The 72,089-nt window shown below is 35.2% G+C and overlaps 3 protein-coding genes across 4 annotated transcripts; 2 read left to right on the top strand and 1 right to left on the bottom strand.

The window, feature by feature from the left end:
- Positions 1-17,066: 17,066 nt before the first annotated feature.
- LOC129001842 (putative defense protein Hdd11) lies at positions 17,067-22,259 on the top strand. Its single transcript, XM_054429295.1, has 5 exons — positions 17,067-17,299; positions 18,801-18,969; positions 19,618-19,776; positions 20,374-20,468; positions 22,135-22,259. Exons 1-5 carry the CDS (start codon positions 17,292-17,294, stop codon positions 22,238-22,240), a joined length of 537 nt encoding a protein of 178 aa, XP_054285270.1. The 5' UTR covers positions 17,067-17,291; the 3' UTR covers positions 22,241-22,259.
- Positions 22,260-24,047: 1,788 nt separating this feature from the next.
- LOC128999528 (eukaryotic initiation factor 4A-I-like) lies at positions 24,048-46,472 on the bottom strand. Of its 2 annotated transcripts, XM_054426096.1 has the most exons (11): positions 46,339-46,472; positions 37,874-37,985; positions 36,459-36,606; positions 33,435-33,544; positions 32,803-32,968; positions 31,543-31,652; positions 31,101-31,209; positions 30,439-30,611; positions 26,765-26,934; positions 24,993-25,158; positions 24,048-24,310 (listed from the first exon to the last, which is right to left on the bottom strand). In XM_054426096.1, exons 1-10 carry the CDS (start codon positions 46,362-46,364, stop codon positions 25,014-25,016), a joined length of 1,269 nt encoding a protein of 422 aa, XP_054282071.1. In that variant the 5' UTR covers positions 46,365-46,472; the 3' UTR covers positions 24,048-24,310; positions 24,993-25,013. The 2 variants fall into 2 exon arrangements, with proteins under 2 accessions (XP_054282071.1, XP_054282070.1); XM_054426095.1 differs by having other exon boundaries at positions 24,236-25,158.
- A 5,681-nt stretch (positions 46,473-52,153) lies between these two features.
- LOC129000751 (BUD13 homolog) lies at positions 52,154-67,864 on the top strand. Its single transcript, XM_054427735.1, has 6 exons — positions 52,154-52,356; positions 56,369-57,700; positions 58,141-58,255; positions 59,873-60,027; positions 62,221-62,405; positions 67,344-67,864. Exons 1-6 carry the CDS (start codon positions 52,253-52,255, stop codon positions 67,514-67,516), a joined length of 2,064 nt encoding a protein of 687 aa, XP_054283710.1. The 5' UTR covers positions 52,154-52,252; the 3' UTR covers positions 67,517-67,864.
- The last annotated feature ends 4,225 nt before the right edge of the window (positions 67,865-72,089 follow it).

Below are 72,089 nucleotides of genomic sequence, written 5' to 3'. Positions count from 1 at the left end.
ATGTATTACCATGTAAGTCCGTCAGCGATGAAAATGCTTCGGCATGCACGCCAATTAAGTTAATAATAGGTTCAGTGTTTGGAAAGTTGTTGGCCCAAAATCTAAGGGTTCTAAGGTTAGGACTGCTTCGGAGGAAATTCAGCAGATAATCTGCAAAAATAGCTTTGCTCCTCTTTCAAGACACCTTTCCAACACTGCCCTTCCTACTACTACTATCCAACCAAGAGTATCCCCTCTAAATAGTAGTAACCCAAATAAATCCAAAAACAAATCCAAATCATTAGCTAAGCCTGCTGTGCAGGTAAGTAAGAGAAATTAAAATAAAAATGATAAATGTAGCACTAATATTGGCGAAACTGTTAAAATACAAAATGAACTTTTGTCAAAACCTCCTAAGCACAACATTAGAGTGTTTGCAGATAGTCATGGTCGTGGTATAAAAGACTGCATGTTAAAAAATGACTCTATTAGGGATGCCTTCAATGTTAGCTGTAGTGTGAAACCTGGTGCTAATATTAAGAGAGTTGTCGAGGGTGTACCAACCGTCTTACCTAGCATGTCTAAAGACGAGTTTCTAGTTATAGTAGGTGGTACAAACGACTTTGTTAACGGACATTGTGGTAGCCTAGTCGTTGAGCTGGAGACTGTGATGAGGGCCGCGCAGCACACCAACATCGTTGTCGTGGGATTGCCTTTGCGCCACGACCAACCTCCACTAAACCCAATCATCTCGACAACCAACCAACAAATCAAATCCCTTGTCGAAACCTTCCACAATGGGCTGTTTTTATCACTGTCAAATCTCGACAGACTGTGCTACACTAGGCATGGTTTGCATTTGAATGCCAGGGAAAAGCATCGTTTTGCGATTGCTTTGGGGAATCTAATAACCCATCCAAAGAAATCCCTATCTCAGAGCATAGGTTCCCCTCCTCAGGAACATCCTAAGAATCCTACCCAAGCACTTTCCTCCTCTTACAGAGGCCATTCGAACACTTGCTCTGATCGAACAGATTTTAGGGAGGGCGGTGGTCGGGTTTTTGTCAATTCAGATTTTTTGGGGCTAGCCCGGAGGCAGTACCGCGTACCTTGGATGAGCCCGGCGCAGGTGTGGGCGAGGTGCATCCGGACTGTCTGAAACTGCTTCACCAAAATATAAGAGGTCTCTCAGACAAAATAGAACTGTTTGATGTGTTCCTGCAAGATGAATTGCCTGACGTGATATGTCTGTCTGAAAACAATCTGAGAGACACGGAGTTTGAGACGATTATGCTCAATGGTTATACAAATGTGGCTGCTTTCTGCCGATCATCAATGCAGAGAGGTGGTGTCGGTATTTTTGTAAGTAATTTTTTAAGGAGCACAAAAGTAGATGTGTCTGAGTTTTGTGTGGAAGGTGAGTGCGAATTAGCTGCTTCAAAACTGTATTTAGAAAATGAAATCATACTCGTCATTGCTGTATATAGACCCCCGACTAATAAACACGATTTATTTTTTGAGAACATGACTGGATGCCTTGATAAGCTTGTAAATTTCAACCAAAAAATCTTTGTTGTTGGTGATTTAAATATTGATCTGTCTAAAACTTCCTTCGTAACAGATAAGCTGACAACCATTATGAGATCTTTTGGACTCAGAAACACGATAAGTTCATATACAAGGGAGTTCAAATGTTCTAGATCCTTGATAGATCATATATTTACTGACATAGATAATAAAAGAATTAAAAGTGAAGTTCTTGTGACAGCCCTCTCAGACCACCACGCCCAGTTAGCTTCCATAAACTGTTCACTAAATGACAGAGATAATCTAATAAAATATAAATTTTCCAGAGAATTTAATAATAATGCAAAGCTATACTTTAAGCTATTACTTAAGCAACAGAACTGGATATCAGTGTACAACGCAACAACAGTGAATGACAAATTTTCCAATTTTGAAAGCCAGTTACGCCACATATTTGAAATAGCATTTCCATTGAAAAGAAAGAAAGTAAAAGAAAGGAAAAACACAGGTCGTGTAGTTTTAGACAAAGAAATGTGCCAAAAAAGGACAGAAATGATTGACCTATACAACAGAACAAAAGATCTTCCCTCCGAACATTACATGAGACAATATTATTTAAGAATAAAATCCAATTTTAGAAAACTTGTGAGGCAAAAGAAATCTGAACTGTATTTATGTAAAATAAACCAGGCAGAAAACAAAAGCAAGGCTATATGGGATACAATTAATGAAAATAAAAATGGAACAAACAAACAATTTAAGGAACCCCACCTCCTCGATGAGAAAGGTTATTTTATCACAGATCCACAATTAGTAGCTGATCGATTTAATAATTTCTTTGTTGAGATTGGCAGCCAGTCAAATAAAAAGGGTACTAACAGCTGTACAAGGCATGTGTCAAATTCCCTCTTCCTTTGCCCAACAACTGAAAAAGAAGTTGCAACTGAGATAAGGTTGATGAAAAATAAGAGTTCAGCCGGCACAGATGAAATATCCCCAAGGCTATTAAAAGAAATAGGTGATGTAATCTTGACACCTCTAACTCATTTAATTAATTCGTCCTTTATTTCTGGTCAGTTTCCTGATACTCTAAAGCTCTCTGTTGTTAAGCCTATATATAAATAACCCCGCCGCAGCAAACCTGCCGACTAAGCGAATTTCCATTTGTCTGAATTGATTTTCAGTTAAATATATTTTAATAACATTAGGTTTAACGAGTACCTAGGTTTGCTGCTACAAGGAAACTAATAAAGTGTGTTTTTGAGTAAAATATTGATAGCTTAGTACAAAATAAATAAATTTGCCAAGTTTGATCAAAATATATCCATAAACAAGTAAACTACAACATTTGACAATATTCTCCATAAGAATAACATGGGAATTTTAAATTTACAATTTTTTAAATTTTCTCCGTTACTAACAATCAAACAAAATTACTTTTATATACTAAATTATTTTTTTTTTAAGCTCTTTTAAAAGGTCTAAAGAGAAATCGGGAAATTTTGTGTTTTGGGGGTCAAAAGTGAGAAAAACCAATTTTTACCCTTAAAACCCCCCGTAAAGCCCCGTTCCCATGGTCCGATCTTGCTGGTTCGCGAACTCATTCAAGTTTATCCCGCTTTACACCTTTAAACCAAATTTCATCAAAATCGGACAAAAATTACTCAAGTTATCGCGTTCACGGACGTATATATATATATATATATATATATATATATATATATATATAAGTCTATATATATATACATATATATACATATATAAAAATTTGAACGAATGGTGTTTTTGGCCTCTGGGGACATCAAAATGAAAAAGTAAATCGGTCCCAGGTCTAGGTCTTACCGTGCCACCTACGGTAATAGCTACTTCCCTATAGGGAAATTCGCTAAAAGGGGGATTATCGTCTGTGCGATAACTACAGGCCAATATCAATTGTGTCAACGTTTCCCAAACTTTTTGAAAGATTATTCCTAAAAAGATTGCTGGAATTTCTACATAAAAATAACATACTCACCAGTAAACAGTTTGGGTTCGTAAAAAACAGGTCGACAACAGATGCAGTTTATCACCTTGTATCGACTGTGGTCAGCGCACTGGATAGAGGTGAGAAAGCTTTGGGATTCTTCTTCGACCTGACCAAAGCATTCGACACAGTGGATCATGACCTTCTCAAGCAGAAGTTACACTCTTATGGAATTAGAGGGCTGTCACTACAATGGATCTCGTCTTACCTTGCCAACCGAAGTCAATATGTGGAGGTGAATGCAGTGGATAGCACTGGGTGTCTACGCCCTCACAGATCCTCTACTGGCACGATCGTCAGTGGAGTGCCTCAGGGGTCGGTTCTTGGTCCGGTACTGTTCCTCCTCTTTATTAACGACCTCCCATCAGTTGTTCAAAAGGGTGAAATATGTCTTTTTGCTGACGACACCTCTCTCGCTGTCTCCAGCCCAAACCGACTCGAACTAGACATGTGTGCCTTTATACAAGCCAGTTGCTTGTTGCAGTGGTTCGACGAAAATCTCCTCAAAATCAATCCAACAAAAACTCAGCTCGTTGAATTCTCAATTAGGAAAACCAAAAACAAACAAAATTTTATTTTGGACGACACTGAAACTGAAACCACTGCTCAAGTAAAATTCCTGGGTTTGTTGTTGGACGAGAACTTGTGTTTCAAACCCCACATTGATTCTGTCTGTAGAAAGATCAGTTCAGGAATTTTTCTTCTGCGCCAACTAGCAAAATTTTCAAACAAAGATGTACTTCTTACTGCTTACTACGGTGTACTTTATCCACACATGATATATGCAGTTGCACTATGGGGAGGTGAAAGCACAAGAACCCATTTCCTTTTTCGCCTTCAAAGGAGAGCTATCAGAATAATTCACGGCCTTCCCTACAAACAAACTTGTAGAGCTGTATTTAAATCATCCGCAATTCTAACTTTTCCCTGTATTTACATTCTAGAAGTCCTCACTTTTCTGAAGTCAAATTATTCTCATTTCCACACCACAACCACCCACTCATATCTGCTTCGCAATACTTTCAATCTGAGAATTCCAGCCCATTCAACCACATTCTTTGAAAGACATCTAAATTATAATGCCATCAAACTGTTCAATGCTCTCCCACATTAAATCAAGTCCACATCAGATCCGGGATGCTTCAAAAGGCACTTGAGGTCATTTCTCGTGGGTAAAGGCTACTACAGTGTCCGCGCCTTTCTCGCTGACGGACAGTCCTAATGAATTTTAATTATTTTAAAAGTTAGTTAATAGTTATTTTTAGTAAATTTGACTTGGCTAATGCATTTGTAATGTTGATCTGGCTAAATAAATGAGTTATTGAGTTATTGAGTTATTGAGGTATCTGCAATCCTAAAATGCTATTGGAAGGGAAGGAAACAGGTCCGTGACGTACTGTTTATGACGATTAGATTAAGGTATCTGCATTCCTTAAATTCTATGGGAAGGGAGGAAAACGGGTCCGCGACGTAGGAAGTGGTGAAGGAAGTAGTCAAGGTGAGCTTTCCGGAGTGTGGAAACTTTTTATGACGATTAGATTTAGGTATCTGCATTCCTAAAACTCTATGGGAACCGAGGAAAACGGGTCCGCGACGTAGGAAGTGGTGAAGGAAGTAGTCAAGGCGAGCTGTAAGTAGTGTGGGAACTGTTTATGACAATTAGATTAAGGTATCTGCAATCCTAAAATGCTCTTGGAAGGGAAGGAAACGGGTCCGCGACGTAGGAAGTGGTGAAGGAAGTAGTAAAGGCGAGATGTTTGGGGTATGGGATCTGTTTATGACCATTAGATTAAGAGTCTTCCGTAGAGGAAGCCATGTTGGATTTCTTCCCCATAAGAACAATGTTAGAACATACATCATTTGTGGACACGTAACGGCGTTGTTTGTTAAGATATAGCTTTGAAATTTATAATTTGTATTTTTAACATAATAGACTCGTGACTGAGGTTTTTGAATTTCGAAAATCCATTTTCATTTCCTTTCAATAATTAGCTTAACTTTAAGCTAATTAATAATCAATTATTCATTATAAAAATTAAAAATTGTGAAATAAAAAACGTCAATCACTAGAGGACCGCAATTTATTTAAATTTAACTCCTTATCCATAATTATATGACAATTTGCTGATGAGATATTTGGACCCAAAGTTAACATTGTTCTTATGGGGAAGAAATCCAACATGGCTTCCACTACGGAAGACTCTTAAGGTATTTGCAATCCTAAAATCCTATGGAAAGGGAGGAAAACAGGTCCGCGATGTACGAAGTGGTGAAGGACGTAGTAAACGCGATATGTTCGGGGTAGGTATGGGATCTGTTTATGACCATTAAATTTAGGTATTTGCAATCCTAAAATGCTATGGGAAGGGAGGTAAACAGGTCTGTGACGTAGGAAGTGATGAAGGAAGCAGTAAAGGCGAGTTTTTCGGAGTGTGGGAACTGATCTGCAATCCTAAAATGCTATGGAAAGGGAGGGAAACAGGTCCGCCCTGCTAACCTTTACTACTTCTTTCACCATTTTATATTTTGTGGGCATGCTTCCATCTCTTCTCATAGCAATTCAGCATTGCAGATACATTAATCTAACTGCTACAAACGGTTTCCAGTTCCCAAACTCCACACTGCTCACCTTACTACTTCCTTCACCTCTTCTTACGTCGCAGACCTGTTTCCCTCTCTTCCCATAGAATTTTAAGATTGTAGATACCAAGATACCTTAATCTAATCGTCATAAACAGTTCCCACACTCCGAAAAACTCGCCTTTACTTTCCTTCATCTCTTCCTACGTCAGGGACCTGTTTACCTGTGAAGGAAGTAGTAAAGGTGGGCAGTGTTGAGTGTGGGGATGGATTAATGTATCTGCAATGCTAAAATGCTATGGGAAGAGACTGGTTAAAATGATTATGAAGCACGAATCGTTACATATTTCGATACGTATTCAATCGTTTACAATAGAAATTTACAAGTGAGTTGACAACAGCTGAGTTTTACTCCATAGAGGCTAAAAACGAATTTTATTTCCTAAGAGTAAAAATGCTACTTTAGACCCGGAACGCATGCATCAATGACGACTGTTTTTACTGCAGTATGACAAAAACAATATAATATGATGAACCCTTGATGACTCCGCTCAATTTTGTGGATGCATCTGCGAACGCCACCTAGTTAATTCGTTATTAAGGTCGCAATAGGCTACATTTGCATAATCAAATAATGGTAAAATTAAAGATGTCACCATCAGTTTCTTTATATGTGTAGGTGGATTAAAACACAATATTTTAAACTTATATAAACATTGAAATAACTTTCTATAAACAGAATCAACTTGCATACGCCACGATAAATCATTACACATTCTTAAACCTAGATTAACAATGTTTGTTTCTAAATTTAATTGAACATTATTTATTAGCAAAGGCGTCAAGTTATTTGCTTGTACTAGAGGTAACATACGTGATGGCCCAAACAATATAGGCTTACACTTAGATATATTAAGTTGCAGTCCATGACTTGTGCACCATTGATGTAATGATGTCAGATCTGCATTCACTGAACGTACTGCATCATCGACGGAATTAATATTACAATCTATATAAAGCTGCATATCATCTGCGTACATCATATAATTACAAAAAATAAGAGAACTACCAATTTTATTAATATAAAGTGAAAAGAGTAGAGCTGACAATGTGGATCCTTGAGGAACTCCTACACTATTAGAACGACCTCTGAAATGTTTCCTGCTTGAGTTTTAACCCTTTGCTGTCTATCACTTAAATAATCCGTAAACCACTTAAGAACAGACTTTTCAAAATTATATGATTCTAAAATAGAAAGTAACAACTTATGATTAACAGAATCAAAAGCACGGCTGAAATCGAGTAACATTAACAAACTTTTTTATTATCTAAAGTACGTCTAATATCATCTGTGATCTTGATTAGTGCAGTTTAAGTGCTAAAATGAGAGCGATAACCCGATTGATATTTATCTAAAATATTATTCATATTTACATATTTGGTTGTAGACAATTTTATCCAATACTTTACCCAAAACACTTAATAAATTTATTGGTCTATAGTCCTTAGACTCTGGTGGGGTTTTTGATTTTGGTAAAGGCAATACAAGAGATTTTTTCCATTGACTTGGATAGACGAGAGGGAGGGAGAGAGAGAGGGAGAGAGAGAGAGAGAGAGAGAGAGAGAGAGAGTGAGTGGGGGGGAGTGAGAGGGGGGAGAGAGAGAGGGCTCGCCGCTGGCCCACAGGGACAGAGCAGTGACGGCCCTTTGGGGCTACCAGTCGCCTGTACAGGCCCTGTAGTGAGTCGGTGCATACTTGTTTTGTGTGTATGAGTGGGGTTTGGTGTGTGTAGTGTTTGTGTGTGTCTGTGTGTGTGTGTCCGTTAGCACGATAACTCGAGCAAAACTGATCCGATTTTGACAAAATTAGGTATAAACGTGTAAACCTACATTTATTCGAACGAATTCACGTACCAGCTTGATCGGAATATGGGAACGGTGGTTTAATGGTGGTTTTATGAGCTAAAATTGTTTTTCCCCATTTTTTAACCAAAAAAACATAAAAAATTGCAATTTCGTCCAAACCATTTTGTATAGCTTAAAAACAAATCATTTTGTATATTGAAGCGTTATCATGCGCCTAATGGTTACGGAGAAAATTCCGAAAAAAATTTAAATTTCAAATTCCCATGTTATTCTTATACAGAATAAGTCAACTATTGTAGATTGCTTGTTTATGAACATATTTTGATTAAATTTGGAGTTCTCATTGTAACGTCCCAACTTTCTTTGTAACGGTTTGAATATGAATTGTAATCCACCAGCTGATCCTTCAGTTGGATGTTAACCGCAGTAAATCCGTAAACAAGACCGACGAAACGAAACAAACGGTTTACGAAAATTGATTTTTCAAAGAGGCAACTGTTTATAATTATTGAAACATGATTTAGGTAGATAAATATCCCTTTAGTCTTTATGGTGTAGATCTACATATTTGAAAAGTAACAGGGAGCTGCATTTTAAATTTTAGTTCTTGAAAACATGTTTTGAACCCAATTAAAATGCACCCTGGCAGCTCTAAAAATGTTAATTTCGACGAATTATAGGTAAAAATTGCTTAACATACCAAACAGGTGTGAACCATTAAAAAATACCTCGCACAGTTAGGTACTTCAACTTGTGTAATACTAACCGTGTGCTCTGTTGGATAGTCCGCTGAAATACTGAGTTTATGTATATCTTCATTCAACCTAAGACGACGTAGAGGTGAACATGTTAGTTTTTCCAGTGTTAACATTGTTTGTTTTTCTACAGGTAGTGACCACTGACACTTCACTAGATAAAACTTTTGAACAATTGAAAAGTAGCTTACTTGCGGTAAAGTACAAGACGAGTACCATTCAAGGTACATTCAAATACTCAAAAACGCTCTCCGAGCCCGGAATCATTGAACCCACAGAAGGTTGCGGGTGCGTTAAAGGATGGTCTTTATCAATCTATGACCCTATGTGGGACAAAGAAGATGATAAGTTTATCTTGAATGGACTTAGATTCAATACTCTCACTTTGCACGTAAACTCATTCTACATGTCGAGTAAAAAGGTCACACAAAATACATGGTATAAACCTTCAATGCTGGACTTTGATTGCTGTTCAGTGTTTCGTGCAAGCTCGTATAAATTGGCAGAATTTGACTTACAAATTTATATGAGACGGCTCAAGTTCGAGATGCTAGAAGATTCGGGGAATGTAATATGTAATCTCCTCTGGAATGAGAGAGAAGTAAGCGAATTTACCAAGACAGATTTTACGTTGACAGTCTTAAGTAAAAACCCTGATCCAGGCCAACTTGAAAGTCGTAAGAAGTATCTCAGAGGAGCAATCTACACGGTTGTTGATTCCGAAAAATTCCATAAACATATCAAGCAACTGTTTGAGGAGGCAACCAAGGGTCAATGCCAATTAGTTGACAAGCGTTTTGAAGCTGACACACAAAACACACAACAAACATCACAGCCCTAACAGGTATGGAAGTACTTTTGACATGTATTAAACTGCAATATTGAGATTCATGTTTATTTGATTGATTTCCCTAACACAGTATCTTTTAAAAAATCACTACAAATGTATATTCTGAGAACACTCTGTACTTTAAAAATGGTAAAAGTATTTTTACGTTGTTCCTTGGGTATGAATTAGTGGTGAAAAGTGTTGTTTCATCTCTGTATGTCAAGCCATTCGTCTGTAATCTGTTTACAGCTTAGAAGACTCACCCTTGACTCAAAAACCAATGTTTACAAATATAGTCATTAGGCCTAATTAAATTCCAAACTAAATCTTGTTATATTTTAATATGTATTCATGTTCATTGTTAATATTAGTAAAACCCTATTGTCTCAACATATATATAATTTATAATCAAAATTTATTAATTGACTTACTCAAAATTATTATTCAAAACAATTCCTCCATTTAAAATTCAGTACATCTTAGTTAATATAATAAAATATCTATTTAAAATAGAATAAAATTCAACCATGTTTTTATTTATGTGAACCCCATTAAAGAAATTATTTACAACAATGAACACTGGGAGTGCAGTTAAGGTATCCAAGAAGAACATACAGAAACTATTAGTTGTGAATTAAATTGCGAAATTATAAAATAAAGTATTGTCAAAATATCCAAATTAACTGAAGAAAGAATAATTTAGGCCTACATTATTCAGAAGAAAATTATTATTATAGAAGATTGGTGAGAATATTCCATTTATTAGACCCATTTTTAGATCCATTTTGGGACTAAAACTACCTACCATTAATACTAACAAAGAAAATTTAATCATCTTACTAAAATATTGTTTCCAAATTATTATTCAATCTACATCATTGCCTTCCATAAATTCAAAGAAATCTTTTGATTCAGTCAGCACGAATCCCCACCCCTCGAGAATTTTTGTAACCATTTATTTACCATTAAACATTGTATTCAATAACATCCTGTACCTCATCATATCTATTATTAGTTAAGACAAAAATAAAATAACAACAACATGTTTAGAGGTTTATTTCACTCTGTATATACCTACATATACAGGGTGTCCATAAAAAACGTTTCAGGACTTTGGGAAATGAATCCCCATACTAAAAGGAAGAAAAAAGTTTATGGGAAGTTATGTCCGAAAATGCATATTTACCCAGATATCCGCCATTTTGTTTTTTTATACAAAAATATTTTTAACTGTGAAGTTTTTTATTCGATGATTATGAAATTTGGTAAATATGTTAACATACACAAGACCTATAATAGAAAAAATAATAAAGTTGTTCCGATTGTAAATTTCAAAATGGCGGCCGTTTGAATTTTTATAACTTAAATAACTCAAAAACGGCTAATTCTAAATCAACACAAAAATCATGAAAATCCGTCGAGTGGTTGATTCAGAATCGTGAAATAAAAAAAACATTGTTTCGTTTTAATATTATAGATAGATAGATATAGATACTCATAAGGTTAACATGGGAAACTCCAGAGCCACTGGGGCGGGGCCCGAAAGGATTTTAGAGATAAGAATATGTCTATATGTTAATCGGGAATGTAAGCTATCACCATACCAATTTTCAGCCCAATCCGACCAGTATTTAATGCGTGATTGAACTTCGAACAAACAAACAAACAAACAAATAAACAAACAAACACACAAACTTTCACATTTATAAAATTAGCAAGATAAGATGTTTGTAGCATGTAGTTTATTTCCCCTTCGTGTATTTTACAATAAAAAAATTCACTCGAAATACTTTTTTAATATGATGAAATCAAACAAGCAGAAGTTTCTAAGTTTCAAAGTCAAATAACACCAATTGGCTTAGATTGCTCAAGACATCTCGTTTCCGATAAGTCAAAGTTTGGATTTTAAATACTCTAGTTTCCAGATACAACTTTTATAAAATCAAGAACAGAAACTTAACTAACTATTCTTGACCAAGAACATGGGTGATTTAGTCGACTAGATGACAAAATAATTATTGTGTATCTGTCATGACAAAATTGACATAGTTTTATGAATAATCAGCTATATTAGATTTTCTGTTTGAGTGTTCAGAAACTGTGCCATACTGAACAATTTTATAAATTAAATAAATAAAAAGTATTAAAAAACTGATTTAATAGATTTTTGTGTAAGGTAAAGAACGTGTCCCATCACGTGGCTTAATCAAATAAATCCTCTTCCTCTAACTCAAAAAAATATTTATCTGTAACAAACCTCTTTTGTATAAAGTTAATTAGAACACTGTAAGGAGATCTCTTTGAGTTTCTCTTCGAATTCCTCAATTGCTTGTTACAATCTTACTGTCTTATAAAGTTATTACCTACTTAGGAATAGAGATAAATTATCATTAATATACGAATCCTACAAATCTTGCAGTAAAACGTTATACATCAATATTAAAACATTATAAGGTAGTTTACATTTTTTGGTTATATTTATAACATAAAAATATGTTCATTTTGACCAGTTTTGTATACTACCTTCTTTTGGACAAGCGATGACATTGTTAAGGTAGATTTAATTCTTAACAAATATCTCTGATTATTTCATAAACGTTTAAAATATCTTTAAAAGAAGTGTTTCATATTGCCTGACTCGTAGTATCAGCTACAGCAGAAATTGCCAGACTGTAACATCTTCCTAAAATTAGAAAAATATGTTGCTGAAATGGTAATTACTAAATTTAAAATATGATGCTGATATTGACAACCTTTGGAATAAACGTACCCACAACCTTGAATTGTGTGAATATTAGTAAGCGATTATAAAAAAAAAGTATTATATCCTAAAGAGCCAGTTATCTGTTATCTGTGTTCTAGTGTTATCATCCATGTAAATAAAATGAATTCTGTTTGTTCATTAAGAAAAACAAATAAGTAAAATCTGCATGATTGGACCATGGGAACGGGGTTTTACGCGGAGGGTTTTATGGGGTAAAAATTGGTTTTCTCATTTTTTACCATCAAAACACAAAAATTTTCCAATTTATCTCTAAAACACTTTAAAGAGCTTAAAAAACAAATAATTTAGTATATTGAAGTGTTTTTTTATAATTATTGGTTACGGAGAAAATTTAAAAATTGTAAATTTAAAATTCCTATGTTATTTTTATGGAGAATATTGTAAAATGTTGTAGTTTGCTTGTTTATGGATTTTGATCAAACTTGGCAAATTTATTTATTTTATACTAAGCTATAAATATTTGTCTAAAACCACACTTGGTCTAAACACCCTGTGGCAGCAAACCTAATGCTATTTAAATAGATTTAATTAATTATATATCAATTCGGACAAATGGAAATTCGCTTAGTCTGCAGGTTTGCTGTGGTGGGGGTATTATATACTAAAAATCATAAACGAGTGTTATCACAATTTTATCAGTATGTGTGTCAGTTGGAAGCAACTATCAAGCCCTGAAATCGAAATGTAACTTAACTGACGAGTAGTGAAGGTAGTACTTTTTTTATCTTGACGCACATAATCCCAGAAAACTTCTTAGTTGAAGTGTTTTAATTAATAAAACAAACAAAAAATACTCAATCATCTCATAAAATTGAAAATCCCAATCATAATCCAGTTCCCAACTGGAACTGGAATATTGTCTTCCCAGTTTTCATAATATGGTTTTACAAATTATAAGCCAGTTATTTTCTGTAATAAAAGAATACATACATTAGACTACACACCTGCTGAGCTGAACAAAAAGGTCATATGTTGGGAAGGAATAAGGTTTTTTTGGGGCAGAAAAAGTTATGTTCAATCATTGACTGGACTGAAGTAGACATCCCATCTATCCGGGCCAGCTGTCGCCAATTTTTCATTAAAATAAATAAAGTTGAGTGGGCCAGCCACAGAATGCGCTAGTTTTTAAACTTTTATTTTCTACCCTGTTTGTCATTGCTGACCAGACCATGTTGATCAGCTCACAAATAAGCCATTCTATTAGTTTGACTAGCTAAAAAGTATGTATGTTCGAAATAAATGAGTAATTTAGACCAGCACAATTGATGTCGGTGGCTCACATCAACTAACTATGACTATTTTAATTCTAAAACAGGTGAACGAATAACACAAGGAAGAAGTTTAAGACAGAAAAAATCATAGGCTATATTTTGATAGAATGGAAAACTAGGATTTTTCGATAAGCTTAGTTGTACGTATAAGCAGTTTTCGTATAATGAAATATTTCGAGTGATGAAAATCACTCTAAATGGCATACAAAACATGCAACAACAAGATCGACAATTGTTTTCGTAAATCCCAAACATATTTTTAACAATTGACAGAAATTAGACACATAAGGGTATATTTCTGAAACTTAGTTGTTAATGACCATTATTGATGTTTGAACGTACCAGTGCGACATGTGTTGTGGACATGTGCAACGTTCCGAGTTACGTAAACAACTCTTTATTGTGTTTTAACACAACATCCCCAACTGAAACAACCAACACGATCAGACATGTTACTGGAATCGTCGTAATGATCACGAACAAGTTTACTACAGTAAAACTCTACTACCCAACTGTATAACACGGTTCAACATAGTTCTACACTCTACAACATAGATCTGTGTTAAGGTTTGAAATGAACTGTGCCAGAACTAAAACGTCTGTTTCTGGAAAATGTTAAAATTAATTAGTTTATTAATACATTTTTTTTTACTTAATTTAAATCTCTTTTCAGTTAGAGGAGTAAGAAAAAGAAATGGCTGAACAAAAAAGCACTCTTATGCCGGAACCAGAGCTTATTTTATTCACATAAACTACCCTTAAATTGTCTTTAGTATATCCGTTCAGATGACAAAATGTAAGGAGTGGGCCTATAATTGTTTTTGTTAGCATCTAAGATGTTAACATTTTTTGTATTTTTATTGAGCATAAATGCCTTAAGAGCTATGAAAACAACCTAAGTCAATAATGTCACTCTTTAGGTAATTGTTATTAAAGAAATAAATTAAATAAATTCATCATAGATTTGATGATGAAAGATATAGTTCTATTTCCGTATCAAACTGCAAAGCTACACAATATGAGAAGACTTAAAACAGCTGCAGAGAAGTGGCATCAAAGGAACTCTCATATTTACTTTGTGGCTTTGGCTTTTTGTTTCATGGCCTTCTCAATGGGAATCGGATGTTTGTACAGTGTGAAAAAGCTTTGCTGAGTTCTGGATTTTGTTACAACATTGTAGGTGAAATTGTCTCGACAGCTCTGTAAAAAAAATACCATTTATTAAATTTTATATTTTCAAAACACTAACATCTAAATAAAATTAGAGTTTTGTCTGTAAATTGCTTAGAATTATATGTTTTTTGGTTATTTTTACGTTTTATACACTAAAGAAGCCGAAACAGGTCTTATCTCAATTTCTGTCTGTCTGTCTGTCACGGCCCAGAAGGCATTTTACGCGGCCTTCTCCTGAAAAACGAGAACCTATGAAGATTCACATCATTTTATTCACTTTATTGGCGAGAGTGTATTTAGCCTTTAAAATATGGCCTCCTTATGTTTATAATTATACTAGCTGTAACCCGCGGGCTTTGCCCCGTTCAACTTCTTAATTTTCAAGATGATCTCGTTCGCATGGCTCAATCACGTCCTGGTTGAAGATTGTTCGCGCTACGCTCACTCACCTTTAGGTTGGAGCTGGTTCGCTGCGCTCACTTGCCTTCAGGTTAGCTCGTTCGCTACGCTAACTCACCTCCAGGTTGAAGTTCGTTCGCTACGCTCACTCACCTTTTGGTTGCAAATTAGCTGTTGTCATAAATGTAAAAGAAATAATAGTGCTGCACCCTGTTGGTAATCCTTGTAACTTTAATGCGATTGAACATCATAGAACAGAACCAACTTGTTTAGTTGAAACAGCTGTTAAGATTCAATAATTCCATTTCTCATAAGGTTAACATGGGAAACTCCAGAGCCACTGGGGCGGAGCCCGAAAGGATTTTTGAAATAAGAATATGCCTATATGTTAATCGGGAATGTGAGCTATCATCATGCTAAATTTCAGCCCAATCCAAACAGTATTTTTCGCGTTCACTTGTCACAAACATACATCCATACATCCATACATCCAAACTTTCTCATTTATAATATTTGTTGGATTAATTTAATAAATATAATTTTCCGTTTGTCAATACATTTCCTTTTGTCGTTAATTGTGTTCTTATTAATTTTCACAGCAGTCAATTATCTCAGGAATTAGCATGCAATTTCATTGGAGGTTTAGAGTTTAGATTTTATTGATTAAAAGCCATAAATACCCACTTTAGCCTTTAACACTTAGTGTAAATATTAATCCCCTTGGGTTTCTAACAGAGAATAATCTATACTTCTTGTAGTATTTCTTAAAACAAACTTGTTGAGGTATTTATTTCAAAAATTATATTTTCCTACAGTTACCCAACAATGTATATGTTCTCTCACTGATTTGAGAAAGCAAAGTGGCCAATTCGCTCATCAGTGAGACAATGTTAACATTGTCTCACTCTAATTACTTTGTCTCACTCCAGATTTGCAACGTGAAGGCACGAAATAGTGAGCGCGTAACATGCAGGCAACGTCGTATGCGCGCGAAATACGTTGGCACTGTTGGCAGCACTGGCTGTAAATCAGCTGGTCAGCCGTTGTACTGTTGTATTTGTCACTTCACATTAAATGCTATATTAAAAGTTCACTTCTGTGTAAAATAGGTTATGTTTCTTTCACAAATTTATTTGTTTTATGGTAACTGTAGGAAAAGTATAATGTGCAACTCGAGTGCAAAGTACAATTGCCTCACTCGAGAAACCATTCCTCACTCGCCTAGGCTCGTGAGTAAGGTTTTCTCTCGAGTGAGTCAATTGCTCACTTTTCTCACTAGTTGCACAAATAACTAATTCTGACCCAATTAACTGCCATAATTATATGATGGTTGTAAATTGCAATATATTGGTAGGTTGTTCTTTTCGTGGTTTATTCAGTAGTATAAAATGAATTAATATCCAAAGTTAAGGTTTGTTACAAATTATTGAAAACTGATTTGTGCAAAGTATTTTGATTGAAAAGTTTAATAAATTTTAAACAGAAAAACATAAGATATGATTTTAAAATTTGTTTTCAATAAGAGAGGCATAATTTTCAAAAGGTTTGCTAAGAAAATAACCTTGACCTAACAACTTTTAAATATAGGCTAAATTAATGGTCCCTCAAAAATTTATATTTTGTGTAGAGAACATGTCTTACAATTAGAAAGTTGAAATACGAGAATACAATTAAATTAAATTATTCTGTTAGGAAAAAGGACAATCTTTTAAAAAGAATAACGTTCTCAAAACACAATGTCTTTTTTTTATGTAAACAGACAACCTAGGTATGCTCAGTTTAAGGCATAACAAATATTGTCAACAAATTAAAGTATAATAAAGCCAAAGATGTTAATCTTTAGTTGTATTGACTTAATAATTAGGGACAATTACATCAGTCAAGATGGTGTTTGGAGATATGTAAAATGAATGAAGTTGAACAGTCTATTTAGTCAGTATTCTTTGGTAGTTTATATAGTCAAAGTATTACTGCAATATTAATTTTTCTTGAGCTTTGATCGAATAGGTTTCACTTACAAAGAATGTCATTGTGTATACAACTGTTATGTACATTGTAGTATCATAAATTCAGTGATAACAACAACAAACTAAGAAATTTGAGTATGTCTGTGTAAGTATGATTTTGTTTACACTAGTTAGATCATAAAAATAAGTAACTATTAAAATACCTCAATTTATCTCTAACTATTTATTACAACATTTGGAATATCTCACCCAGAAAAGTTATCAATTTGTATTTATTGACTTTTCTCCCTTCATACTAGGGTAAATTAAATTTATCTGAAAAGATTGATATATTTGATTTTACCTAAAACAACCCTGAAATTGAGGTTAAATTAAGATTTGTTTACATTTTTTTGAGCAAACACAGAATACAGTAATAGTTCATCAAAATATTAAATTAATTTAATAAAAGAATCATACAGTTATCTAATTATTGATCCTTTTTTATTGCCAGTGATTCATTCAGACTAGTGTTTTTTTGTTTCCACTATAAAAATAGAGCCTTTAAATTTAATAAGCTGCGCCAAGTAAAGTCATTTTATCTTCTAAATTTGTTCAACAAGTTAATGTTCTTTTATAAAACCGACAGGACTCTCTAATATGAAGCTAAGCTGACAGAGCCTCTTAAACGAAAAGTATCTGTCACAACATCCAAAACGCAACGATTTGTGTCAAGATCAAAACAAGTAATCTGCATAATAACAGTTTTGTTAATAGCAAAAAGTGATAATGCTTATAGCCGCTTAATAGACGCAGTACCATTTTTACGAATTTTCCATATATAGGGAAAACTATTATTGCGTAGGTCTCGTAGTATGACCCACATCCGGGATCGTTTTACTTTTTTGTTTCCATGTCCCAGAGCCCAAAAACATCATCCGAAACAAAACAGTACAATAACTCTAATAAAAACATCCGATTTGATGAAATTTGGTTCAAACATATAAATCTAAATTTATTTAAACAGTTTTGTGAACTAGGGAGTGTTATGGGGATTTTATAGGGTAAATATTGATTATTCCCATTTTTGACCCTAAAATTATAATTTTTTTTATACTTGAAAGACGAATAATTTAGTATATTGACCCACTGCTGTATGCTAAATATGGTTTTAGAATAAATAAAAGCTAGTTCCGTTTCCAACCATTAGTAAGATAACGTACGGTACCAAAAGAAACATAGAAAAGCCATCACTTGTCTCAAGATCCAGCAGTGACTTTCTGATTGTTAGGCTGAGTACTCATGGTCATCCATCTAACTTTTCCATAAGGAGGCCAGAAGGTCTGGGGGTACGGAATAACTCCCAGTAAAGAGGGGGGTCTGGAGGGACCTGCTCCAGAAAATATTTAAAAGTTAAGTACAAAAATTTTGATTTTACACATTTCTTACTTCTCCTCAGTCATGTTTGAATTATAAGTTATGTTTTTAATGCAAAATAAAAAAAATAGTCAACACATCTTATTGATGGACGCCCATTACCACTCATATCTACCATGATGTATAGTAAGGAAACCTTTTGTGGTAACTTTGTTGCTTACATTAAGAGTAAACATGCATAAAGGGGAAGGGGTTGAGAATATGGAAATAACTCCAGAATTTATTTGCAGGCCAGTGATTCTGCCAGCAGTGTTGTCCTTATGCTGCCTGTTGAGGTCTGTCACTGCCAGGGCTGACTGGGAACCTTGGCCAGATGCCTGTGAGAGTCTCAGTCCAGGCAATGACATTCCACCACAGACCAGCCCCTTGCCTTGGAACATCAAGATAGACGATGACAAGGTAACCTCATTGACTTTTTGGACATTATTCTATAAAAACCAGGTTTAACCAAAAGGGGTTATGCGTTTTGAACTTTGTTGAGCGAAGCTCTTATGCATTTCCATTTCGTCACACACAAACAGAAACTCCTGGATGGCACAGGCAATTGTTTTTAAATTTTGATGATGATAGAGGGATCAGTGAGTGCCAACATCTGTGGTGTAAACAATTCTCCCAGGAATCGGCCCCACGGGGTTTTAACGTTTCTATATACTGTAACCCTCTTGGAAGGAGTAACACATTAACAAAGGTAAAGGATCATCCGTCGATTTAAATTGTACACTACAGATTAAAAGGAGTAGACCCTTTTTTATCTTTGAGTACACAAGGAAAAAGCTGATGAAAAATCATTGAAACTATTAATCATCTTATGTGCGCATTATTAATTCTTCGTTTCAGTATGTATTGGATACACACAGATAAAAATTGCTATGTGGAAAAACAAAATAGTAGATATCTGGTAAATGAAGCGTTTTAGGGAAAATCTTCATTCCTAAATTATCTCTTCAATTTGACCCACAAAGAACCAATTTTCCAGTTTGGCTGTTTACTTACACGACACTCTGTGTTACATCTCTAATTGGCATAATTGAAGTTGTTTGCATATAGGTCCAGGCAGATGGATGTGTGTACATCACCCTAGAGGGCAATGAGACCAATGAGTTTGCCGGCTTCATGGTTCAGACTAGGAATGAATCCAACATCCCTGTGGGCAAATTTAGGCCTGCGAATGATGTTAAGCTGATATCATGCTTCGGTGTGGAGAAGGTGAGTGTAATCTACATCTTCGAGTTGGTTGGCTATAGTTAAAATAGAGCATTACAATTTATTTTGACTACCCAACAGAAGATTCGTAAGAGTGAATCTCAATTTATAGTGAATGGTCACAAAGTGCTGACCGGTACCTATGTTAAAGCAAACAATTATTGTTGTATTGAAGGGTTAACAGAAGTCCAGAGTTAATTACTGTAGGTTTTTAAACACCCTACCCCATTTACATTTGTCATGTCATGATTTTGCACCTCTTTCATAGAATTGTGGGTAGAATTGTGGGGTAGATGGCCATAGGTGGTTGAAAGGGGCTTTTTTACATAAATTTTTCTGTAAACACAATTTTGAAAACAATGTAGTGTTAATCTCAAGATTGATTGTACTAAACCTTTTTTACAATCAATTTCAATTACCGTATATTTAATGAAAATGTTTAACTAACTATCAACAGTTTAAGCCACCTTGTAACTCTTCATAGAGAACATATCTGCAGGTGGTGTTCAAAGTAACAGACATTGGTCATATATTTTATTACTTAATTTTCAGTATTGATTTCTCTAAAGATTTGTTAAGTGTGCAATTACTATTTTTCAGAACACTGCAATAAACATAAACTACCTCCCTAAAGAAGAGGTGATTATCAGATGGTTTCCAGAAGAAAAGGACCAAGGTCATACAGTGAGAGTTGTGTAAGTTCAAATACCATTGACTTAAGTAGCTTAAAATAGATGGATCATGAAAATATTGTTACAACCAGCGTGAAGAGAAAATCCACAATTTGACTAAAATTGTCTAATTTTTTTTCATGTTTGTTTTTGTAATGTTGAATTATTAGAAATTAAACCATAGATAGCTAATTATCTAACAGTAGAGTTGATAAAAATATATTTAAAAAGTGCTGTAGTACATCATGGTGGAAGGAAAATACACGAATTTTCCTTCCACCATGGTAGTACTGTACATTTAATTTTTAAAACTAGGGTTAAGTGGGGCAAGTGGAACCAGGTTTTAGCATAGATCAACTTTTACTTTACATTGTTCAAGTAATATTATATTGGTAATTGTGCATTTTTTCAACCATAACTACAACAATGCTACAACTGGCTCTTTACAGACAATAACTTACAAAAATAAAATTTCTTAAAACTAAAAAAAAAATTGTTTTGTTGTTAAAGTTGCTCCAATATGGGGACAAGTAGAACCACCCACATATGAATTATAATATATTGCATTGAGAAGAATGAGAGGCAAGTCGGTCAATAGAAAGATTTTTTTGTACCTAGTTATGGGACTTTTTGAATTATGAAAATATCTCTATCCGTTTTTAAGTTACAAACTTTTCTGTAGACCTTTGTGGAAAACTTTGTAAAATGTAATGAAACGTAAAATTGCAAAATCTTATAAAAATGGGGTATTTTAACAAAAAAGTAGTAGTACTGTAGGTACTTAGTGTGTGGTTGTAGTACAGTATATCTACAGTATCTCTAGGCACATGATTCAATTTAAGAAAATGTTTTTTTAATAGATGGTGTTTTTAAATCTAGCACATATTGTTATGGTCAGTTTGTGAAAAGATTTCTTCTCAGCTTCTAGAACTGTTACTAATATTCCACTTGCCCCACCGCAAAATTTTGGGGGCAAGTGTAACCATGGTTGGAAAATCTAAGTTGTAAGAAATGTAATTACTTTGAAGGGATATTCTGAATCTACAAGCAAAAACAATAGTTAATACACAAAATATTATTACATTTATTTGAAAAATGTAAATATAAAAAAATGTCAGTTTTACCTTTGAATTTACATCAAAAGGTTACATTGTAAACCATACATTGTAAACCTATTTAACGTATGTAAGCTTTTATCAAAATTCAAAAAGTACATTTTTTTTATGTTATTTAGCTTTTTAAGGTAAAGAACCTTAAAACAATGTCCGGAGAACACAATTTGATAGCAATTAAGCTGAAACTTTTCTAATCAGTTGATTATCTGAGGTTACATATGCCCTCTGGTTCCACTTACCCCACTTGACCCTATATTTTGGTGTGAACTTTTTTTTCACAAGAGATTATCTTTTTTTGGGATTTAAACATACCATAGCATGCCTATTGCCATTGTAATAACAGGAATAACATAGTTATTGCACATACACTCCATTATAAATTAGCGCAGCTGACTTTCATCCTTTCACCACAGCCCTGTATTAGAGGAGGATATGCCCATAGCCCTACTATAGTACTACAAGAAGAACTGTTTACAACAAAACTGAGCAAGTTCAGCATGAAAATCATATGAGCTATTTGACTGTTTACTAAGCTGTAAGCTTACTCCAATTTAATACAATTTTTCTTTTTTCAGAGCCACAATTGCAAGAGATTATCTTGAAAAAGAGTATTGGCTCAAACATGAATCTGTTCCAATAAAAATCCTGCCACCAAAGTATCCATTATTTGTAGATAGATAATAAAATGTTGCTCAAAACAGCTGGTTCATTATTATATTCCATAGATTATAGGAACCCCTTGAGTAATGGCAAAGACCAAAGACCTATATTACATAAGTTTTGTAAGGTTTTTAAACGAGTAAATAGTTGAAACTAATGTAAATTTGGAAACCAATTTAAATACAAGCTTCCAATCATGGTTGTAACATGTCACACAAGCAAGCTGGCTTTAGCTTACCCTTATTCTACCTCTTTAAAAATCGTGATATTCAGCTACTAGTTACTTGATTCTGGTCAGAGGGTTAATGAATTAATGATCAAAAGGTCATCATCATTATTATATGATGGGAAGCCACCTGTATGTGCAAATTTAAACCCAAATATGAGTTAAGAATGAAGTGGATGCCTTGTGTAGCTTTGTTTCTAAGATCAGCTGTTTCATTAATCAGCTGACATTAAACCCCCAATAATCAAGGACAGCTGGGTCAAGTTTTGAACCACCAAAAGGCTTAACACTTTAACGGGGATCGAACCAGCGACCTTTTGATTACTAGGCAAGCAGCATAACCACTGAGCTACCCAGCTAAATATTTTTGCTATATGTGAGTGGTATGGTAAGCCAAGCCTACCGAGTGCTTGCACAGGGAAGTAAGATAGAGGAAAAAAGCTTATGGGACAACCGTGTGCTTTTTAGCTCTGGTATGTTGGGGAGGAAATGTACTAGTGTCGAGCAAGAATGAGCCCAAACAGCCGGGGACTTTTGGTGACTTAATTAAAAATCTATATCTCTGAATATGAACGAAAATACTTTACTCAAACAGATTTATCATCCAGTAATATTTTAATTTTATATATTAATATTTTAGAAATAGGCATGGGAATTGGTGTTTGAGAGTGCTTAAATCTGTTATCCAGCCATGACCCGAGACCCGACCCAGTGGCGGTTCCAAGGGAGGCTACAGGGACTAAAGAAAGTACCGAACTGTGTTTAGGAGGATATAGCCGTAGCCTACAGTATGGTTAGAAATTAATGAATGCAATCGGCATAGTTTAAATTTGTAAATGTCTCCATTTATTACTCATCTGTGGCTTATAGGATTACTGTATTTGCTCTGGTATGTTGTGTTGGAAATATTTTAATGAGCAAGAGCCCGACTGGTGAGCCTGTCCGGAAATTGCACAGGGTGCTGGTGTGTGGGCGAGGGGCCGGGGTTGTGTTGGACTTTGTGCTAGACACCACTTATAGGTGTACCATTTGGCCGTTCCTCTGTATCTTACTTCTATGTGGTACTTGTCATTGCTCTGCATTCAATTACTCAAATTGTCCATTGTCCAGATATCATATTGGGTATGAAGACAATTACTTGGAAACTGCAATGATTACTGCTGAGTGCTGACTACCTGTTAGAAACACTGGTTTATATAGGCCTACATACTTGTGTGGACCTAAGATAACATTAATAGTGACCACAATTTGACAGTTTTTATTTTAAACTTCATTGGACGTGAGAAACTGGGTTGGCAATCTTATGATGAGCAGATTTCTAAATACAAAGGTAGAATCAGAGATCAAGTGGATTTGAAAATCAAATATATAAAATTATTTTGTTGTGGTGAGCACAAACTCAAGAAATGCCATAATCATTCAGCTTTTTCTATATTTAACTACTAATAACAGGAGAAAATTAGTTTGATAACAGTTTTGTATTTACAGTTACATTATATTCTTACTATGACTAAATTGTATAATTTTATTAAGAAAAAAATGTCATCAAACAATATTACTACAATATTTTTAAGGCAAAGGGTTATGACAAAAACAATATCCTACCTTTATACAGTTTTTTAATAAATATAAAAATTTAATAAATACAAGAATAGAAAGGTATGTCCTTTACTGTCAAATAATCTTACGTAAAATTAGGTTGCCCAATCAATAAAATTGTTAACTTGAATAACCGCCAAGGGAATTTTGGGATATCACAAAGGAGTCTAAAAACAGAAATAAACCACTGATTGATGAGCTTCAATTTGGAAAGATTTGATCTTTATTTCCGAAATGTCTTCTCCACTGATGAACGGGAGAAATCCCTGTAAATACAACACAATTGTAATATAAAAATATACACTAGTATACAAACCATTTCCTTACAACAAAGCAAGAGGTCAAGGCAATATAGAACAAGCGTTTGTTTATTATGTTTATTTATATTAAATAATATACAAAAAACCGTAGCCACTAAAACCACTTCTAAAGGTTTTCGTCTACAACGTTTTTGATTGAAAAACCCCTTCCAAAGACCAACTAAACTTTTTCTTAAACAACAAAATGTAAGCGTAGGTATTAATCTAAATGAAGAAAAGTACTCAAAATATAAATTATTAGGGAGAGACAATGGTGATTTTGAAGTAATTGAAAGATCTGTAACATCAAAAAAATATAGCTTTAAGATCGCCAGTTTGGAATAATAAAACATAACGTAATGTATAATAAACATAGGATACCACTCATGTACCATCATGTAAAGCATAATACACATTAACAATAAACAATACACCTATTAACACCGAATAATGCCTCCAAGGAGACTTAGTTGAGGATTGACGAATCAAATCACTCAGTATTGAGGTTAGGGCACCCCTAACCTTTCAAGTCACTTTTCAGAAATTATGGATAAGAGCAACCACTTTCTCAGTAGAATCAAGAGCGCATCTTAAGCAGGCCGATCAAAAATACACGTCACAATATAACACGGCGCGATCCGATACTCACACCATAATCTTGGCTAGGTCACTAGATTAGATCGGCAACATTCATCGGCATTTCAACTATCGTAGTGTTATAAAATTGTTCAATATCGTTTAGTACACGTTTGTCTTGCTCCGTGACGAAGTTAATGGCAACACCTTTCCTGCCGAAACGTCCACCTCGGCCAATCCTGAAACAACATAATTACGTTGTTAGCAAATTAATTAATAATATTTGATTAGGCAAAATACATTCTGGTTGGACAGTAGCTTAACTAGTTCAATGAGGCAGCTTGTTCCATATGCATAAATCACATATCAATAGTAAGGTACTGTTCACAACTAAAATAGAAAACTAGCAGAGAACACACTAATTCTGTGTACAGACTTGAAACTAAATTTTGTTCGGAGATTTTCGGCACACCAATTGAAATATCATTTTGATGTTTCCTGTCTCCAGATTTATTGTACCCTGAACATTGGCACTTCCTTGCTCATAGTAGAACAAGAAGTATGGCGGTGCAGGGAAGTAAATTTACATTACTTAAGAAATAACAAAGTTAACATGCTGTAATAAAACATATTATGCTAATATGGTTTAAAAAATACCTACTAAAGGCTTTGACTATACTTATAAAAGTAGTATACAATGTTAGGCCTATACCAAGCTACACCCTTTAAGGATATGGCTCGACAGAATTTTTAAAAACCTTAAGTCCTCCAAAGATTAAAGCACTGAGTATTTTAACTAATTTTCAATTCTATGATTAATTGTTTGAGGATTTTCGGCACACCAATTTAACGATAATTTGATGTTTCCTGTCCACAAATTTACTATTCCCTGAACATTGGCACTTATATGTGCATTGTGGCACACAAAGTATGGCGGTGCAGGGAAAACTAAAATACAAAGGCTTACTTTGCTATAAAGATACAAGTACAAGAGACTAGAATTTTTTTAACGAGAATCTTGCACTAACAATGGTGCAGTAGTCGAGTTAAGATAGTAAAGTTTTCGTTTTGAGATTTATTGGGGTTTGTATCTGGTATTCAAATGAAACTCCAAAGTATGACAGTTGACATAGGTTTTACCAATGGGAAAACTATTTACTTTTTGGTTGATTACTACAATTTAAAATTGAGGACGACCTCAAATTCCATGTGCCAGCCTTCATTAACAGTAATTTTCAAATGTTTGCAGATTTTCGGCACACCAATTTAAAAATATTTTGATGTTTCCTGTCTACATGTTTACTATTCCCTGAACATTGGCACTTATATGTGCATTGTGGCACAAAAAGTATGGCGGTGCAGGGAAGACTCTTATACATTAGCTATGGGTTTTAAATAGTCACACAAGTATATTAGAGGCTTGCTGATTCTGTCAAACTGGCTAGGTTGGCTATAGTTAATTCTGAATTAAGCAAGATTTAAAATTTATCAACTTATTGAGGGGTAAATCAGTTCGTATACAATTCGTAATACAGTAAAAGCAATATTTACATGCCAAGAATTAATTCAATAAAAACGCCTTCAAAAAAGGAAACGCAACAACAAGGCGCTCCTGTATTGCGGGTATTGAATTGATTTTCTGCAGGTGTTAATTTTGATGCATCGCACACCTCCAATAGTTCACAGTTTTTCCAATCTGGATGTAATGGAGGGTAACGATGATGTCCCAGTCTGTGATTGCGGGAGGTAATAACGATGCGTTATCAGGGATTTTAGTTAAGATGACATGGAGATAGAACAGAGGAGTTGGTTTCTTATTATTGACGTTTGCTACAATTACTATACCTGTGAATGTAGTTCTCTCGGTTTGAAGGCAAGTCGTAGTTGATGACCAACGACACTTGTTGGACATCGATACCTCTAGCCAAGAGGTCAGTAGTAATCAGAACTCTGCTAGAGCCAGTACGGAACTGACGCATGATCAAGTCTCGCTCTCGCTGCTCCATGTCTCCGTGCTGTAGAAACAATGGCTAGTTAGAAGCAGTTTGCTTTACAATTATGTTTATGTAATACTTCCGTAAAAAAATGTTGCTGCGATTGCGGGACACTGTGATTAACTCCACACAGCCAAGGCAAATAGTCACGATATTACCCGGAATAACATTACCACCGTTAGGCAATTAAAGATTTAAGATTAAACGAGGAGTCTGACTATCTGAGGTCGGATTTTAGTGGGATTCTACTGTAGTTTATGTTACAAATAAATATGTTAAATGTAATTTAGGAAATTTTGACACTATTCAATGTATACCAATCACTTACAGATTATAAATAAGGATATTTTGATTGGATTTTATTTGAATGTCTGCAAATTTTCGGCACACCAAATGAAACGTCACTTGATGTTTCCTGTTTACATGGTCACTATACCCTGAACATTGGCACTTCTCTGTCCATCGAGGTACATGAAGTATGGCGGTGCAGGGAAAATTGTATAGACAAGTACATTCCGTTGTAAAAGATAATATTTATTTGTTTACAATCATGAATAGGCCTAGGTCAATTGGTTTGGATGGATACTTGCCAATGAGTTATTAACTTATGACAGTTACATATCTATCGGTTTTAAGGGTATGGGGATCTAAAATGATAAGTTTTTAATATGTCTACATAATACTTACCTATAGCTTTAGTTTAAACTCAATGATAGTATTTGTAGATTTTCGGCACACCAATAAAAAAATAAATTGGTGTTTCCTGTCTACATATTTAATGTACCCTGAACATTGGCACTTCTTTGTTCATATGTAACACGAAGTATGGCGGTGCAGGGAGAATTGTTAACAACTTAGGCCTAAATGAAGTGATACTATTAAATTATTATTATTATTAGTCCTAAATTGTCCTCCAATAAATAGGAGTTTTCATTTATCTAAAAGACTTTATTTACAATTTCTAACTCGTAACTGTTTTCTAAGATTCCTACCATAGATACTATGACGGTCAGCATTGAGAGCCAGAAGACTTGCTACCAGGGCCAGAGAACCTGTAGACAGACGTCGTAAGTCGGATGCTTACAGAGTGGCTAGGAGGTCTCTTCGTCGAGCCATCAACCGGAGTAAACGTAGTTGCTGGGAGACATTAAGGGACGATATCGATTCCAATCCGTGGGGCTTGGGTTACAAACTGGTAACCAAGAAACTTGGCACCCGCTCTCCACCTTCCGTCATGGATGGGGCCACTATGGAGAGGATAGTCGAGTCCCTTTTCCCGGCTCACACGTTGCGCCCACTGCGGGATTTCGGAAGGGTGGATGACGTACCACTTTTCAGTCTTGGAGAGGTGGAGGCGGCCGTCCTATCCCTGAAGAACAATAAGGCTCCTGGACCCGATGGGGTACCCGGCGAAGTTCTCAAAAAGGTTTTGACTATTAACCCCTTGATCCTTTTACGCATGTACAATGCCTGCCTAGTCGAAGGAGTTTTCCCTTCGTGCTGGAAAACAGCTAGGCTTGTGCTTGTTGGGAAGGGGAAGGGAGATCCAGACCTGCCATCCTCTTACAGACCTCTGTGTATGTTGGATACGGCTGGAAAAGTCCTCGAGAAGTTGATACGTTCCCGACTGAATTCAGCCGTAGTCGCTGCGGGGGACCTGTCCCCTCGGCAGTATGGATTTAGGATGGGGCGATCTACGGTTGACGCTGTTGAAGAGGTGAAGCAAGCCGTGATGAGAGCTGAGGATTTTAACCACTACTCTCGAAGGGTTGTGCTGCTCGTCACTCTCGATGTGCGAAACGCATTTAATTCGGCGAGGTGGTGCGATATGCTGGATGCTCTGGAGAACACCTTTCACGTCCCGGCATACCTCATGCGTATCATAGAGGATTATCTCCGGTTCCGCCTCCTCTTGTATGACACTACAGAGGGCCCACGGACGATGAGTGTCACTTCCGGTGCTGCCCAAGGTTCCATACTCGGCCCGGACCTCTGGAATGTCGCGTATGACAGCCTCCTGAGGTCTGAAATGCCTGAGGAAACTGTTTTGGTTGGGTACGCGGACGACGTTGCAGTTTTGATAGCTGCACGTAGCGTTGAGCTGGCTCAGCTAAAGCTGAACCGAGTTATGCGTACTATAAACGCATGGATGACAGACCACGGTCTCTCGCTTGCTTTGAGCAAAACTGAGATCGTGATATTAACAAAAAAACGGATTGACACCATCGTGCCGTTGAGGGTAGGGGCCGTTGAAGTCCAGACCGTTCGTTCTGCCAAGTACCTTGGGATTATGGTGGACAGCAAGCTTAGCTGGCGGGATCAGATTTTCCGTACGGCGGACAAGGCCGCTAGGGTGGTCTCCTCTCTTAGCCGGTTGATGGCCAATGTCGGAGGGCCTCGGTCCAGCCGTAGAAGGCTGTTAATGTCTTCTGTCCAGTCCGTACTCTTGTACGGTGCTGAGGTGTGGGCAGACGCTCTAAATAAGGAGGTATATAGGATGCGGCTTGCCCGAGTGCAGCGTCAGGCAGCACTAAGAGTTGCATCCGCCTACCGAACAGTGTCCGAACCCGCCGTCCTGGTGGTTGCTGGAGTCATCCCCGTCAAACTTTTGGCGGCGGAGAGAAAAGCAATTTATCAGCGCCGTGGGGAGGACCAGGCACGAACAGAGGAACGCACCCGCACCTACCAGCTGTGGCAAGAGAGCTGGGAACAGGAGACTCGGGGACGCTGGACCAGGCGACTGATAAAGCAAGTCCAACCTTGGGTTAATCGGCGGTGCGGAGAGGTGGACTTCTACCTCACCCAATTTCTGACGGGTCACGGCTTTTTCCGGTCGTACCTGTTCAGGATGGGCAAAGCCGTGTCACCCGATTGCATATACTGCCCAGGCATTCCCGATGACGTGGAACATACATTTTTCCACTGCCAGCGTTGGGAAAGGCCCCGCCTGGAGGCTCAACAGTTAGTAGGACTGCTGTCGGTGGACACGGTCATACCGATGATGACGGAGGGTGAGGACAATTGGACCTGTGTGTCACATTACATCCAGGGTATTCTCCGCGCCAAGAAGCTCGACCTTGACCGGGATGCGGTGTAGGTCTTAAAGTATCCAAATGCCATAAACGGTGAGAGCCCTGAGGGCTTAGGTAACATGTTGGCCTGACTTGAAGTAATGTGACAAACAATTCCAGGTCTGTGTCCAACAGAGTAGAGGGGGTTTTTTAGTGAGTAGTCTGCGATAGATTCAGGAGTCTCACACTACAGGCTGGCTACCTGTGTGCGTAAAAGCATTTTTACCTCCTCTCCCTTAAAAAAAAAAAAAAAAAAAAAAAAAAAAAAAAAAAAAAAAACCATAGATACTATGACGGCTTTCACCGTATTAGCAAGGACAAAACCCCCAAAACAGTTTGAATTAGTGGTAAGGATAAGGAATCACTAAAGACAGAACCTACAAATCATCCAGTCTCCATTTCCCAAAAATAAATTTTAGAAATGTGACAGTTTATTAGCCTAGACACTACTCACCATGGCGGAGACAGTGAAGTCTCGGGTGTGCATGTTTTCTGTCAGCCAATCTACCTTGCGCCTGGTGTTGCAGAATATTACAGCTTGCGTAATGCTAAGAGTGTCATACAAGTCACAGAGGGTGTCAAGTTTCCAGTCCTCTTTATCAACAAAGACGAAGAACTGTTTAATACCTGAAATAATGTTAAGAATTCAAGATTAGCGATTGACATGTGGACTAGTGATCAACACTTACTTCACTTGGGAGCAATACACAAGAAAATTTAACTAAAAACGAAAGCAAGAATTAATTGACAAATGGTTCTTCATATAAACTAAAATATTTAATAGACTTAAATCAGTACAGTAAGTACCCCCGTCGCGTTTAGTGTTCTCATAATACGAATTTCGGGTTTAATTTTCTTAAAGAGTAGGGTGCTATGATAACTGAGATAATGCAATGTTACAAATATGCTGAGGAATTGTGGCTGTCAAAGACATCAGTTAGCTATAATTTACCGTGCTGTCTACTGTGGCATTAGAGTGATGATCAGTTTAAATAATTGACAAGATTTGCTTCACATTCTTCCTGAAATACTTATCCATCACATTCATGGCTTTTTTATGGTATGCAAAAAGTACTTTATTTAGTTTAAAAAATGACAACTGATCAAAGTATTTACCTTCTAGGGTCAACTCCTCTTTCTTGACAAGGATCCTAATAGGTTCTCTCATGAAGCACTTGCTCACGTCCAACACCTCAATCGGCATGGTGGCAGATAACAAGATGACCTGTAAATATGGTTAAGGTTAACTATAAAATGTATTGTTTTTAAACTAGGCTTAGATTCTTGCAAACCACTAACTGTGTGCTCAATCAAGTAGGTATTTCACTAAAAATATAAAAGAGAAAAAAATATGAATATTCAATTCAGCACAAATAATATCTAGGCTAAATACTTTAAAAAGGAAATTAATTAACTAAACTTTTAACAATTAGTTTTATTAGAAGGCGTCTAGGGTAAAATAAGGGGCAAACTTTTTTTTCCAATGATTAAAAATGTTATTACCTACTACAATAACTGTCTTTAAAAACTTAAATAACTGAATGAGTCAAGTACCCACCTGTACTTCTGAACCCAGAGTCCTGAAGACATCGTGAATTTGGTCTTTAAACCCTCTTGAAAGCATTTCGTCGGCTTCATCCAAGACAAAAATTTTGATACTACTGGTCCCTGTTAACAAGATTGAACAATTACAAAACAGAAGTTCATATGAACTAGCCAAACTTAAGAGGTTTAGTAGTGACATGTTGACATGTTTGATGATCATGTGTACAAACTTACATTTAAGATAAGACAAATAGATCCAAATAGGCCAAATGATTATATCATTGCCAAAATACTTCATTACATGATAATAATCATATTTAGTACTTGTGCGCAACAAGCCATGCCCTACTTCAATGTTCAGATTTTTTCCTACCCCATTAACAATTGTAGCCGATTTCATAATTAAAAGCACTCCAGTTGCATTTAAACACCTTTAAAATTTAAATTTCCCTTTGTGGATATGGAAAGAACATATAATAACCTTTGTAATATTATTACAAAGGTTAGGCCTACCTACTAAACCAATTACAGTAGCCAATTTTATTAATTTTTATATTTAGATATATTTTTTAATTTTTTTTTATTTTCTTTTTTTTATTTATATCTATTTATTTTATAAACCGATTTTACTTGACAGTTTATATTTTGATCCCATAAATCTCATTAGTACTAGCACATTGCGCTGCGGCTTCGTCACCAATGTGACAAAATGTGTGACAAATGTTGACATTACCTAAGATGTGTGTAGATGTCAAGTCCGAACAAGTCATACTGGCCCATCATCAGGGACGGGAAGAGCAATGTAAGATTCCGTGGGTTATTTTGGTACGGCCATTAATGTTAGAAGGATGGGGTTTGATCACATTTAGAGTTTATAACATTGTACTAGTGTATGGTTCACTTCATTGTGGTTTTATGATATTGTTTGTTAGTGTATTTGGGTAGTTCACATTTGCATTTTCATTTAACAATACTGTGGGCCTGTTATTAATTTATATCAGTGCTGCACCTTGTTGTTTTCTTGTAAAACTACGCCATCACCGGCTGGAACACAGTAGGCCTACATGCTACACTGTGGCTCTCCAATTGGATGAAATTGAATTAAAAAATTTCTGCGGACTTATCCACGCAGTGCATTGGCTGTTCTGGATCCTGATATTGGCCGGTAATCACGAAACCACAGCGAATGAGTTAACAAGACTCCTAGGCCTACAGTAAGTTAGGAACCTCTCATCCAACAACCTCTGTCAAGATCAGTATTGATTATACTCACTTAACGCCCTTCGGTTGATCATGTCGTAGACTCGACCGGGTGTTCCCACAACAACATGAACTCCCATCTCAAGTTTCCTGATGTCCTCTCGTACGTTCGTGCCACCAATGCAGGCATGACACATGGCATTCATAAAATCTCCCAGAGCAATCACCACCTTTTGGATCTGAAATTAAAACTCAATTGTAATCAATAGTTTCAAGATATAGCCTAGTGCAAAGACATCCTAGGAAATTGATAAATTGCCCATTCTAAAATACAAAATGGCCTGATGTGTAACAGTAAGCAAAAGAAATTAAGTTCAAAACAGAAAAGATAATGGGCAATTTAAATAGCCTCCTCTAATACAAGGCTGTGGTGTTGGTGTGTTGGAACGTAAGTTAGCACCGGCGGCCTACATAATCATTGCACAGATTATGAATTAGTGCTGTTTAGGTAGGCCTGGTCTGCCATTTTGTCTTGCTGCGGACTTGATTTTAAAAATATAGCAAATATTAGGTCCTGCAACTTTTTATAAGACATATTTCAAGAATAAATACATTAATTTTGTTTTGATTCCTCAGAACATGCACCATTATCATGAAAGTATTCCTAGTTATCAAGTGTAACAAGTGTAAGTAATTGTAAATTACCTGTTGGGCCAACTCTCGGGTGGGAGCAAGGATGAGAGCTTGACACTCCCTAATTGAGGTGTCAATCTGTTGGAGAATGGATATGGAAAATGTAGCAGTCTTACCAGTACCTGGAAAAATATCAAAATTAGGATCACTGTGTCTTGGAATAAAACCTTACAAGTTTTCACCATTAAGTCGGTTTAATAAAACAATGTGCAAGGGGCTTTATCTTCAAGCCTGTCTATGAGCTCGATAACTCTTAACGCCAAGACAGAAAATTGAGCTCAAGCCGAGCTTTGAATGCTCCGTGAAATCACGTCACCGAAAGATTCACACTTTTGTTGGGATGGCGAGTGAGGACAATAATTGTTTTTGCAGGAGACGATGTTAATGTCCACACAACCACAGAAGAGGTTTCGGATTTTGCCATGATTGCGGACAATGATGATGATGTCCAAACAAACTATTGGAGTTTTTGCAAGATACGATAATGGCGTCATCACGACAGGTGAAGATGTTCAGGCTATTGCAGCAATCGTAGAAGACAATGTTGGGGGCTAATCAGGGTTGGTATTAAACTTGGAAAGTAAAATTTCCTCAATATTGATTAATCAAAAAATATAAATATTTAGGCTAACTTATCTTTGCTTTTAAAAATAAAAAGATTTTTTGCAAAAAAATTACTGTATGGTATTATATTAAATTCATTAGGCCTAATATTAGCTTGGCTTGAAAATCAGCTAGGTTCATAGAAGGCTCAAGCTTTATATCAAAACTAGAGCTCAACCCGATCAAAAATCGCAGGCTTGAACACTTCTTTTTTCTAAATGTATATTTTAGTTTCTAAATGTAAAACACAAGGAACTTAAGTTTTTCTATACAATGCTAACTAATGATCAGCAACAAAAATGGTTTAAATATTAATTATTAACTGTACTGGTAACCATCTTTAATAGATAAGGACCTAAATTTAGCACAAAAATAAATGGCAGGCTTCCGCAAAAAAGATGGATTTAAATAACAATAGTTGACATTGTACTACATTTCAAGATACTTGCACATATTTTTTGACATTTTGAAATTACCCTTCTTAAAGTGGATAAGATGTAGGCTTTAGATTGAAACTAATTGAAGTTGATTTATTGTTTTTTTTTTATTTAATTATCAGCTTACAGCACAGTTTTGATTGGACTTTGAAATGTGGAATGATTCTTTTATCAAGTAGTGATACTGGCAAATTAGTTTTTTTTTTAGCAATTTGTTGATTTTCAATATCAATAGTCAAACTAAGAAAGAATAGTAGGAGGTAGTAAACTTTTATTTAGCCTGTAGAAAGCTGGCACAAATCCCAAGAGCTAAAAATAACTGGTAATCTTAATATTTAGCAGCCAGGGATTGAAATTCTTAAATGGAACTTACCAAAATCAATCTAGTATTAGCTAACAGACAGGGCCTGCAGGTTTAGTGTTAAGTAAAAGTAAAACTACTATTATTATTGTTTACAAAATTCATTTTACTATTTATCTTTTGTATTTAATTTGAGGTGTTATTACAAACCTTCAGGAAGTTGAAGATCCAAGATTTAAAATTTTAAAATAAAACTCATTACAGTTTTCAAATATTTTTCTTGAAGAATTATTAGGTTTTAAGCTTACTTTTTGTGCTGTCTACAGTACCGTTTTATTAATTCTGTGTAGACAACATATTTCATTAAACTCTTTTAATTTGTTTAACCAAATTGTTGTTTCTCTCTTTGGAATTTTACAAAAGAACTACAAACTTAGTCTAGGGTCTACAACAACCGCCATATACCAAAAACAGGTTTTTGGGACTTTTCTATCAATTCTATCTAACAAAACCTATTCAATGTTAGGCTACTTAGGCCTAACTTATATTCCAGTCAAATATAAACAAAATAGGCCTAAGCAACAGTTTCCTGAAGCAGCATTATTGTAAAATTAATTTAGGCTACGTCACAGAAAAGTTTAAGTTACTTCAAGAGACAAAGTTGTCAGCTGACTTAAGTTGCTAGTTTTGCTTCTACAGTAAAATAATTTAATTAACAGCACAACTCCCAGCTACTAGAATCTCACTCACGTTTATAACATTCTGACAAAATAAACTGTATCAGCAAACAGACACATACTTTCTCCCATAAGCTATGTAAAAAATCTTAATCATGGGTAAGCAGTGGGAATAACTATGATAGGCCTATTCTATAGGGATAAATAACAAAACAACAACTTTTGAACCGAAATTGTTACAGCGATGGGGGGTTGCACTATTTTTGTCTAGAATTATAAAATCCTAGTTATATATCCTAAAATCCGATATTTTGTTATTTTATTTAAGGTTTTTATGGGAAATAACATAAGTTACAATAACTTTTTTTGAGTCATACTTTTTACAGAAATGGGATTTGTACCATTTTGAAAAATTGACTTTTTTTCTAAATTCCAACTTTTTTTATGGAAAAATAACATAAGTTACAATAACTTTGGAACCGTAATTTTTACGGAAATGGAATTTATACCATTTTGTTGGGAATTTAAAGGGCTATAACATACTAACTACATATAACATACAAATCACCATTAAAAGTAATAATCTTGAAAAAAACTCCTGAAGATATAATGGATTAGTATTTACGTATCAAATTTCATCAAAATCTGATGACAGGTGTGGTCTGTAGCTCTGTACATATCCACACACACAGATATAACTTCAAAAACCACTTTTTTGGGTCTAAGGGGGACCCAAAACGGATACGGTATATCCACTCAAAAACTCAAAAATTTTAACGAAACCAATACTTACTCTATTTAGGCCTACTATGCATAGGGGAAAACAGTAAAACTTATACAGACAATCATTAAACAATTATTTTATAGTGTATGAGTACATTTTAAATAAGTTATAAAAAATAAAATTTAATGCATTTTTGGAGACAACATGAACTAAGAAATATTTTGCATTTTTTCCTGGAGATCAAGGATATCCGAGAGCTTTCTGAAAGCATACTCTAACAAAACTATATCTAACCTGATTGCGCTTGAGCAATGACATCGTGACCTTTGACACATGGCATGATGGCCCTCTGTTGAATAGCAGAAGGCTTCTCAAAACCATATGCATAGATCCCTCTTAAGAGTTCTTCTTTGAGATTCATGTCGTCAAAGTTATCCACCACCTGTATAATACACTCGTTTGTAAAATCAATACACTTAATTTACGGTTTAAAATTAACATAGCAATCATAAGATTCTAAGAGAGAGGATGTATTTTACAATAGCCATGTGAAAATTGGACAGCAGCTAAAATTTCACTTCCTACTTAAGGGTTATGTTAGGGCCTGCCTATGTAGACTTTTACCATAACTTTATATTTATATAAGGTATTTTTTTAGACTTTTGTTCACTTTATTTCCACAGTATATCGTTTTTTTGTTTTTTTGTTTTTTTTTTATCTAGATAGTAATGTTTGCTGCATTATTTTTAAATTAAAAAATTCAATGCACTCATGTATAATAAATGGGAAATAAAATATTAATTCATTTCATTTCATTTCTCACACATCAGGGTACAGCCTATTTACCTGGCAGACTTTTTTTACCCTCTAGTACGCTCTACACATTTTTTAAATTTCGTTCTGGACGTTTATGGTTTTGTGATTTTTTTAATCTCCTAATTAAGACAATAAAAATGAGTCTAAACACGATACAATTATATTGTGTAAAATGGAATAACTTTGAATCTTAAAATTTTAATAACTGTACGTACGTTTTATTTTGGACTGGTTAATTTCTAATCTGAATCTTCCGTAAATATACATTCACTATAAAATTCTTTTGGATAAATTGGCTAAAAATTTTAGTACTATAAAATTCCTCGAACATAGTTGAAATTCACCGAAAATTCCCAAATAATAGGCCAACCATTTTCACACATAATTCCCGATTTTCCCGGTCGCTGACAGCCCTGTATAGAACTTGGCACTAGAAATTCAACAAATCTCCTGTTAGGGAATGTAGGAAGTTTAAAGACCTGTTAAGGAAAGTTCTTTTATCAATAAAAACAGGGTTTAAAATAAGTTTATGTTGATAAGTTTATCAACATAAACGTATTTAAGTCAGGCCCAGTTTTTTCCGTGACTTTTGGAATCTTAAAATAAAAATCTGTTACTTTTCAGAGTCATCTGTGACCTCGTTGTAAAATCAGTGACTTGCATGACTTCAGTGACACCCTGACCAGACACCAGTGACCACTTCACACCACTTCAGTGACCAGACATCCTGATTAGGGCTAAGTTTTTAAAAGCATCACTTACGTACAAGGTTCAAGGTAACATAGTAAATTAGTAACACAACATTGCTGTAGTTGGTTACCAAACCAAGGGGCCCTAACAAATGGTTTCTTACAAACAAATGAAAGTAGGTTCCTATTTTCAAACATTCTCACCTCCTCCCAGTTTGACTCGATGATGCCATCAGGCTCCATGCCTGGAGGTCCATCATACATTGGCTTCTCATCTCCCGGGCCGTTCTTAGGATCTCCGGTCCACTCTTCACCCCTGCAACAAAACAAGTTAAGCTTAGAATCGAAGCAGTCAACTGTTGTGAATTATTAATGAGAAACCCTTTTAGTTAGAACTTGAGACTAGAGGGACAAGATAGATTTAAGCAACTTAGGCCGGAAGCTGAGACAAAGAAGATGACAAGTTTTAAGGTTGCTGGGTCGATTACAAGAATGATTCTTTTTTTTCACACCAGTGGCATTTTCATTTTACAAGAGGTCAACTTCAGAATAAAGTTTAGTGGGTGTGCCACGAATTGAGCCCGTCCCTCCCGCACCTAAGTCCGAGACGCTAACCAATAGGCCAACAACACACCCAAATTCTTAATTAAAAGTTAACTTAGATGTGAGTCATTTTGGCTATGAATTAATGGTGCCATCTGACATAAGATCTACTAGTAGATCCTGAATAGCAGCAAGACCAGGGTTTGGACCATTCCCTTACAAAAGACAAAAAATACCTAGCGGCTAGTTAACGAACAAAAAGCATTCTGAAGACCCGAAACTTCAACATTTTTTCGAGATTATTTTTTTGAAGCTCCGGAAACGGGAGAATTTCATGACGAGATTGTGGGCCTAATTATGTATTATTTTTTTTATTTTTTTAGCTAGTTAGCTAATAAATTGTCCCTAAACTATAGTTTCTTTTCTTATTCACTCCTTTTCCAACCTCAAAATTGTTGTTGTTTATCCTCTATCCTGTAATCTAGTGAGTATGAGTAGCCTACTCTGAGGGGGTAATGGGCGATTTGCGACCGATTAGCTCAATTTGAACAAATCACAGGATGAAGAAGCTCTTAAATATGTCGACTCTTATGCATTTCGTAATATGCAAACTCCTCCTAGACGGTTGAAGCAATTATTTTCAAATTCTGCATGCCGATGAAGACCATATCAGTGAGTGCTAACATCTATATGGCGTTAAAAAATTCTCAACCTATGGCGACGCAGTGTTCTCTTATGCACTGATTGTGCTGCTTCTAATGTTAATGGCCAAACATTTCACTCAGCACTAAGATTGAATATAGCCTACAACATTTTAATTAGGTAGCCTAACTACAGGGGAAAATAAACTAATTCTTCAGATTTTGTTCTAAAAGTTTATGTTGTAGTTTGCAATGCAATGTGTGGGCAGAGGCTACTAGCAATGATCGACAAACGCTTATCATACGTCAAGCGAAACCTGACGACCAAGATTAGGCTTAAGTGTTTGGTGATCTTATTGTGTATCCGTGTGGTGGTATGACTCAGCTACTACCGTTGCAGGATAGAGCTTTATTCATGCCTGATTATCTTTCAAATCAGTGGTATCACATGAATGTTTTGCATACGAACACATTCAAAACAATTTCCAACTAAAAACTACCTATGAGTCAATCTGGCGAAGATCATTCATTTTCGTATTGCTCTTACTAATATTGCTTATGGAACAATAAAAGAGGAAGATTATATTCTTTTCTTTACGATTCATATAAATAGTAGGCCTACTAACAAAATCTTAGAAATATACAACGCTCTTTGTATCATGGCAAGAAAAAAAAGAGTCCTAACATGGCTACTGACACCCTTAATGAAATGGCTTAGCTGCATAGCTCTGTAGCATTAATTTGTGTCATAAACAAACCTTCAATAACCGCAATATTGAGTTCCGATGAATGCCAATCTTTTGAAAACATCCTCAGATTAGCCAAAGGATGTAGAGTCATGTAACGCCACAAACTTTTGACCGATGTAGAATTAGTCTATGGTGCTATTGGCACTGTCCATATATTTTATACAAACTTGAAAAAGTCTTATCACATTTGAATATGCAGCTTTTATGTGTATTCGTTGAATTTAGTAATTATAGAGGATCCACATCATACAATAATTTGGTACCTACCGATTGTCGCTATTGTAACTAAATTTGTAAAACGTGGCATTAAATGTAGGTACTCGAAAACCATTTTTATTGACACTTGCCTTTCACAAATTGCAAGGCATGACTCTAAACCAAGCAGTTATTGATAATGACCAAAGAGAATTCGGTACTCGGAAATTATGTTGTTAGGGAATTGTATGTTGCAGTGAGCCAGCCCGAACGATATATGGACTACTTTTCGACCTAGGATTTCCAAAAGAAGGTGAAAAAGAAAGATAAACATTTGGTGTCACTGTTATGACGATTTTTAAAACGTTTATTATAGCTCGCTTTTTTCTCTAGTACAAATTTTGCAATCAATTTTATACTAACTTCCTGATGAGCTGGAGACTTGAAACATAGCTCACAAATGGATAACAATGCAATATTATATAATTTAATTTTCATACTTCCCTTGGGCTACGCCCCATAGGCTTGTTTTTATTAGCTCCGTTTAAATTTTGAAATCAATTAACTTATAAACAAAGTTCCCGATGAGCTAGAGACTTGAAACATACTAGCTCACAAATGGGTGACAATGCAATAATATATAATTTAATTTTCATATTTCCCTTGGGCTACGCCCCATGGGCTTCCAAATTTTTCATGTTTACATTTTGAAAGAATGTAAATATATCTATTAATTTAAGTCGGCTGTAAATACTTAAATTTGACAGTTCGAAGAGCAGAGGTTAAGAGATACTATGGTGGGGGTCAATGGCATTATAATACCCTGATGACTCCGCTCAATTTTGTGGACCGTCTGCGAACGCTACCTGGTTAAAAGAGCCAATTTGTACTTTGAGTCAACTCAGTTCCAGGAAATAGGGCCGCTTACTCAGTCTTCGCTGTCATAACCTTCTACAAAATAGAGAAAACATAGCCTATAATAAAGACGACAGCTTAAATGTTTTATACTTATCCATTATTTGTCTAACTGTACACAAGTAGGCCTAACTTACAATATAGTACAATTTCTAATTGTTTAATATCTGCCTTAAAAACACAGTAGGTAGGCTAAATATTTCTTAACATAAATGTTGTCCCAAAAAAAAATCCTGTCCCGCAGGACTTAAAAAAATTTGTCTTGTCTCAAAGTGTAAAATCTAGTCTCGTCCATCACTCTATCATTATCATAGAATTGTTTTAAAATGCCCACAAGACCTAAATACAGTAGGTCTACAATAAAAAATGGGACACACTTCATACTACAAATAACTTAGCAAATATTCTTCAACTTCGGTTAAATATAAAATAAAACATTTATCAAATACAAAAATCTCCACCCATCCCTAGCTAAGATAAGAAAGAGACAACATCCAAACCAATAATGTATTAGGTAATTGTTTGGAGCCATAGCACCAATACTTTTAAACCTCAAAATGGCAGTTTTAAAATCTTCATTACTAATACGCTACATGAAACTTAGTGAACAAAGAGGCTTTTTTGTTTTAAGATTTAACCCCACATTTAAGTTATATACCAAAATGTTCATCTAGGTGTGGAGATTTGCAAACTGACCTAGGGTTTTGAAAAATACCCTTGGGGATGTCCCAGTGGATTTTTAAGTTCCCATCTATATATCTAATTCCGTAAGCCCAAAATTTTACAATGAAATTGTGAGCGAACGGGAGGCCGTAGAAAGCTGGGAGAGGTCTCATTTTAAAGGTCTGGGCATGAAGTTTTGGGGAAAATTATTCATTTTTCTTAATTATGCACCAAAAGGTCGTTACGTAATAAAATAATTTACATTTAAATAACATGGGAATCCAGGTCATGTCTGCTTTGGTTACTTAAAAACATGTGGTTTATTTAATTTAAATCATATGGTAATATGTACTGTAATATGTATACTATTATAAAGCTGAAATATAGACTTTTTCCAGGGTCTGGATTAGTTAATGGAATAAGATTAGTTGTGTTAGGTATGTCTGAAAAAAGTGTAAAGTTAGAAGTAATTACTGGAGTAGGCAAAGGGAACATATTTTTCATGCCAAAAATAAAACTAACATCTAAAGATCCTAATATGCCGTTTAAGTTTAGGAATTCAATTCCTATTGCGATTAGCTTTCGATATTACTATAAATAAAGCGCAAGGCCAAACCTTCAAAAAGTTGGCATTTATTTGAAAAAAACCCGTGTTTACCCATGGTCAACTTTATGTAGCTTTTAGCCGGTTAAAGTTGCCAGATGATGTTAAAATAGTACCTACTAGAACAAAATAAAGACCAAGGGTTCGATTAAAATGGATACTATACTCTGTTGTTTTCAGAGAGATTTTGTTATAATTAGCATTAGGCCTATACAATTTGGAGGATGACATTATCTCTACCTATGTGTTTTATTTAAGTGAATTTGTCTATATTCAAAGGAATTGATAAATATTTAATTAATAGTCATGAAGATTATTATTGAAAATCTTCCTTAGATGTATATAATGATTAGAAGGTTTGTATTATAAACACACTACATGAACAGTCCTTTGGAATCTATATTTTAAACAGAACAGACATCAAAAAATTGCATTATGCAGGTATGTAATAACTTTTATACATATTATAATATACAAAAATGTTAAACGATAATTCAAGGTAGGGTAACCCATGAGACTAATAATTTGTACAAAATATTTACTAGAATATATATATAGGGGCTATTGCCCCTACAAGCCACTAGTGTTATCCTAATGAAGAACATATTTGTTTACATTATGATCAGCTGGATTATTTAATTGCTGTTATTATATTTAGTTGCAATTTAAGGAAACGTGTGCTGAAAAACATTTACTGACTTTGTTGAAATGAAATATTTAGCCTACTAGGGCCTATTTGAATTTGGGTTGTAGTAAATATTAAAATGGAAAAAAAGCGAGAAAGCCTGGATAATTTGATAAACTAAAAAGAAAACTGAATTAGGCTAATACTGTGCTGCATTTCTTGAGCAATCATTAAAAGAACCAATTTGCAAACTATGGAAACATAAGAAAGTCATAGAACACCAAGTAGAAGAAATAGAAAATGTTTTTTTTTTTTAATTTATAATTGCTATTATGGACAACCTAATGGGTTATGAGTGGGAAATATGTGTAGGAAACACTACAAAACAAGATCAGCTTTTGAAAAATTATAACATATTTACAAGACATTTTGATTATAGGTATTTATTTTTTTAGGTGATTATTTGTAGCTTTTAAAGTAATCGGAAATTATTACAGTTATTTGTTTTAAAATAACTCCTGTAATATTTTGCAATTGCTGGAATTCGAGCAACAGGTAGCCTACACTTAAGCCTCAGACAATTTTGAAACTTAAGGTACAGTAGTAGGCTATAATGAATATAATAATACAAACAACAAGAATTAGTTGGCTTATTACAAAGGTTTGACTTCAGTTTTGACGACTTTGTGGTTTCCAAGGTCATTGCAAGGCTAACTAGCCCAAACAGGCCAACAGCCTACTGAGTAAAAGTGGTTGACCTTGACCAAATAAATCTGGTTGAAGAGTTCTTAAATGATACTGGACAATATCTAGGCCTAAACAAACCTTAAAATAAAAAATAATGTTAAGTTAGCGTCTGAATTAAATAATATATTAGGTTACTAGTGTGGAAAAAAGGAGTTCGTTACTGGACAGATGTAGTCAGAACCGTGAAATTACGATAAGTTAAGCATATTTTGGACGAGTGGTGGCGTACAATATTCTTCGCCATTACTACCTTAAACTTGACTTTAACTATAAAAATGTCAATATCTATTATGATCCTAATACCTTCATTGGCCATTCCACATGCATTTGTAATTTCTATTGGAAAATAAAAGCTTTGATTTTATTTGATTTGATCCCACAGATTTAAGGCCTTTGGAATCACTACCAATAAGTTACTGATACTCAAAACTGCTGTAAGAGTTTGTTTTCATTTGTAACCACTCACTGTCATTGAAATAACTTATTAGACTAGCCACAGAGAAGTAAATTGCAGAGGATACATTCAATGGCACATTTAAGTGGTATCTAGAGCAAATTCTATTCATCGTCCCCTTCAGCTATGACAATAGTGGCATGGCCTTTCACCCCTTGCCATTACATAGGCCTACTAACTTACAGCGCTCACGCTAAAGGAAGAACTTGTACGCTACCTCTTCTGTACAAAATGCTATGTGGCGATCGCCTACAGGCTCTTCCTTCCTTGGTAAAAGTATTCCGTCCCACCATAAGTTACCAGAGCTAAAAATGAGTGGTTGTCCCACAAGCTTATTGTACATCTAAACTTAGGCTACTTCTCTGTGGACTAGCCTACTTATTTATTATCTGTAAGTACCCCCAGATTTAACTTAACTTATGAATTCTAATTTTTAACCCTCCAGCTGCTGATCGACGCGGGTGAGTCGATTGCCACACCCCGGCCGCCTGCTAGTCGACTCGAGCGAGTCGATACGTAAGGTGTCGTTTAATCTACTTCACTCCGTTCCAGTATACAAGAAACTGAATTGAGTTTGGTATCTCCGTAAACGTCAGATTTCAGGCTTTCTCCCGATACCTCTCTCTAATGCTTTAACCCAACTGGCTGCTTTGTAAAACGACTTGCAAAATTGACATCGTCGCGCCAGCTGTCTGCTGTCTACAAACAGTGCTAACCTGCGTAGTTACCAAGTCTGTTTGTTTATGTCATCCAAAGCGGTTTATAATGTATTTAATTAGTGTTTTTAAGTTAAGTAAATAATGGATAGTAGTGACTTCTGTGTGTATTTTAGTGAGGATCTTAGTGATCATGACGAAGATTTGTTTGGTGTTGGTAATGAAAACGTACGAATCCTAGGCCTAGGCCTAGGCCTATGCCTACTCTTGATCCTTGGGTGAGGGTTTCTGTAGCCTATATATAAATGAGATATAATATTTTATTTTTTGTGCATAAGTTAAAAGTATGTATTTTCTTGTTCATTATTAGGCTATAAATTCGCTACAAAATGGCTATTTTCAATTTTAGTTCAGAGCAAAATAATTTTATTTTTATGATGTGCAAAGTTACAAAATGAAAACAAATTTATAGCCTACATCTTGTTTGTTTACTACATCTTTAAAAATATTTTTAAAGAAACATAACCATGCAATAAGTTAATACACAGAGGATACACGTCCGGTAACCAGACGTGGATTAGGCGTCCGGTAGGGGGTCCCAAAACGCCATTACCACAATGATACGATGTTCAGCCATCAGTGTTGGTGGTGTAGTGGATAGAGTGCTCGGTTGTCACAGATTTTGCTTTGAATGTAATTTCTTCTTAACTGTAGGCCTACATCTTTTGTTAGAATTTTCGGCATTTATAATTTTATGTTATGAAGAGAATTGAACCTTCATTTAATTTTTGTCACTATCAGCAAGTTTGGTTGGTTAGGTTAGGTTATGACAGTAACTGCCGGACGCCTAATCCACGTCCGGTTACCGGTCGCGTATCCTCTGCGAAGTTAATATGGTAGGCTATGTTTTCGTACTTAGATAATTTTATACTGAACAAGAAAATATATAATAAGTTATGTTATGGTTTGTTTAATTTTTAAACTTTATTGTTTATTTTTTTTTGATTGCCGCAAATTGCCTAAAAAATGCTTAGCATCAAGGGCAAATAGCCAACTAGCCTAGCAGTTGGAGGGCTAAGTAAATCTTTTAGGCCTAACTTATGAATTATGTAAAACTCTGCATTGTGCCAAATATCGTGTGACATCAACAAATATTTGACATGACACCCGGAGGAGGGATAAACACACTTGAAACAAACAGCCTAACCTAAGATAGGCTAAACCTTCTTAAGTGATCCAAAAGTGTAGGCCTAAAGATTAATAAACAGACAGAAACCAGCTTACGCTAAGCTAACTTAGGACCTAACTTAAGCCAAACTGTTTATTAACTAACCTAGGTAACTTAGGCCTCTAGGCTAGTAAGTTTTAAGTTAACAATCCGCCTAACTTAGATCAATTGAAAAGCCAACAAAAATATGCCAATTGGCTAGCATTTATAAGTTAATCAGATTTCACTTACCTATAGTTTTACTTATCGGCTAACTTAGGCTAGGGATAAGGTCTAGGGCAAGTTAAGCCTGTTAAGATTCCACATTTCTACCGGGTTACCTGACAGCAAACTCAGACACAATAAGAGTTAAGGACTAGCCTATGTATTCATCACATCTAAGGTTGATGGTTGGCCGATGGTTAAAGACAAAGCATATTATCCTGATTAATATCATTTCCAACCACACATTTTTCTTTTATAATAGGAGCCACGCCATGTTGGCAAATCTAGGAGGGACCCGCAACCCGCAACTTTAAATCTAGATTTTGAGCTATAATTCAACATTAAATCACAAACAGCGCTATGAGAAATTTAACTTTTAAGTTTAAACATATAAACAATCAAACTGCATTAAAAATAACGATTAAGAATAACTAAAAACACTTACTTTCTTTCACCAGAATTTACCGACATCGTTTCACTTGCTATAAAGCAGAGGAAAAGGACTTTGGGTGGGCAGTCACAGACACTTTACGTTCAGAGGATGGTGAATCACGTTTTTGCTTTATTCATACGCAGTATCAACTTAATATTATTAATTTTTAAACGCGGACTCAACAGTTATTTGACATTATTCAACTTTTTAATAATTAGGGTCTTCCGTGGGTAAATTTAAATAGTATCACATTAATTTCTACCTGTATTTTAATTAAAAAACAATAGATCTACTTTTGTAGCGGAATAAAATCCGGATTTGAGAAGAGTGAAGAGTGAGACTTTTGCGGCAAGACGAAATATTAATTTCATTCCTAGAGTATACACTATATGAGTTTTTTGTGTTTTAATTAAAATAAGAATACATTTTATCATCACCTAATAAAAGAGCATTGGTCAGAATTCCTGATCATCATTAAATTTAAGGATGTATCCTTTTGGAATTTTTGGTACCAGCCATTTTATGTATATACCTACTACCACGGCCACCTTTGCTGTTTAATCGATGCTACTACCTACTTCAAATCCTAATTTTATTTATTGATCAGAGCGAACGAAGCTCTTAAACTACACCATTGAGTATACACGTACGTGCACTCCATGATATTGAGTAGCCCCCAGACAGAGAACATCCCAACGTGGACGTGGACAGCGAAATAACATTGTTCCAAGTCGTCGCGGGAACGCAGTAGGGTGAATAGGTCATGCCAATAAGTGCAAGCACGACTGAAAAAAAAACCCCTGAACTGAAAGAAAACAACTGCGTGTGTTGTAGTATAGTAGACAATGATCTACGCCTTTTATCAACAACTATGCCGTGTGTTAACGGTTGATCACTGCAGTCTGCAGATGTGTTTATTGTGCATAAGTGCAGTCTGTGTTGCAGTATGGCGTACCAGCGTGGGGCGGTGTATCTGTCACGTTGGCCCTCTTCACGTAACGCAGAAAACCTTAATCAAAATGATTCTTAAAAGGCCAAACATTATTCAACGAATTTACTTTTTCCCAAATTCCCAGTTTTAAACATTTGACAACTGTTCATCAAAACACTATTACTTTTTATTAAGAATAATAAGGAAATTATTAATTTTTTTCTATCTTACAACACATAGTTACCACACTAGACACAGACATAACTTTGGATACCGCACTCCACAACTATAGCCTATAGTTAGTTGAAAAACTACGTATTTTTCACCACACTATCATGTTTTTGGCTGTATTACATACGTTAATTGGTGGCCGAAAGTTACGTTTTGCTGGCGATGCCAGCTGTCCATAATTTGGGGACCGAGCAGGTTTTTACAGGCCGGGGCCGCAAAATCAGCTGTCCGCTTACTTACTTAAAACATGAATGCATTTTAAATACATAATCAAAATCCATAGCATTTCAATAGAATTGTGTTATTGTCACCGTTGCCTAGCAACTATATATTTTTATTTTTGCTGATTCCTCAAATTATTTCTTCACATAACCTTAAAGTTGTAGTTGTGTTGACTATCAGTGTGCATTATTATTGTGGTGAATAGTGGTAATAGGGTATAGTGTGGTGAAAAATAGCGTTCGTACCACGGACCGAAATGGTTTTGCGGCTCTCGATCGATTTAAGTTCTCGACTTCGTCTCGAACTTAAAAACTATCTCGAGCCGGCAAAACCTCATTTTCGGCCCTAGGTACGAAATATACTATTACATAGCTCACATCCTTTACCGCAACTTGCATACATAATTGATGCTGAATCAGGCAGTGTCGCTGTGTATTTAAACGTAAGGTCTGTGAGTGGCTGATGACTGTAGGACGAGAGGCTGTACAATTTTAATTTCAGCTGCAGTTTTTTTGCGGAGTCTGTTGTAATTTTTAAATTTTTAACCTAGTATGTTTAAATCATTGACTATTGGATACTGAAGGTTTAAATCAACTAACTATGTTTTAGCGAATTCCCCATAGGATGTTATTATACCGTAGATTTTATGGTATGACTTGGACCCGGGACTGATTTCCTTTTTCATTTTGATGTCCCTATAAGCCAAAAACACCATTTGTTTTCTTAAGCTCTTCAAAATAGCGTGGAGCAAATTTGGGAAATTTGAAGTTTTGAGGGTCAAAAACAATAAAAACCAATTTGTACCCTATAAATCCCCCCATAAACCCCAGTTCCCCTAGTCTGATCATGCTATGGTTCGCAAACTCATATATATATATATATATATATGTATATATAATTATGAGTTTAAAGTGTCGACGAAATTTTTTTCTACTATTTCAGGGTTTATTTCTTGATTTGTGCTTTACTGTTTGGTTATTTAGGTAACTAGGGGACAATATATTATGAATTTGACCGGACTCATATATATATATATATATATATATATATATATATATATGAGTTTGCGAACCAGCATGATCGGACTAGGGGAACTGGAGTTTATGGGGGGATTTATAGGGTAAAAATTGGTTTTTCTTGTTTTTGACCCTCAAAACTTCAAATTTCCCAAATTTGCTCTACACCATTTTGAAGAGCTTAAGAAAACAAATAATTTAGTATATTAAAGTGTCTCTGTATGATTATTTGTTACGGAGAAAATGTTAAATTAAAATTTCCCACGTTATTCTTTTGGAAAATAAGTAAACTGTTGTAGGCTTAGAGTTTGATTGTTTATGGATATATTTGGATCAAACCTGAAATAGTTATTTGAGTAACTAGTGGTGAAAGTGGCACTTTGCTGCACACGAGAGCAATGTTTACGCACGAGCCGCAGGCGAGTGCGGAATGATCTCGAGTGCAGCAAAGGCCTTTTTCACTCGTGTTACACATTATATTTTTCCTACAGCCATTATAAAGCATATAAATAATTAGTCTTTCAAACACTATACAACACGTTTTTAGGTTCAGCTGGCAACACAAATGGTGCACTAGAGAAAGTAGTACCCGCGGCCGTATCACTCCGCTATTTTACCTCGGCAAGAAATATGCTCCGCGTTTTGAGAATATAGTTCCGTATGTTTTTTGTTTTTTGAAGTGGTTTCCGCGCCTTAAAAAATGCTTTAAAGGTATTTTCTTGTTTGTTAAGATCGTAGGAATATTTTAAAAACGTTTAAAAGAAAAGTCCAGAAAGTTCAGAAATACCGAAACTATAAACACGAAATGACAGGTTAAATCGTAGTTATAATAGTCAATCAGCTGCTCATAGTATTATTATTTTTAAAGTGTTGCCAACCTATTTCCAAGCGTACACGGATTACGTGCATAATAGAACCACGCTGTTTTGTGTTGTTTCGTTGGAATCCTGATGTGCGGCAAAGTATAAACCGTACGGCAAAGTATAAACCGTACGGCAAAGTATAAATATGCAGCAATTAGCAGCTTTCTGTACTATAAACAGTACTAGGAAGCCAACTTTGTCAGGTGACTGTAGGAAAATAGTATATTACGTTACTAGTCCTGAAAATAAGTGTTTACCGGACGAGTTTGGTCGTTCCCGTGCGAGACGAAGTCGAGTACGGGATTACCATACGAGTCCGGTACACACATTTTGGACGAGTTACGTACGATAGTTTACGCCATACTACTAAATCTGTACAAATCCTTATATATTTCCACCAACTAAAGGACTAAAAATCGACCAACTACCCAGACAGCACACTTTCTCCTCAGGACATCCCACGGATATTGCGACAGGATATGCAAGATATCCCATAGTGGTCCTATGGTCAACTTGGGATATCGCAGGATATCCACAGGAATGCGTAATGTCCCCGCCCGGGGATGTCCTACAGATAATCTCACAGCATATCCGTGGGACATCCGAGGTCATCCCAGGGTAGTCCTCAGGACATTCTCAGGACATATGGGACTACTATGGGATGACCCTGGGATAAAGTGTGGTCTGGGCCTGAACATAAAAAACACAAAATAATATAGATTTACAGTAGTATGAAAAGCTTAATTACAAGTTTAGTAAATTGATTAAATAGTTAATAAACACAAATTTTGAAGAAAAAACGAGAAAAAAGATTTTGACCCGGACGGGTCTCGAACCTGGTACCTCCGCCTTGTGAGCCTCTTACCTTTACCTCCTGAGCTAACTGCGCTTGATGATTATGGGTTTTTTCAAGTGGTGAAAGAGTAGCCAACAGTTGCAATGGTCGCAATACTTAAAATATTTATGATAGAACTCTAGTTTTCCTGAACTCAGTGGTAGTATGGCAGTAAAGTAAAGTCAACCCTTGCTAGCCATAGTATTAACAAGACATATTTTCAATCTGGGAAACCTTAAACTTTTAAAATAAATTATAAAACCTCAACATCTTAATGCGTGGTAATCTTATTCTTAGAAAGAAAAAAAAACAGACCAAAATTATTTGTTAAATTATGAAGACGGCCCAATTATAAATTCGGAATTACTGAAAATAATTACATCAAGAACAACACTGTAACATATCCAAAATTCAAAAGATTAATTTTTCTAATACCATTTTTTATTTTTCCAATATTCTTTAAATCATCTGTTTTAACTTTGTTTAAAATTAATTTATTAAGTAAATATTTACTTTTTGTACTAGTGTAAACACAGCCTGAAGATGGAAACCAAGTTTCTGAAAGCGCTAGTGAAAAAAACAAATTATTATATATATTGGCCTTTTTGAACATTTAAATTTAGATATACATTTATTTAATCAGTGGTAGTATTTTTTTTTCTTCAGTTTGTTACCGGGACATTACAGGATATCCAGTGGATTTTGTACATGTCCCGGGATGTCATGGGACATTCTGGGATATCCTATGGCATTCGTACATATCCCGGGACTTTACAGGATATCCTGAGGTTAACTTACAAATCCCGGGACATTACGGTATATTGTAGGATATCCTGTGAATTTCGTACTCGTCCCGGGATTTTGCGGGATATCCTCCCGAGACATTCTCAGGACATAGGGGACTACTATGGGATGTCCCTGGGATAAAGTGTGCTGTCTGGGTAAGTAAAGGTTATGTTTTTGTTTATAACCAACCACTCATTGCCACCTAAATACAGTATAATCAGCTGATTGGTGTCCGGTAAAACTCATTGCAGAACAGTAGTACGCAATGAAACCCCATTTGAATAAGCTGGCGGCAAACAGCTGTTTTCTGGACTAAATCCTTGCATGGGAAGTTCGTCAAAATAATGTAGTGTGGCGTAAATATATTTATTTCATACTAATGTTTTACTACAAAACACCATGGTGGAAGGAAAAAAACACACTTTTTTACCCTCCCTGTATGCAGCGGTAGGTACTCGTTAAACCTAATGTTATTTGAATAGATTTAGTTGAAAATCAAATTTGGAAAATTGAAATTCGCTTAGTCTGCAGGTTTGTTGTGTTGGGGGTGTTTATTTGTATGTTATTTAAAATTGGTAAAATAAAAAAAAAATATAGGTAGCTTGTGTCTGACCATAGATTAAACATACTCCTCAAGGTCCTGTTATGGTCTGACATCTGACATAACAACTTATGATTATATTATATAACCAACGCTCTAATTTAGGACCATAGATTAAACATACTCCTTGAGGTCTGACATAACAACTTCCAATATGTCCAATGAATATAACCAACGCTCTAATTTAAGACTTTACAATTGATTATTATTGTACTTTGCTTGTTTTTTTCTATAAGAAAATATTGTTTTCCTTTTGTTTGTTTATGTGAATAATGGAGAGCGGAACGCTATTTTGCTGCTGCTGCTAGCTGCTATATAGCTATTGCTTGCTATAACCTTACCTTTCCGCCTTTCGTGTTAGGTTAGGTTATGTTTATAACTTTCTAGGCAAAACCTAAACTTAAGTTAATCTTATTTATTTATACTTTTCAGTTCAGTAAGATGGAATCTTCAAATGCAATTGCAACGAAAGAATACCTAAAGAAATATCTATCAGGGGAAGGCAAGAAGAAAAAGGTTACTGGAACTGGAGCTAATATTAAAAGGTTAGTTGGTAGGTCTATTCTCTAAACTCCCAGCCTATTTATTAGGGCTAACTTAGACTAGCTTCAGCCTAGTAAGGGCCCAAACTGTAGTACTTTTGGGTACAGTTTCTTAACTGGGCTACGCTAATATCGATTGAAACTATCGATTCGATTAGTAAACCTAAATTCGATTATGACTGTTCTTCATGCGATTTTTTCACCATCAGCAAGTTTTGGTTGGTTAGGTTAGGTTACCTATGATAGTTTTATTTTATAATAGATAGCCTATATTTAAAAATATCGATTATTAATCAGTATTTTCAATTTGATTGTTTCAATCATAGTAAGTTAGCATAGCCCAGTTAAGAAACTGTAGGCCTACCCGTAATCTTTCACAACTGGAACAGATAATATTGTGAAAGGCTGGTAAGTTATGTATGATAGTTAATGTAGGCTAATAAATTACCCAGAAATATTATGGAAAACATTTTTAAATTATTAATTCATCTTTTTAACAATTACACCAAACTAGGAACATACAAAAGGCAAACAGGACAATTAATATTTGATTAGGTGATGATGTAGGCCTAAAGACAAGATGAGAAATATTACCATAGACTAGGTAACCAACACAAGTAGACTTCTCATCCCATTGTAAGTTTTGAAACACGTTTTTCGTGTCTAACTTAGTTAGCTTGTACAGTGACACTGGGCGCTAGTGTCGATGAAATTTTTTTTCTATTATTTTAGGGTTTATTTCTTGATTTGTGCTTTACTGTTTGGTTATATATAGGTAACTAGGGAACAAGTCATTGTTTATGATTTAGGTAGATTGTATTATTTGGTTAAAGTGTTATAACGAGAAACAAATTGTAAACAAAACACAACCTCTTCATAAACCGTACAGAACTAACAATACAATTGTCTTCAGCTGTTCCATAAGGATGAGAAATCGACTAAGGGAGTAAGTTATGGGTATGTTTTATCTATGATATTACTTCTCTAACACCACCCCTTAATGTTTATCAAATTGATCCAGTCCAATTAATTGCACTAACTCTTAGTGCATTGGGCCAGGAACATCTTTTGTTTTCAACACTACAAAGTTTTCAGGCTGTTGAATATATAGGGCTTCTTTCCGCTGTCCGTTCAAAAAAGCAGTTGACAAATCCAAATGATGAATTTGGTGTACGATCATGAACCACATTATACACTTGAAATGGTCCCATGTCCTTTGGTTTCTGTTGTCTTTTTGGATATCTTCTCACCTCTGGCTCTCTTTATGATCATCTGTTGTAATAGCTCCTCTTCCAGATTTGATACATTCTCCGCTACATGACATCATTAACATCATTCTCAGTTATGGCTCTACTCTCTGAGTCATCATTTGATATATCTAAAATCTTATATGATTTGTTATCCCTCACTTCTCCCCCTTCATCACACAAGAGCTTTCGTTTTCAGATTCGATAACTGGAGTGGAGTGAGTGTTCGTTTTCAGTTTTGATAACTGGAGTGGAGTGATTAATTAAAAACTATCTTTGAGTTGACTCTTTTAAGTCATCGGAAATTATGACTGTTATTTGTTTTCATATAACGCCTGTATTACTTTGATATCGCTCGAATTCGAGCTTTAGGTGCACTAGTTTGCTTTATTTTGCAATACATTCAACAAATCTACATAAGGTAAGTTAGTAACTTATGAGAGAAGTTTCAGGAACATGAGCTTAAAGTTACCACATCGCTGGTTAGGTAACTTAAGCTATTGGTGTATTTCAAGAAATGTCTGGTCAGGCTAATTTAAATGAGGGCTTAGGAAACGGGAAGCGATAGATGTGTTTATTTAAAAGGAAAAAGGCTTTAGCCTGATGCTTGTTGTGCCCAAGCCGTAAATGCCCTAAGCCAGATTTTCATGAACTGTGGTTAACTAATTTACCCTAACACATGTTATAACTTAACCAATACCTGTACCTGTAAACCTCAGATCTGCATTGACCCGAATGAATTTATTTATTTAATACTAAGTTTATGTGATTCTGTAAGATTGTCCACATAGATGCGGGTTTTATGGGGAGACCCACATTTAAACACCTAAACTACATCCTAAAACCCCTGGTTTTCCCCAGCAACTCCTCACTGAAGGTAACTATTCCATATTAGGTAGGCCTACTTAATTATTTTAACCAAACTTAATTTCTTAACTTAAACTTAAGTAGGCCTACTTATCAAAACCGGGTGATCTTTCCGTTTTAAAAATGGCTAGAAGAGTGGGTCAAGCCGAGGCTAGAGTTTTGTTATATATTCATTTCTGGGAAAATTCAGGCGCCTGGCGTTTGTTGTAGCCAGGCCAAAAGAGATTTTGACCAGTTACCTTTATGCTTGCATAAGAAATGGTGACGCACATGGCACAGTTGTACATCATCATCTCTTGTTCATGTTGTGAATAAGCCTAGCCTATTCTGTTAGGATAGGGCTGGGCAAAATACAAACTAGTGTTCATGTTGCTTGAATTCGAGCAATTGCAAAGTATACAGGAGTTATTTGAAAACGAATAACACTCATAATTTCCGATAAGTTTAAAATAGTCAACTAAAAGATAATTTAACCACTGAAAATACTAATGATGTCCATACCAGTTCGATATAATCAACATTTCTTGTAGATATTTTATTATTTTTCAAAAACTAATCTTCATTTTAGTGTTTTCTAAAATTGTTTCCACTCTTAGCCGCATTAGGTTGTCCATGATTATACTCGTCATTGATAATGTAGCATTGTACCACCATTGTCTCCAGTATGTTTACAAATTTCAGTAATTTTGTTAATAATAGTGATCAAATTTTGTTCACATGACTTAAGAACTACCTAATTTCCTGCATAACCTCTCTGTCACCATTTTATTTGCTTCAATTGGCATTCTTTTGGTTAGTTGCTGTAATAACGCCAATTATGTTTACCTTAAAAAATGCAGATTTAATAGGCCTGATGTTGTTCAGATAGTTTTTTTTGTTTTCCTTAACTGTGAATAGGCCCTAGAGCTAATTGAATCCTTCAATGAAAGTTTTAGTAAATGTTTCTTGGATGTAGTCATATTCTTCTAAAATCACTTGACTTTTATGAAAAAAATATATTTAATGTCTTTGCTGTACCAGTTTTATTTAGCCTTAGGAGTTTCCTCTGCAATATATCACAAAGTTTATCCATGGTTCCTACTAAAATTGGTAGCACTTCGGCTAACATCCACGTTCCTCATTTGTAGCAATCTTCTTCTTGTAGGTGTTTTTATATAGGCTAAAAACAATACTGAATTCTTTGTAAAACATTATCCCCATTTATTCTACTTGGTGGCGTTCTATGACGTATGTTTCCATAGTTTGCAAATCGGTTCTTTCAAGGAATGCTCATTAAATACAGTACCGGTACTGTGTCAATTCATTTATCTTATTTGGTGAAATATATCAAATTGTACAAGCTTTCTAAATTTTGTTTATTATAATATGTAGCCTATGTATGCAAACCCAAATTCAAATAGTAAGTATTTAATTTCAACCAAATCAGTGTTTATACATGCTTTTCCTTGAATTTCAAAAATAAATATGAACAGCAATTAAATTTATTTCCTTCATAAGGGTAAAATGGGGAACCTTAATAGCAACTGGTGACAGAGCCCAAGTGATTAAAAAAAATTAAGGCCAGTTTGCAAATCTACGCGTCACGCTCTTTCCAATGAGACGTGAATGGTCAAAATCGGTTAAGAAATGTCGGAGGAGTTCAAAGGACAAATTTCGTGTTGGCGTAGAAATTGTACATTTTTCATTTAACATTCATTATTGTTTTAATGAACTGAAAATAATGTGTTGCATGCTTTACCATGAATAATTCTTTAAGATGCTACCTAATCAAATTTTGTCTAGACTGTGTAAAAGTTATGTCTTAAATAAGAACCTTGAAGATTAAGTTGGTTCTTGAGAACTAAGTTCCCTGTAATCTATACAAGCAAAACACAGATGATAATGAATCCTAATTTTTACAGGTCAGTAATCGTAGATGATGATATAGATCTGAAGAGTATGCGTCCTCTGGAAGATGACGAAGTTGAGTTGTATCAGATGGACGAAGATGCTCCTCAGATTGCTGGCATCATAGATGAGAGACCTGCCGAAGTTAAAGCTCAAGAATATTACAGCTCAAAAAGATGGAAAGTTTTTGGCGAAGAAGGTGATGTGAAGGTTGTTGATAATAATGACAGAGTATCTAAAGCATTGAAAGCCATGAATGACCTTAACAATCTTTCTGGTGGTGAAAAAATGGATACGAAAAATCGAGTTAGAATGCCTAAGTCAACAGAAAAATATGATGTAGATGGAAGTAGTATCCATACTTCTGGTAAACACAAGTATGACAAATCGGATTCATCTCTGGATAAAAATCGCCTGAAAAAATACCACACCAATAGTGATTCAGACGAATCCCCACCAAGAGGTAAAACTGTGAAAAATTCTCTACAAAATGATGATTCAGATGTTTCCCCTCCCAGAAAACACAAAAGGCATTCAAGCAGTGATTCAGATGCTTCTCCACCTAGAAAAAAATATGATAAAGATTCAGACGAGTCTCCGCCAAGAATAGTTCCTAGTCAAAAACTCTCAAAAAGCTCTAGTAAGTATGATGTAAGAGGTAATAAAGTTGGTAGGAACAGAAGTTATTCCAATTCACCACCAAGAAACAATACAAAAAAGCAAACATACAAAAGGGATTCATACATTTCCCCATCGAGAAGAAGAAGAAGAGATTCAGATGGTTCTCCTTCTCGTGTTAAGGATAAGTACAGAACACATAATTATAAATATTCACCTGTTAGAAAAGACAATCGATCGTACAAGCAGGAAAAATCTGATTCTGATGCCTCTCCACCGAGAAAATCAGACAAACATTTAAATGTAAAATCAAAGGGAAATAGAAGAAGACCATCAAGCAATTCGGATAACTCACCTCCTCGTAGAGAAAGATCATCTAAAAGAAGACCTACTAGTGATTCAGATAACTCACCCCCTCGGAGAGAAAGAAGATCACCTAAAAATCAAAGGAGAAGGAAGTCTAGAAGTAGATCACCGAATGAGAAACATAGGAAATCATATAGGAGTATATCCCCAAAGCATTCAAGAACTGGTGTTATTACAAAGAACAACACAGTAGAAGTTAGTGATTCTGATGATTCACCTGTGAGAAGAAAAAACACTAGTAAGGGAAGTGATTCTGACCTGTCACCTCCCAGAAAAAACTCCTCAGTAAATGATAGACCAATTAAAAAGAAGTTGTACAAGCCTAATGATGACTCGTCCGACGAAGGATCTTCAAAGTCAAAGTAAGTTGATTCTCAATTAACAGACTAGATAAGGTCCAACTTTATCTTGATAGTTTTCTATGGAATTTAAATGTAAAATTATTAGCCATTGAGCACAACTTGTCTTGAGTACATCTGTTAAAATCCCTGAGGAGTTATAGAAATAATTTATAAGTGAAAACTGTTACTGCCATGCAAACAAAATAATATTGAAACTTTTACAGTTTTTTTTTTGTAAATATAAACAAACCTGTTATCAATAGTGACACATACATATTTACTAGGCACTGTATACCAAATAATAACCTAACATGTACAACTAGAAAAAAGACATGCTTGTCTGTGCTAGAACACGATTAAACTTTACAAAATATAACATAAAGTAACATTAAACATTATCAAATATTTCACAACATTTAACTTACAGATATTAAATATTTTAACTGTGTTTTAACCTACAGAAATAAGAAGATGAAGACTACATTAGATGGAAAACAAGCAGGTCTTCAAGATGCTAAACAACTCAAAAAGGAGCTGTCTGATTTGAAGATGAAGGAAGACACCATGTTTGCTAAGGTAGGAGATACAATATTGTAGATAATTTATACTCTACCTTCAGAGCCTCAGAGATTATTTGTTGATTTAACAATGATGATTTTTCTGTGGTATTCATGTATTTTCATTTTCTAAACTCATAAATCAGTAACTTAATTCTTACCAAACAAGTTTTCAGTGGATACACACTCAATGAGTCGAAAGTAGTAAAATGCTTCATTATCCATCTTACAAAAAAGTCAACAAGTCCATTCCTAGGGTCAAAATAGGGGTTTTTTTAAATGTATTGATTTAAAAATATATATTAATTTTCATACTACGATTCTTCCTAACAGCTTATTTAATTACCGTAAAATCCTGAACTCAAAACAAAATTGAAAAATGAAGAAGAAATCATGTCACAGTCTGGAGCAAATCATGAGCACCCTTGCTGTTGAGTAAAAATTTGGCCTTCTTTTGCGATTGTGGAGGTATATTGACGACCTAATCGTAAGGGTCCTCTGCCGTCTTGTAAAAATTGGAACATGTTTTGCAATTGCAGAGGAATAGTAAACGTAACTAAGTACTCTGCAAAATAGTGAACATCTTGCGTTATCGTGGAGACATTATCATATCCTGTTGGCACGGAAAAATCGTGAACACAAAATTGAATTTTAAATAAAAATGATATGACTATAAAAATGGTACTATACCTCGTCAAGTAGTCCAAATGTTGTTTGAGGTTAACAACCTACATGTTTCGCCGTAAATACGGCATCGTCAGGGTTACAAAAACGAAGACATTGATGTCACACGCACACAATAAATACACGAATACGAACATTTAATTACGAAAAGACAAAGTAAACATTTAATTGACATTGATAGGCCTATCACACGCACACGACACGGACGGTCCCGGCGCAGTTAGTGCGTGTGATAGGCCTATCAATGTCAATTAAATGTTTACTTTGTCTTTTCGTAATTAAATGTTCGTATTCGTGTATTTATTGTGTGCGTGTGACATCGATGTCTTCGTTTTTGTAACACTGACGATGCCGTATTTACGGCGAAACATGTAGGTTGTTAACCTCAAACAACATTTGGACTACTTGACGAGGTATAGTACCATTTTTATAGTCATATAAAGTAATCCAGGGGCCATCAACATGGAATTTAAAAATGATATATATTGTCCTCGGTTACGGTGAAACCAGGGATATAGTCCGCCATGGGAGAGGAATTGTGAACATCGCGGTGGCAAAGACTTCATCATCTCCAGCGATCTAGACAAATTGTAATTTTCTGTGCAGTCTTCCCAGACCCTTCAGCAATGGCAAAAATTAAACCTCTGTTGAAATATTATATTGAACTTGAACACTCTCTAAAATAGATTATTGGACAAATTTGTTTTTCCAGGGAAAAAAATACTTTGGGGCCTCAATCAAGGCTCCCAACAGACCTGTCTGCCGTTAGGATATTACGACTCTTCTCACCTGGGATGTGGCAACTACCAAATCAGACATTTAAACTACTTAACAATCAAAACCATTTTTGAAGTTTAATGAATGTTTACAGTATTTATCACATGAATTTAATTTTATACCACATATAGTTCAGTTAACCCATGTATAGTTTCTCATCATGTATTTTACGTAGATGGATGCGAGTGTTTCCGGAGTTGGTGCAGCTCCAGTGAAACGAGATAGGAAGACAGGTCAAATTAGAGATTTAGAAAAAGAAAAGGAAGCTCAGAAGGAGAAAGAAGCCAAAGAGTCTGTGGTAAACGAAAAATACTATAAGTGGGGCAAAGGGTAAGTTTTTTATGTAAATAATAGAAAATAGCCTATGATTAGTTTTCCCTACATTTAAGTGTGCACCTAACCATTGTTTAAACAATAATAATATGAATTCTTTTTAATTGGGAACACATACATATATATACCGTCTTCCGCCCTAAGTTGGTTGTGCCCGGGTTTAGGTTTTGACTGGGACTCTGCATTTTTTCATCCCTTTATTGTTACTCTACTTTAACCATCTGCAAACTCACAAAACTTTTCCACATCCCTCTTCACCTGATCTTTACACCTTCTGGATATTCATCTCAATCTCTTTCTATCATCATGAACTCCATTTTGTTGCAAATGATCTATGATTCTGTCATTCTTCTAACATATCCGTAACATACAACTCATGCAAGTTCTACTCTCCCTCTTAACCTGTCTTCTACCCCTCTTCTAATCTCTTTAACTCCTAATTCCATCATACTTTGATTTTAACCTTGGAATCTCATATCTCAAGATTATTTTCTACTTCATTCCATAACTAACAACTTGAATTAAAGTCTTACAAACAATTTATGCAGTGCAGGAAATCAAAATAATACTTTATGTAGACTAAGGATGTAACACAGAGCACAAGGCAAATGTTTATAGCATATTTGTGAGGATAGCAGGCTTACCTTAATGGGGAGAGTCTAAATTGGCCCGAGAAACAGAAAACTTTACTCTATCGATGAATTAATACGAACCCTTTAAGATGCAAAATTCTGACGGAGAACAGTCAGACTGAAATTATAGCGAGCCACTAGGATCGCTCTTGCTACTGTATCTCTCTCTCTCTCTAAGCTGATCTTTGAAAGTTTCAAAAAGTTACCGAGATTAGACCAGATTTTCAAGCCTCCTGTTTTTTTTGTCCCTCCACTAACTTGGTGACGTTGTGGATACTTAAATCATTAATTTCCTTTCCCATGACTGCACTCTAAATATTGTGCAATATCCATCATGTCCTTACAAGAAAGTATTTTATCACCCATTTATCATACAGGTAAATTGATAATTATAATCACATTGGCACTTTTAATCACCGTTCACACACAACAGAAATGGAGGTAACAGAACATCACTAACACCAATGAAACAAGTAAATTATATTCTGAACTGCAACAGGTATCATAACTACTAATTCAACCACGAGTAACAACATGTGTACAATATTTATTTTGTCAGTGTTAGGAATTTAAGTGTTTAGTCACATTTTCATATTAATTTATTATGTCAGGTTCAGGAGTATAATTTCTTTCAGATCTGATTCCATAAGAAACACTAATAGCTGTATTTGATGTAAACTTTTCAGACTAGTTCAAACGTTTTGCAGGTTTTGATATTGGGGATTTGATTTTTTAATTTTTTTTTTTACCAATACTAGCTTTGATATATACTAGGTGCACGCTCATTCTTCCCATGTGTGGACGAAATGAAGATAGTGAATAAGGCTGAGCTGGTAGTAGTAAGGCGACAAGACCACACCGTAGTACTCTAGGTTGGCGCAAAGCGGAACTTAGCCTACACTGGATCAAGTAGGCATGGGTGCTCAAACAGTGTCTTACAGAGCAGGAGATTATTTTGAGCATGCCTGAGTCCTTGGTGCAGACCTGGCAAATGTGTTGTCCAAACTTAAGTCAACAAAACACCATGGCCTCTTTTGGTTAGACTTCCAGAACAGCCTGTCATCTAGGAAATATTCAATATCCAGAAAAATTTTGTTTCATGCTCAAATTTATCAACTTATTCTTGGTGGGTTTAACATCATATTATCTTTGAACTTTGGACAAAACTTAGCTGAGAACATCATTAACGACCAAATGCACGGAGGAATGAAAATTCCACAATCAGCAAACTAAAGAAAAGGGATTTTGATAACTCTTTTTATGTCGTAAATGAATATGGAGATCAGAAAATATCTGAAATTTGTTGGATGTTTTCAAGTTAAATTATAAATAAATCCATTTTCACCCCATAAAACCACATGAAAGCCAGTTCAAATGATCTAATCAAGACAGTTAGTAAAACTCAACCTGATGGGAGGTTTATTGTATTCAACCAAATTACATTATTAGTGGAGTTTTATCCTTAGCCGCATTAGAAATATATCGGAATCTGTATTGGAAATTTTCTCTGTATTATATAACATTAATAATCGTAATGAATTGACATTGTGGATTGCAGAATCAAACAGACAGAAGACGCAGCTGCAAGGGCTGCTGAGATGATTAAAGAGATGAACAAGCCTTTGGCTCGCTACAAGGACGACACAGACCTGGACGAGTTCCTCAAAGCACAGGACAGAGAGGGAGACCCCATGTTGGACTATATCAAGAGGAAGCAAACTGAATCAACGTCGTTGCAAGGAGGTTGTCTATTTGTTTATTGGTTTTTTTACCCATGGCTGTTCTTGTATTGGTGTCCTTAGCACACTAGGCCACCATGAAAGTAATTGAGTTATGTACAACAGCACACTTTGTGGTCAAAATTCATGTTTTTGGCCCCTGGACTATATTGTTAAGACAATAATAGGTTTTTTACATACCTCAGTCAAATAGTCCAAAAATGATATTGCTCAACAGCTTACATGTTTCGTTGCGAAGACAACATTATCAAAGCTTGCAACTCGTCAAAAACACATTTAAAACACGAACACAGAAAACAATAATACGGTACGAATACACGATTGACATTTAGATAGCGCTATCATAATACTGATTTGGTCCGGCGCGGCGCGGGGCTGAGTCTGCTACCAGCCCCGCGCCGCGCCGGACCAAATCAGTATTATGATAGCACTATCTAAATGTCAATCGTGTATTCGTACCGTATTAATGTTTTCTGTGTTCGTGTTCGTGTTTTAAATGTGTTTTTGACGAGTTGCAAGCTTTGATAATGTTGTCTTCGCAACAAAACATGTAAGCTGTTGAGCAATATCATTTTTGGTATGTAAAAAGGTATGTAAAAAACCTATTATTGTCTTACACTTTGTGGCTTGGTCCGAGCTTGTTGTAGTGGCCAGGGCAAGCGTAGCTACAACATTCATTCTCGGTTATATGTCATACTTGTCAGGGTTGTTTCTGAGGTCAAAATATAGAGTAAAAACACTCGTTTTGAACATTATTCACATGAAAAAAGGTGTATCCAGCATTTTCCCTCTTATTTCGCAAACCCACAAGGTTCTTCCATATCTATCAAGATAAATAGAAAACAAAGAACTGAGCAAGTGTGGTGGCTGATGAAGTGACTCTCCACTCAAGGTTACTCGCCACCAAACGGCGACCAATGTAGGTATTTTTTTTTTTTAGCCAAGTATGAATGGAGTGTAGGACGATTGTCACGATCTTGTAGTTTTAGTGACTAAGCCCGACATGTTCCTTAGACACTGCTATTAATCAATAGCCCATACAGCCAATGACAACTAAGGGAGCTACAGTTTATAGTGGAATCCAAACCACATTTTTGCCTTGTAATTAGCGGTGTAATTATCAGGAAAGTACTGCGAATCATCGTAGTGCTCACTAAACGTATGTACCGATCATCACAAATGTTGCACCGTTAAAAAGATGGATACTGGAAGTATAGCTTTGAGTGATTTACGCATATTTCTTATTTTCAAAGACCTTTATGTTGCAATATGTTAACACTAGAGTTTGTCATGATCCCTGACTAACCATGCTCAGACGGTGTTCGTCCAGCGGCTTGTGCTGGTGGAAGTGGTGAAGGTGTCTCTTGGAGTCTATGGATGCCAATGGAGCATGAGTCGGTTGTGACTGAGGTGTTGCTTCACAAACACAATCTGTATAACACAACGACCTCCTAACCCACTCCACAGTTCACCTTGCCATCTTCCGGGATCCTCCCTACTACGATCAGTAGTTTACTTTGTTCCTTACAGGCTTAGGTTGCAACCTAGACTCATTAAGAACAAGAATAAGAATAATTTATTCCATTGCTCTTTTTACAAAGAAATAGGACACATCATATACATTACAAAATAATCATCTTATTACAATCAAATTTCTGATACATCAAAATATTACATAAATGCAATTAGGCATAATACCGTAACTTATTTTAATTAAAAATAAACATCAAAATTGCACTTGATAAAGTCACTTAGGCTGTAAAAAGGATTTTGAATAAGCCAATTATAAATTATATAAAAAAAAATATTAAATATTTTGGAGGAAATTTTGCACTGTCAGGTAGTTTATTAAAAGAGGGAATTGAGTTGATTTTGAAGGAGTCACCCGTTTTAGCCGGTCTATGAGGTTTCATGCTGAGCTTACATCCACCCCTAGTGTTGTACTCATGAGTGTCAGATCTAAGGGGGAAAGAATGCAAGTTTGACTTAGTGTAGAGTAATACTTGAAAAATTTACAAATTAATTACTGTTGGAATTTTTTATTCTATGAAAAGAGGTGTACAATGAGCTAGGGATCTAGAATTAGCAATATTGCGTACTGCTTTTTTTTTGAATCGACAGAATATCAGCTACATGAGGGGAATGTCCCCAAACTAGAATGTTATAGAGTATGTAGGACTGAAACAAGCCAAAATACGATAGCCTCAAATATTCTAGGTTAACAATTTTTTTTTTAATTTACATAATAATAAGCAATCTACTCCTGATAACTTTTTGCAAACCTTCTCAATGTGAATTGACAAACTTAATTTTCAATTAATATGAAATCCTAAAAGCTTGACAGAATCTAGTCTAATTTCAATTTCCTGCTTGAGACTCAATGTAAAATATTGTGTCTTTTCAAGATTAAAATGTAGCTCATTTGAAGAAAACCAAGCAAGAACCTTTTCCTCAGCTTCTGCAGTAACCTGATTCAGGTCTGGGTCCAGGTCTTACCATGAGTACTACGGTAATAGCTTATACCCTTTATGGGAAATTCGCTAATATAAAAATTGTATACTTGTGTCAGGAAATATTACAGTAATCATAAATTGTGTTTCTTTAACTCATAATCCATTTTTCCGATTACTAAAATAACAAGCTGTGTTAGTGCTAAAACTGAATTGAGGGAGTTGGCGCAAAAACACGTTGGAAAGTTTAGTATGAAACGTACGACCTAAACTATGTTAAATTAAACTAGGTTAAAATACGCACATAGTGGCGTCCCCATCTTAAATAATTGAATTGAATTGAAAAAATATGAATTTTTTCTGGTTGGCTGGTGGACACCCTGTTACTGAAAAATGAAAATAATTTGATATTTATCTCGCCTGATCATGATCATCAGCCTTTAAAAATTGCAGAATCTATCTATATATTTTACTAGCTGAACCCGGCAGACGTTGTCTTGCCTTTGACTATTTATAATCCCGCGGGCTTTGCCCCGTTTAACTTCTTAATTTTCAAGATGATCTCGTTCGCATGGCTCAATCACGTCCTGATTGAAGTTCGTTCGCTACGCTCACTCACCTTTAGGTTGGAGCTCGCTCGCTACGCTCACTCACCTTTAGCTTGGAGCTCGTTCGCTGCTCTCACTTGCCTTCAGGTTAGCTCGTTCGCTACGCTAACTCGCCTCCAGGTTGAAGTTCGTTCGCTACGCTCACTCACCTTTTGTTTGCAAATTAGTTGTTGTCATAAATGTAAAAGAAATAATAGTGCTGCACCCTGTTGGTAATCCTTGTAACTTTAATGCTATTAAACATCATAGAACAGAACCAACTTGTTTAATTGAAACAGCTGTTAAGATTCATTAATTCCATTTCTCATAAGGTTAACATGGGAAACTCCAGAGCCACTGGGGCGGAGCCGATTGGACGGATCACGAAATTGATGGTGTATAAACCTATTCCATGACATTCTACACGTATGTACCAAGTTTCGTGGCAATCGGTTCAGCGGTGTCTGAGTTTATCACTGCCAAACAAACAAACAAATATATATACAAACATCTTCTTTTATACTTATAGATTACGTAAGGCAACTCTTTGCGTCAAAATTGGGGCATCTTAGAAGGTGTAGAACGACGGAAGAGGGCTCAAACGGTCTGGTCTCTTTTCCGTGACAATGGGGAAAATAGGATTTCCAAAATTTCATCACCAAATCAGATCTAACCTAAAATTTTCTCCATAAGAATAGCATTGGAAGCCATACACAGCTAATTTTTGTGTACTTTAATATATATGATCGTGCTATATCTCCAAGCCAGTACTATTCAATACACGCAGTTGGTTATTAGCCTCTTCTTAGCCAGTTAACTCTGCAATGTACTGTATACAATATTAAAAACTGGGATACCTAACGTTATCTATAATTGAGACTTTTTGAAAACCAAAAACCAAACCAAAGATTTTTGTGTCAACTGTCAACTGTAAATTCTGATGGGAAGGAGTTTTGTGATAGGCTTCGAGAACTGGGAAATCGAACCCAAAAACTATAAAATATTACTCAATGTGGCTTATAAAACTGTTCATTTTGTATAGTACTTCTAAGTTTTATCAAGATCGGATGGTTGTATATAACATAACTCATTAAGGACAAACATATGCCAGATAAACATTGGATTGCATATATATATATATGTATAACAACAACCAAAGCAAACAGAGAGACTTTTTAACACAAAGATATGGTATACAGGGATTTCCATCTCGACAAATAAATAATTTGATTCATAGTTTGTTTTAATATAACAAATAAGTTGTTTGCATTTTGAGCTTTTTAGGGACTTTTGTCTGTACATGCCGCTAGATTAATTTAATTTAGGAGTATGAAAACATGTTTTTCCGCTTTGTAAGAACGGATCTTATAATCAGCTCTATAAGAGCTTTTTAACTCAGTAAGAATTAAATGAGAAAATTATAATTTATGAAAGATACCAAAAAGTTAGTTTTTCATAAAAATGTGTTTTGATGGAGTTACATTATCTTTGCTTTAAAACGATTTAAATCCCTGTCCCAATATACAAGGCCCTTTTACCCTTTAAAAAAATCCCAATGAATTTTCCAATCAAATTTCACTAGTTAGGAGTTTTGTTAAGAGAGATAAATTCAGCTACTTTACAGGAAAAGTCACTGTTCTGAGGTGACAAAAAAAATGTCATACATAATATTCCTGATATTTGTTTTTTCTTAGATACAATTTCGATACTATTTCATTTAGATAAAGGACTTCATTAAGTATGTTGAAGAGATTATTTATCTTAAAAAGGTTTACCAGCTTTGAAATTATAACTGGCAAAAATCAAACTAAGTGGTTCAAGTTAGGTGGATCCATTTAAGGGATTTAAAAAATACAATAAATAGGATACAATTTTGTAAATTTAAACACTGATGCTCTGTTTCAGAAAAACCAATTTACAAAGGCTCTTGGAATCCTAACCGATTCAACATAAGGCCAGGCTACCGGTGGGATGGCGTTGTACGATCTAACGGCTACGAACAGGAGTGGTTCAAGACAAAGAACGCAAAGAAGGCACGGGATGAAGAAGCATACAAATGGAGCACTTCGGACATGTAATTTGATGCCAAAGGTTGACATGTCTCAAAGAACTGTTTTTTATAATACTAACCTAGAGGGTTAGTAGTACAGTAACTGCCACAATTTCTAGGCAGAAGAAAATGTTACCTTTTGCTTTATGTTGTACCAAAATGATCTTGTAAAGTATTTATATTTAGCGTGTGTTTATATTTAGTTCCAGTGTAAATATATACTTAATACCTTGTTTGTAAAAATATCTTATATCATTTCTGTAAATAGTATGACTTACATTTATCAACTTGTTCTTTGTAAATACTGTTTATTAATAACATAATATTTTTAGACCAAGTTCATTGTGTGAATTAATAAATACGCTTTTTATTTAAACAGTTTTATCTAGGCCTACCTGTAGTTTCAGTATTGTTTTAAAGTTGACAAGGACAAATACCCCGCCACAGCAAACCTGCAGACTAAGCGGATTTCCCTTTGCCTGATTGGATTTTCACTAAAATGTCTCCTTAAAAATATCACATTCATTCCTTTTTACTTTCTCCCCCTATACCACAGTATATGGAGAAAGTATTGTTTTCGCCAAAATTTTCGAGTTTGAGTTTTGAGTGGATATATTCGTTTTGGGTCCCCCTGGACCCAAAAAAGTGGTTTTTGAAGTGATGTCTGTGTGTGTGTGTGTGTGTGTCTGTGTGACTGGATGTGTACAGAACTAGGGACTACACCTGTGGTCCGATTTCAAAATTTGGTATGTAGGTTCTAATCCATGGTATCTCCAGGTGTTTTTTTCATATTTTTGAAATTTGGATTTTTAATGGGGATTTTCCCATAAAAACCGGAAAAATCGAATTTTCTCAAAAATGGCCTGAACGATTTTCATAAAAATTTAGTATGTTGTAGCCCTTTGAATTCCAAACAAAATGGTACAAATCCCATTTCTGTAAAAATTACGGTTCAAAAGTTATTGTAAATTATGTTATTTTTCCATAAAAAATCCATAAAATAACAAAAAATAGGATTTCCTTACAATTTTGATAGTTTTTTTTAATTTTTTAGAAATTTTGATTTTTAATAGGGATTTTCCCATAAAACCCCATAAAATAATGGAAAAATCGGATTTTCCCAAAATGGCTTGAACGATTTTTATAAAAATTTAGTATGTTATAGTCCTTTATATTCTGAACAAAATGGTACAAATCCCATTTCTGTAAAAATTTCGGTTCAAAAGTTATTGTAAATTATGTAGGGATGGACGAGATTGGATTTTTAGTTCGAGACAAGATTTTTTATTTCTCATAAACTTTTGAGACGAGATCGAGACGGGATTTCCCTTCTCATACACAACGGGAAATGTACGTTCAAAATTTTTACCTGATTTTGTAACATTGTTAGATGACTGTTTAAATACAAAAATAATGATAATAGGCAAGAATATTTACAATCTTTTATTAAAAAACATCAGCATAACATTTTTTTATTAATCACGCCTAACTTATTACAAATGCCTACGATTAGGAAACATAGTGATATCAGTTAGGATAGAGTTCAACTTATCCTAAAATAAAATAAATCATAAAATAAAAGCAATATTAATTTTTATAAAATAGTTAGGTACTTGTTTTGACTTTTTATAGTAATAAACATTCCTCACACTGCTTACATTTAACAAAACTTCTCAAAAGTTATTAAAGTAATATTATTAAAATAATTAAAGTAATATTTACATTTAAAGAATTAATTAAATAAGAACGCCTTCGCAAAGGAATAGTGATGGGCGATACGGACGCGTATCGCGATCCGATACAGCGATACGATACGTATCGGAAAAAAATATCGTATCGCCGTATCGAATCGGGCATCTGTATCGCGATACGCGAATCGTATCGTCAAAAATATCGAAAAACGATACGTATCGTATCGTTTTCCCCCTCCCCTACCTAACCTAGAAACGGCTAATTTATATAAGTACCTGGGGACCAAGCTTTGCTCGGGGAAAATCATTAGTTTACTCTGAAAACAGTCTTAGTATTGCAGATACATTAATCCATTTCCACACTCCACGCTGCTCGCCTTTACTACTTCCTTTACAACTCCCTACGTCTTGGACATGTTTCCCTATCCTTCCGATATCATTTTAGGATTGCATACATTAATGTAGTAATTGCCACAGACAGTTCCCACACTCTGCACTAGTGCTAGATATACGTTAGTGGAAATGGAATGGACTGGACTGGGATGGGACTGGTACATTATCAAGTAAAAACAAAAAATAGAGACGTCAAAAACTCCTATTTCAAACTACACATCCACAGAGTACAGATTTTGCAGTTTGCTCGGCAGTCGGCCTGCGGGAGCCTGCGCAAAAAAAGCTTAAAAATATCGTTTTGGCATGAATCGTATCGCTCTATGTGCCGATATAAATACAAATATCGTTTTAGGCGATACGATACGTATCGTTTTTCAAATATCGTATCGAAATATCGTATCGTCCCTCGCGTATCGCGATATTCCGATACGATACGATACGTATCGCACATCACTACAAAGGAAACGCAACTACAACACGCTCCTGTATTGCGGGTATTGCATTGACTTTCTGCAGGCGTTTAAAACTTTTTTTTTTTTGTTTTTTTTTTTATTCTCGTCTCGATAAAAATCTTGCCCAAAAAGAAATCTCGTCTCGTGTAATGAGATTTAAAATTTCCTGAAAATTTCCCGAAATTTCGAGACTTGACCATCCCTAAAATTATGTTATTTTTCCTATAAAAACCCCATAAAATAACGGAAAAATCGGATTTTTCCAAAAATGGCCCAAACGATTTTGATAAAAAATTTAGTATGTTATAGTCCTTTAAATTATGAACAAAATTGTACAAATCCTATTTCTGTATATTTACTCTCACCGCTTACACACATCGATGTATATAAAACTACTGGATCGGCTGCTAGGCTCCGCGACCCGAGCCAACGACCGGGGTTGCGTTTTAGATTTTGCAGGCGTCATGTGGGATTAAGCGTCTCGCTGCGCCACATCTTAGCATTGTCGCGGCCAGGGGCCCATTTCATAATAAACTACAAACTAATATTATTAGTAAATCAGCTGATCGCCCAATGCAAATCTTATGGAAATTACAAGTTACAAGTTGTAACTTGTAACTTGTAGTTTATTATGAAATGGGCCCCAGGACGGTGCACTTTATCCAGCCCTTTACTCTCAACTAAAACGTTGTAAGGCATTTTAATAATCAATTTTCATGAAATTTTGTACAAGTAATAAAAGTGTAAAAATAACGCTGGGAGTAACCGAGTTTGGGTACCACAATTAATAAATACTAGTGTGCCTGTTGCTCGAAATCGAGCAATTTCTAAGTATTACAGGCGTTATTTTAAAACAAATAACAGTAATAATTTTTGATGACTTTAAAAGATTCGACTCAAAGATTATGGAATACTCAAGATGTACATAACAGATCGATATAATCAACATTTTTTGTAAAAATATCTTATCATTTTTCAAAAGCAGATTTTTTGTGTGTTTTCTACATATAGCCTTACTCATAGCCGCATTAGGCTGTCCATAATAACGATTATATATAAAAAAAACACACATTATTTCTATTTCTTCTCCTTGGTGGTGTTTTATGACTTTTTTATGTTTCCATAGTTTGGAAATCGGCTCTTTCAATGATTACTAAGAAATGCAGCGCAGTGTTAATTCAGTTTAATTTTTAGTATAACCATTTATCCAGGCTCTCTCGTTTTTTCCATTGTAATATTTACGCCAACCCAAATTCAAATAGTAACTATTTCATTTCAACCAAGTAAGTAAATGATTGTAGCAAACTAACCGTTAAATTAGCAAACTTATTGACTGTGTTTACAATTAACATATGTCCTTCTTCTCACTTTTAATTTCTGACAACAGCTGGAGTTTCATAACAATATTTGTTTCCCATGTTAATCTTATGGAGAAATACAAAACTGTAAAGGGCCCCAGGGCCTCACCCTCTAATTATTTCCCTAAAAAGAAAGTTTCTTGCACAACTTCACGGTACGCTCTTTCCAATGACACCAAGAACATGTAAATCTGTTCAGTAGTTTCGGAGGAGTAATTGTCACAAAAATCCTGCTTGCGTATTAAATAAGTATAGATTAACTGACAGCGGATATTTCACACTGAGGTTTCTGATCAAATATAATTTAAATTCCGATTTTAATTTTTTTTTTATGATGGAATAAAAGTAATAAAATAGTACAATTAAGAAACTTTTATGACTTGGTTCTTTCTTCACTTACTACTCTAACGAAACTAATTATGTTTCAATGTTACAATACAAAATAGTTTATGTTAAAATGGGGTTTATCAGTTTCTCGTAAAATACAAAATATTCGGGGGTAAGGTATTAGTAAGAACAAGGTTAGATTGTATAAGAAACATTTTATTTAGGAAACTTTGTAAAGCAAAGAAACATATTTAGCCTAAACATTGCTAAAAGAATAAGCTTGTTTAACTTCTGCCGCATACCAAGCTTTGACAGAGAAGCTTCTGCTGTTTTACGCTTAGAAATGCTGTGGCATATAATGTTGTTAAACATAATACCTA

This window comes from Macrosteles quadrilineatus, unplaced genomic scaffold, assembly GCF_028750875.1.
Source record: "Macrosteles quadrilineatus isolate MER2022 unplaced genomic scaffold, UCM_ALF_1.0 Scaffold_8__2_contigs__length_117827958, whole genome shotgun sequence".
In the NCBI taxonomy this organism is placed as follows: Eukaryota; Metazoa; Arthropoda; class Insecta; order Hemiptera; family Cicadellidae; genus Macrosteles; species Macrosteles quadrilineatus.
This window is presented reverse-complemented; position numbering and strand designations above follow the sequence as displayed.

Excerpts from the sequence above, each read along its gene's own strand:
- LOC129001842 (XM_054429295.1), top strand. Across the intron at positions 19,777-20,373 it reads CATGCTTCGGTGTGGAGAAG|AACACTGCAATAAACATAAA; the intron begins GTGAGTGTAATC and ends ACTATTTTTCAG. Across the intron at positions 20,469-22,134 it reads GGTCATACAGTGAGAGTTGT|AGCCACAATTGCAAGAGATT; the intron begins GTAAGTTCAAAT and ends TTCTTTTTTCAG.
- LOC128999528 (XM_054426096.1), bottom strand. The coding sequence starts at position 46,364 with ATGTCGGTAAATTCTGGTGAAAGAAA. Across the intron at positions 32,969-33,434 it reads CCCGAGAGTTGGCCCAACAG|ATCCAAAAGGTGGTGATTGC; the intron begins GTAATTTACAAT and ends TTTTAATTTCAG. Across the intron at positions 30,612-31,100 it reads AGAGGAGTTGACCCTAGAAG|GTATTAAACAGTTCTTCGTC; the intron begins GTAAATACTTTG and ends ACATTATTTCAG.
- LOC129000751 (XM_054427735.1), top strand. The coding sequence starts at position 52,253 with ATGGAATCTTCAAATGCAATTGCAACGAAAGAATACCTAAAGAAATAT. Across the intron at positions 52,357-56,368 it reads ACTGGAGCTAATATTAAAAG|GTCAGTAATCGTAGATGATG; the intron begins GTTAGTTGGTAG and ends TAATTTTTACAG. Across the intron at positions 60,028-62,220 it reads TACTATAAGTGGGGCAAAGG|AATCAAACAGACAGAAGACG; the intron begins GTAAGTTTTTTA and ends TGTGGATTGCAG.